General features: G+C 47.4%; 2 protein-coding genes across 2 annotated transcripts in view; both read left to right on the forward strand.

Annotated features, from left to right (window-relative positions):
* HEPHL1 (hephaestin like 1) overlaps nucleotides 1-3,856 on the forward strand; it is an 89,177-nt gene extending 85,321 nt beyond the window's left edge. Inside the window, exons 18-20 of the mRNA XM_021679082.1 lie at nucleotides 2,857-3,019; nucleotides 3,488-3,559; nucleotides 3,654-3,856. Coding sequence (XP_021534757.1) covers nucleotides 2,857-3,019; nucleotides 3,488-3,559; nucleotides 3,654-3,856 — 438 coding nt within the window. The remainder of the gene's footprint in view (nucleotides 1-2,856; nucleotides 3,020-3,487; nucleotides 3,560-3,653) is intronic.
* A 5,531-nt stretch (nucleotides 3,857-9,387) lies between these two features.
* Nucleotides 9,388-60,477, forward strand: PANX1 (pannexin 1). The gene is made up of 5 exons (XM_021679081.1): nucleotides 9,388-9,568; nucleotides 45,534-45,670; nucleotides 57,424-57,650; nucleotides 58,745-59,403; nucleotides 59,934-60,477. Exons 1-5 carry the CDS (start codon nucleotides 9,388-9,390, stop codon nucleotides 60,011-60,013), a joined length of 1,284 nt encoding a protein of 427 aa, XP_021534756.1. The 3' UTR covers nucleotides 60,014-60,477.
* Nucleotides 60,478-67,544: the final 7,067 nt, after the last annotated feature.

Genomic DNA, 67,544 nt, shown 5'->3' on the forward strand with positions numbered 1-67,544 from the left:
TACCCATTTCTTGATTGGATTCTTTGTTTTTTGGGTGTCGAGTTTGAGAAGTTCTTTATAGATCTTGGATACCAGCCCTTTATCTGTTATGTCATTTGCAAATATCTTCTCCCATTCTGTTGGTTGCCTTTTAGTTTTGTTGACTGTTTCCTTTGCTGTGCAGAAGTTTTTATCTTGATGAAGTCCCAGTAGTTCATTTTTGCTTTTGTGTCCCTTGCCTTTAGAGACGTGTCTTGCAAGAAGTTGCTGCAGCTGAGGTCAAAGAGGTTGCTGCCTGTGCTCTCCTCTAGGATTTTGATGGATTCCTGTCTCACATTTAGGTCTTTCATCCATTTTGAGTTTATCTTTGTATATGGTATAAGAGAATGGTCCAGCCTCATTCTTCTGCATGTGGCTGTCCAATTTTCCCAGCACCATTTATTGAAGGGACTGACTGTCTTTTTTCCACTGGATATTCTTTCCTGCTTTGTCGAATATTAGTTGACCATAGAGTTAAGGGTCCATTTCTGGGCTCTCTATTCTGTTCCACTGATCTATCTATGTGTCTATTTTTGTGCCAGCACCATGCTGTCTTGATGATCACAGCTTTGTAATACAGCTTGAAGTCAGGCATTGTGTGGGCCCCCAGCTTTGGTTTTCTTTTTCAATATTCCCCTGGCTATTCAGGGTCTTTTCTGGTTCCATACAAACTTTAAGATTGTTTGTTCCAGCTCCGTGAAAAATGTTGATGGTACTTTGATAGGGGTTGCATTGAATGTGTAGATTGCTCTGGGTAGCATAGATGTTTTAATGATGTTTATTCTTCCAATCCATGGGCATAGAATGTTTTTCCATCTCAGCATACAGATCTTGCATATATTTTGTTGGATTATTACCTAAGTTATATCATAGGTTTTGGTGATAGTGTAAGTTGTATTGTCTTTATTTCAATTTCTAATTGTTCATTGCCAATATATACAAATATAATTGATTTTTGTATAATTGATCTTGTATCCTACAACTATGCTAAATAGTTCTAGTAGCTTTTTTGTAGATTTTGGGGTGATGGTTTCCTACAATGACAGTCTTCTGTGAATTGAGATGGTTTTATTTTTTTTATTCCATCTGTATGCCTATTTCTTTTCTTGCCTTATTGTACTGGCTAGGACCTCTAGTATTCGTTGTATCTGAATGGTGAAAGGGAATATCCTTGCCTTAGTCTTAGGGGGAAGTACTCAGTTATTCATAACTGAATATAAAGTTAGCTGTAGGTTTTTTGTAGTTCCTATTAATAAGTGGAAGAAGTTTCTTTCTATTCTTAGTATGCTGATGGTTTTTATCATGAACAGATGTCAAATTCTATCAAATGCTTTTTCTGAATCTATTGAGATGATCACATTTTTCTTCTTTAGTTTGTCGATGATTTTTTTTTTTAGTGTATTGGTGATTTACATAGATTGATTTTCAGATATTGAACCAATTTTCAGTCTCAGGATAAATCATACTTTGTCACAATGCATTATCCTTTTTATATATTGCGGGATTCAATTTGCTAGTATTTTTTTAAGGATTTTACATTTATGTTCATGAAGAATATTAGTTGTAGCTTTCTCTTCTCATAAAGTATTAGGGTAATGCATAGGTAAATTATTAGGGTATCAGCGTAATGCTGGCCTCATAAAATGAGTTGGAAGTGGTCTGTTCTCTTCTATTTTCTTTTTTTTTTTTTTTTTTTTTTTTAAAGATTTTTTTTTTTTTTTTGAGAGAGAATGAGATAGCGAGAGAGAGAGCATGAGAGGGGGGAGGGTCAGAGGGAGAAGCAGACTCCCTGCTGAGCAAGGAGCCCGATGCGGGACTCGATCCTGGGACTCCAGGATCATGACCTGAGCCGAAGGCAGTCGCTTAACCAACTGAGCCACCCAGGCGCCCTTCTATTTTCTGGTAGGGTTTGTTTAGTATTGGTATTATTTCTTCTTTAAATGTTGGTAGAATTTGCCAATGAAGCCATCTGGACCTGGAGTTTTAATTTATTGGAAAGTCGGAAAGTCTTAATATAATTCCAGTTTCTTTAATAGATAATCTGAATAGTGATCTTAGGAAGTTTTCATCTTAAGGAATTTGTCCATACGATCTAAGTTTTAGAATTCACAGTTATTCATAATATTCCTTTACTATCCTTTTCAATATCTATAAGGTTTCAGTGATGTCCCCTCTTTCATTCCTAATATTTGTAACTTGTGTCTTCCCCCCCCCCACCTTGGTCAGTTTGTCTAAGGGTTTGTATTAGTTATTTATTGTTTTATAACAAATTACTCCAAAACTTAGTGGCCTAAAACAACAAACACTAACTCACGGTTTTTCTGGGTCAGAAATCTGGGAGTAGTTTTGCTAGTTGGTTCTGACTCAGCATTTCTCATGAGGCTATAATTAAGATGTCAGCTGGACCTGCAGTCATTAGGTTTGACTGGGACTGGAGAATCCATATCCAAACTCACTCAAAGGGCTATTAACTGAAAGCTTCAGTTCTTCACCACATGGGTATGGCGTGGGAGCTGACTTCCCCCAGGGTGAGTGATCCAAGAGAAGAGAGCAAGAGAGAATCTAAGTCTTTTGGAAGTAGAATGCCATCACTTCTGCCATATGCTATTGGTCTCATAGACCAACTCTCATACAATGTGGAAAGGGACTACAAAGGTTATGAATAGCAGGAGGCAGGGATTATTGGGGGCCATTGCGGAGGATGGTTACCACAAGGTTTATCAATCTTATTGACCTGTTCAAAGAACCAGCTTCTGTTTTCTTTGATTTATCTCTATTATTTTTCTACTCTCAGTTTTATTGATTTCTGCTCTTATCTTTATTACCTTCTTTCTGCAGATAGATAAGTCTTACCGAGAAGACGTGTATGATCTTTTTCCTGGGACATTCCAAACCATTGAGCTGTTTGCAGATCACCCAGGGACATGGCTGTTACACTGTCATGTGTCTGACCACATCCATGCTGGCATGGAGACAACTTACACAGTCCTTCGGAACATAGGTACTGTTTTCTGTCAGCGATGATGGGTGATAGCACCAGGCTTCCCATAGGCCCTGAAAATAGAGGGCTCAAGAGCCCCCAAGGGCTCAGAGTCAAGTAAGAGAGGCAGACATATAAATAGTAACTATTATAGAATATGATGCATGCCAACATAGAGTGCAGAGTACAGGGCTCAATGGCAGCAGTAGGAGGTAATGGTTAACAGTGTGGGGGTATGAGCAAACATTCTAGAGGCTCTAATGCTTCAGATGGATCTTAATGGGTTAGCAGAAGCTTGAAAGGTAGATGGGGTAAGGATAGCATGTGTATGGGTATGAAGTAGAACAGTGAGAATTTAAGAAAGACCTGCAGATACAAATGGGATAAAGTCCTCATTGGTAAAATGATGTAACCCTTGAAATAACTCATGTCATGAAAAGAATCTACTTCTGTTGTTTATAAAAAAATCAACTTGTCATCTTTGTCCAGACAACAGGATCCCTTACTCCACCAAGTCTCCATCTGGAGGAGCGTCCCGCCCAGCCACAGTGCCCTCCAATGGTAACGATACCCTCCCCAAATCCCGCATGTGAATGGTCAGCGTTCACTCCCTAGGGAAAGGCAGAGGACTGACACCTCACTTTTCTTTTCACAGAAGAACCTGGCAAAGAGCAGCTCTATTTCTTTGGCAAGAATCTGGGTCCTAGGGGAGCCAAAGCAGCCTTGGTCATCCTCTTCATCATTGGACTCCTCCTCCTGATCTCCACAGTGATTCTCTCCATCAGACTGCAGTCTGCAAGGAAGCAGGTTGCATACCGGGAAGTCCAGTCCTGCACACTCCCCACGGATGCTCTGTGAACCAGCTAGTCTTCCTCAGCAAGGAAACTGGACAAGGCATCGTTCATCAAGAAAGGTTTACATTATATCCTGGATCAGGCTCTGATCCTTCAGAACACAACCAAAGCAATTTGCTTTTACTTATTTTTTAATGGGCTGTGAATAATCCTCAGGTATAAAATACAGAAAGAAGAACAGGTGTATCTGAGAAAACACAGTCTGCTCTCTGAATGAATTTGCTGAGGTGGGGAAACCCTCTGAAAGATATCTTTATTTTCCTTTTTTTTTTTTTTTTGTAATTCTTAGATTAGATGGTGCTTCCTCAGCTAACTCTCCAAGTTTCCAGATGGACGACTTTGAGAGTTATACTGCCTCAGACACCTAACTGAAATGGCTCTGATTTTTCAACACTGTTATGTAAGATGTTTCCCTTAGACGTTCCAGGGAAAATAACTTTCTGAGGAGTTCATGGAAATGTCTAAATCAGTATCTGCTGATAGAATTTGACCAAATGAAGTTTTTGGAGCTTTAGCCAGCTCTCCTGGCCTTTTCCACTTTAATATAAATAGCCTGTGTCCTGTTTGCTACAGAAGGCGAAGTTACCAGCATAAAAAAAAAATTCCTGCTGTTTTTATGCAAACCAGTAGAGATACTTTAATGTTTACAACTCACTTCATGTTCTGTGTTTTTACAACGTTTCCATGGCAACGTTGTTTTTTTTTTTCCCCAAAAAAATCATCTAGAGAATTTGTATTTGTATTTTAGAACGTGGAGGGCCAGAAGCTATGAAAGAGCAGGATAGGTTCTCCCATTGTGAGGCAGAGACTCCCTAAAAGTTTAGTGGGAGCTCCTGTGTGAGGGAAGCTTTGAAGAAGGTGAATCTGGACTTGAGCCTTGAGTCTGATTTTTCATTCACCTAGCAGGATCTTTCCAAGTCTGCATCTTCTAGGAAATAAAAACAGTCTCATCATGTGAGCAACACCAGGAAGAATTCATCAGTGCATCTGACTGGTGGGGAGAAGAGATCTCACAAAATTCTTGATTCCATGCCTCTTAAAGACAGCCCTTTGTGGGAGGAAGGGAAAAAAAAAAGAGAGAGAGAGAAAAGGCTAGAAAAGAGAGAGTCCCAGTGACAAGTTTTAAATCATTAAATCGGCTTTGAAAACATGCATTACAGTTTTCAAGGCTCAAATGTAAAAATAAAGGCAATCCATACTCTCTGTATACATGCCTAACCATTAGGTTAAGATTGATAAAAGCAACTTTGCTTATTACTAGACTGAGAAATTGCCCTTAACTCAGGGCAAGATGCCCTGCGATGCCAATGTCAATGCCAGATGAGTGATATCAGTACATCTGCCTTGGCAGATCATTTGGATATCCAGATGAACAAGTAGGACCTAAAAAAATAACTCTGGTGGAGGGATCTTTCATACTTTCTCATCTTCATCTTGGTGAGGGGAAATGGGTAATTTGATAGCAGTTATAGTATTACATAAACCAGGATGCGAATGCTAATAGTTCTGTTCTTAGGTTGCTTGAATGTCATATCAAACAATGTACCCAAAGGATTTTGAATTCCAGCCTGCTAACCACTGATAATGTGATTTTGTAGTATGTGCTCTATGGTTTTCATACATGTGTAGGCTGTATAATTTCATAATAATAATTATGATAAATGCCTTATTTATAACTCACCTAGACAACAAATTAGTTTTTTTCCTTTTCTCTTAGTCTATTTTTTTAATGAAAATGAAACCATAAAGTAGTTTGATTACACCATTTCTCTTTTTAATAAAGTTTCACAGATTATAAGATGGCTATTTGCATTTTTTTCACTATTACCCTATCACTAGACCTAGGGCGGGGGGTTGGTGAAAGGAGAATTGTCTTTTAGATATTTAGCAACTATCCTAGTTATATACCTGCTAAAGGAAATGAAACAAAATAACAATACGTCTCCCAAAGAATAGGACTCTCCTCAAACATTATTTCCTCAAATGTACCATACTTCTTTCTCTGCCTCAGTCCTTTGAGAAAATCAATTACAATTAGATACATCTCCTGTTACAATGGAAGCAGTGTCCCTGCTCCTAGCAGAGCAGTCTCTTACTTGGCTCTGGACTAACCCTTCTTGCTCTCTCAAGGACTTCATTCCCTCAGTGTTCAACTTTGTCTAGTGCATGAAGTCATCAGCAGCACCCACCATTAAAAAACAAACAGAGGGCTGTGGTCCTTAACTTCATAACCCTCTCTAACCCAGTTTCTCTGTTCCCTTCAGAGCAGAACTTTTTGTCTGTACCACCTCACCTCATGAATTCCTCACCCCATTCCAGTGACTTCCAGTCCAGTGTGCCTTGCTCCCACCTCCCAGTCTGCTGTTGTCAAAATCAACAACCATGATGCCATTTCCAGGGGCTTCTTCCCCATCTTGATCTCACTCAACCTATTTACAACAATTGACAGCTCCTTCCTTCAAAACACCTCGCAGTCCCTTAGCTCTTCAGCATGACCCCTTGCCAGCCTTCCTTCTTCGGTTGTTCTTCCTTCTCAGTCTCTTGCTAGTTCCTTCTCTCCCATCTAACTTAAGTGTTGGCATGCCTCAGAGCTTGACACTGGGCCCTCTTCTCTTTTCTGGGCCTCTGGGGTAGGCTGAATAATGTCCCCAAAGATTTTGTGTCCTTATCCCTGAACCTGTGTTACTTCTTTATGTGGCAAAAAGGACTTTGCAAGTATGATTAAGTGAAGGATCCTGAGACGGACTACTCAGGTTGTCCATAAATAAAAGTCACAGTGCCCTTCTAAAAGAGAGGCAGAGGGAGGTCTGACTACAGAAAAAGGCCATGTGACAACTGAAGTAGGACACTATGCCACGGCTTTGGAGATGGAGGAAGGGGCCACAAGCCAGGGAATGCTGCTCTAAAACCTTGAAAAGGCAAGGGAACAGATTTTCCCCCAGCACCTCCAGAGGGAGCTTGACCCTGTGGGCATCCTGTATTCCATTAAACATGATTTTGGATTTAAGAGTTCCAGAACTGTTAGAGAATACACGGGAGCCATCAAGTTTGTGGTCATTTTTTTACAGCCCTCTTCATACCTTATTTCATCTATTTCACTTTTAATTATATCCAAACTCCTTACGTTGGTCTCGGGCCCAGCCTGAGTTGGCCCATGCCCACCTCTCCTCATCTCCAACTCTTCTTTTCTCTAGCTTTGATCAGTTCTTGGGTCCTGCTAGTTCTTTTCTGCCTCGGGACCTTTGCACATGCTGCTTTCTATGCCTGGAGCACTCTTCCTCTCCAGCACTCTCATCCCCCTTCCTACCTTTCCTAGCTCATCTGTGAGCTCACCAGACTGCCCTCTGTTATTTCCTACCTTCACTATTTTCCTTTGTAGCACTTATCACAAGACATGACCATTTTATCCTTCTGTTGGTTTGATTTTCTTCTGCCTCTTTGACTGCAATATAGGCTTCATGGAAGCAAAGACCCCTGACCTTTTTTTGTTCATCGCTGCATCCCCAGCACAGACCACAGTGCAGATATATAATAGTTGCTCAGCAAATATTACTTGAATGAATGTGTAAGCAGAATAGACAGTGTAGTGGGTTGGACTATTCTGACTTCGACTATTTCAGTTGCAAAAAGTCTCATATTCAAATGTCAAATGTCAAGGGTCTGAAACAAACAGATTCTGGGACAGTGGCTGTGAGGTCCACAGCTGCTTTGGCTTCCTTCTAATAAATGACACTGGGCAGGGAGGACATGGGAGGAGCATGTATTATTCAATCCCTAAATGCACTTTACAATTAGGAAAAAAAGGTCATCAAAAGTAAGGAAAGTCTAAGAAACTGTCACAGCTAAGAGGAGCTAAGGAGACATGATAACTAAACACAATGTGGCATCCTAGATGGGATCCTAGAACAGAAAACAAAAAGATACGACGTAAACATTAAGGAGATATGAATAAGCTAGATTTTAATATTAATGAAATTATGTATTAATGTACTGATATTAATGTAATCTGATCAACCATCAGATTCTGTATATTTAGGAGAGAGAAGCAAGTGAATTTGGAAATTGGTTATGGCAGCTGGGAGAAACGGAAGCGTTAAAGATGGTGCTGGAGGCTTCTGGCTTGGCTATATGAGTGGATGGTGGTGCACTCAGCCAGATAGGGAAGACTGGAGTTCAGCTGGAGAGGAAGATGACCGCAGGCCTGGCCATTATGAATCCGAAGTCCTGTGAGCCATCCCAGTGCAGAGCTGTGTAAACTGTCGGATGAGTGTTCAGAGGTCAAGGTCTGAGGGACTCGAGGGCAGACGGAGGGGGCTAGCCTGCGCCCGTCCAGGTACAAAGGGCAGAGAAGGCAGCCCAGCCCAAGGAGCCCTCCTATTTAAAGGTCCTGTCAGCCGCAAACGTGGTCGGCTGGAGCATCTCCTCCTGTTTCTCATGCTCCACTTCCTGTAAGTGGCTTAGAAGCAGCTGTCTGCAGCCCCCAATCCCACCCACCCGCGGACAGCCCGGGGCCGGCTCCCGCACCAAGCCTCGGCGGGCTGGGAAGGCCGGAAGAAAAGCGCGGATCCGGCCAGCGATAACTGAAGTGTGAGACCCTGGCGCACGCAGGGCTCCGCACAGCCCTCGCGCCTCCACTCACGCAAGCTCCTGGAAGGGTCCACAGTCCCCTCTTCTACACCATTCGAATGGCTTTTATGGCAGCCGTTGCCCTTTGAAGCGTTCGCAGCTCCTTTTAAGCCGATTCCGCCCTATAGAACTGTTGGGAGTGGGGCGTAAAGGAGGACCCTTCTGTCTACACGGTGAGAGGTCGCTTTCGGAAATTATTTCAAAAATCCCGGTCGAGGAACGGCGGAGGCTGAGGCCGAGAGGGGGCGCGAGTATTGCCGAGGTATTGCGAGTATTGCCGAGGTATTGCGAGTATTGCGAGTATTGCTCGGTGGGAAGGTCCCCCTGCCGAGATGGATCCCGGGGTCCCTGCACGCTGCCGCGCCCACCCCGCCCGCGTCAGTGCGGTTTCCGGCAACTCCACGCGCCCGGGCTCTCGCGCTCGCCCAGGGTTCCGGAAGAGCGCGGCCGGGCGTGCGGAGCGCGCGGGCGGGCCGGGGGGGGCGGCTTCGGGGCTCGGGGCGGGGCGGAGGGGTCGCGGGAGCGCCTGGTTCTCGCGCCTGCGGACGCGCGCGAGGCGGGGGAGCGCCGGGCGGCGCGCGCAGGCCGGGGACCTGTACGGGGCGAGCGCGCGGGGGCGGGCCTGCGCCCAGCCGGCGGCGGACGAGCGAGCGCGAGAGCTCCTGCGCCCGGGCGCACGGCGGGAGCGCCGGCGGTGCTGTGGCTCGCCGGGAGCCGGGAACCCCGACACACAAAGGCTGGTGGGATGCGTGAGCAACCCGGGAGCCGGGAAAGGGAAAGCGAAAGCCGCGGGCGCGGCAGGTGACGGCGGAGGCGCCGCGCAGTCCTCCCGACGCCGGCGGTACCCGGGCCTGCCCTCCTGGGCCTGCCCTCCTGGGCCTGTCGGGCTGAACCCGGCGCGCCGCAGCCATGGCTATCGCCCACCTGGCCACCGAGTACGTGTTCTCGGACTTCTTGCTGAAGGAGCCCTCGGAGCCCAAGTTCAAGGGGCTGCGGCTGGAGCTGGCCGTGGATAAGATGGTCACGTGCATCGCCGTGGGTCTGCCCCTGCTGCTCATCTCGCTGGCCTTCGCGCAGGAAATCTCGATCGGTAAGGCCCGGGCGGGAGGGGCGGGGTGGGGCCGGCCGGCGTGAGCCGGCGTTATTCGAGGTGCCCGGGTCTGGTGGGAAGTGATTTTACTGCGCGCCCCTGGAAGCCCACTCGGCTGCGATGGGCGTGAACGTTGGGAAGAAAGGGAGCCCCGGTTTTATGGCCTGAAGTATTCTTTGCCCACGTGGTTCATTTTATACCCTGTGGATCCTGCCTGCATCCCTACTGCTCAGTTCTTCTGTCTGCTCCCCACGGATCCTGAGTGTGGCGTGGCGTTTGTGTCCGCCTCTTAGGACCGGCGCCCTTGCCATCAGATTTGTCAAAAACAGTGGTCTCCTATTCCCTTCCCCTCACCCCTACATTTGTGTAATTACCTACAGAGAAGTTCCTGAGTGGCTGAGTGGAGGATTGAAGAAAAGTACTCCCTGAAATGTGTTCTCCCTTCATCACCTTACATTGAGTTGATACTGACTGAGACTGGTTCTGCGGGGTTGTGAATGATGGGAAATGACTGCACTTGGCGGGCATTAGAGGGATACCAGAATCCTCCACCCGGACAGCCTTGTTATGAATGTGGGATGAACAAGTCCCCTTCGTGTGGACTAGTGTTTACTCATAATAACACTTACGATGTGCGATAGTGTTTGGGGCAGGATCACGTGGCTAATAAGACTCCGGGCTTCCTCATCAGCCGTTCTGACTTACAGCACAGGAGAGGATGCTTATGAGTCAAGAGGACAGCTAGAGACTGTTCACTAGGGGAGAAGAGAGGCTGGTGGGGCTGGACCTTGGGGAAAGCGTATATAAGAAACTGTGCTGGCCCTGAGCCCTGGAGCACGGGTGGGATTTGGATAAGCAGAGGTGAGACCTTTGCTAAGATTTTGAGATCGCAGAGAATGTTACATGTTCCTGGAAGGAGAGAGATAGTGACCGTCCCCCGCTGAGGCAGGAGAGTTAGTCACAGTTCTTGGGATATGAGCATGAATATGGGTCCAGTCCGTTAGAACAGAGGAGTACAGACTTGATGGTTTTAAAAGTGCAAAGTTATTGTTTGAGCAGAGGATGGAACATTACTTAATAAACCTGATGGTAGCATGGAGGGTCTAGGGTCAAGGAGGGGAATTGGAGCTAGGGAGGCCAGATGCCAGACGATGGGGCATTAACTGAGGTCTTGTGCATACATGAGGGCCAAGGCTTGAAGGGAAAGGATGGGAGATGATTTCTAAGAGATGAAGGAGCAATAAGGGGCACCTGGGTACCTAGTTCTTAATAGGTCATGAAGGGCAGATATTGACCAGAGTTGTTGTTGGAAAGGCTATAGACCTGAGTGACTGGAAAATGGTGGTGCACTCAGAGGGGAGGAGCAGAGGGAGAAGGAGAGAGAATCTCAAGCAGACTCCCCACTGAGCGCAGAGCCCAGTGTGGGGCTCGATCTCATGACCCTGAGATCACCACTTGAGCTGAAATCAAGAGTCGGAGGCCTGAGCCACCCAAGCGCCCTGAGAATGGTGGTATTCTTGATGGGAATAGTGAAGTTGCAGGAGGAGTTGGTTAGAAAAGGGTTATGGTGAGTTTGATTTTGTGATCTACAGCACTAAGTTGTTCAACTTGTCAGGAAGTTGCCAAGTTCATTGTGGAAAATAAGTGATCAGTTTTTTCGTCTTTGGGCAGGCAGAGCCATGGGGTTTCATTCGGCCTTCCAGATGGCCAGGAGTTGGGACTTCCAGTAGAAAGGAAAACCACCAAGTAGCTTGGGTCCTGGAGAGTCTCCCCCGTCAGCAGATGTTCCTTGAGTACCAGCTGTGGGCTGGAGCCAGTGCTAGGCACCATGGCCCAGGAATAAATGAGGCATGGTCCCCGTCATGGAGAAGCAGCAGTCTTGGGCATCTGATGCCAGGAGGAGGGAGTTGGTTACCCTCCGTGATCAAACTTAATGTCTACCCCGCATAGTAGAGGGATTCTGGAGGCAGAAGCACTCTCGACACATTCAAGTTGATGGGCTGCTGGAGAGGCATTTGGTTGGCATTGGGAATGGGTTTATCCAGCAGGAGTCTGAGCTTATGCTATGCGCAGAGAGCACTGCTGTGCGTTGAGTGGGACATGAAAGGAGTTTGAGGCATGGTCTTCTTCCCACCCTGCGAGAGTTTACCACCCATCTGGGCACTAGGGCAGATGTGCTGACAGGTGACATTCAGCAGCATGTGGTTCAGTGACAGGACAGTGTCAAGCTCTGAGCACCCAGCAGGTAAAAGTTGGCAGGGACTTGGGTGATGCTGTGGAGCAGACTCCCCTTCTTCTCAAGTGCTTCAGACTTCTGAGGGGAGGGCAGGCATGTGGGATGACCCAGCTGCACTGGGGAAGACCTGTCAGGTTGAGTACTCATTAGATAATGCCAGAAAGAAAGATATTAGGGAGGAGAAGAGAGGTACATAAATTAATGCATGGAGTCAGTACAATGGAGTCATGTCAGGGAGCATTAAATTTTGTGCAGTTTCAGCTTTTGTGTGAAAGCAAGAACAAGCCGAGCGATTAAGGAGAATAACAATGGAGAGAGAGAGTGATTTAAATGGAGCGCACCCACCACTTCAATCAGGAGCACTGCCCCTGAAAGAGGGTGAGATGGGCCTGCACACTTAAAACGTGGCTTCATCATCCCTCTGATAAGTACGCCCCACCTTGCTGGTGCCTGGAATATTCTTTCATGGTTGTACTTTGCACATTGCATTATAACTTGTTCATGTGGCCCCCTTACTTACGAGATACTTCTTCTATTGATCACTAGAAGCTGGTGTCTTGTACGGCACGTGGAAGCCCCTCTGTAAGGTTTGCTGAGTGAATGAAAGGTGACAGGTTTTGGCATCATCAGACGTCTGTTGAGCCCAGCGTGCATGATGCTGTTCTTGGCAGTGGGGCAGCGGGACACTTGTAAGACGTAGACCCTGCCCCTTGGAAGGTGGTTGAGCAGAGAAGAGGGTCATAACCTCCTCACACAGGATTCATGGAATCTGGGTGGGGTCAGAGGTGTGCAGCCGGGTGCAATAGAAAGCAGAGGGAGGGGTTGCTTCTGACTCGGGGTAACAGCCCTGGGCTCAGGGCAGGGAAGGGTTGAAACTGAACTCTGAAGAAGGGTTCCAGATGTATGGAGCAGTGCGAGCCCAAGCAGGGAGGCATGGGATGCTGTGTGGCTGTGGGAGCTTTAGGGGCAGACACAGTCAGGAGAAGGGGGAAAGTGGGAGTCAGGTCAGTCCAGAGGGGCTGATAGGGAAAAGAGGGTGCAGTAAATCTCACTGCTTTCCCTTTGGTGTTGGCGGGTGTATATACAGTGTGAAAATCACCTTTAATGGCTACAGATACCAATTTTCCTCTCTTCTTCTTACATTGATAACCTGGTATACATAAAAATTTGTTGATCGTGATATGAAATCCTCTTAAGCCTAAAATACATTTTGTTTTCCAGTTTCTGAAAACTCAGTTTTCCATGAACTAGTATTCTATAAAATAGGGTCCAAGTTGTAACTGGGTGACAATTTTTGCTTTAAGGAAACATTTTCTTTTAAAGAAAATGTTCTCCTAAATCTGAAATTTTGCACAGACTTCTTAGAATTAAAAAAGTATACGTGTACGGAAGCAGAGTGGAAGATTGGAGAATGTCCTCATGATAAAACCTATTGGGCTTTAGAGTAGGAGGCTTCTCCTTAGTCTTTGACCCATTTTCTCACCAGTTCAGCCCACTGGGCTTGTCTTAGAAAAGAGGGACAGACTCTGCCCAGGCCACAGAGACCTGCCAGTGGGGCAGTGAAGGACCGTTATTTAGACCCTCCTGGGTGCTGGCATGGGGGGGTGGGGCTGCAGGCAGAGTCTGTGCACAGAGATTCTCAGCAGATATGGCCTGGCGTGGTGGGCGCTGGTGTGGGGCTCCTGGCACTGGGGGGCATTGCTGCGGGGCTGGGGAGCAAAAAGGGAGCTCTGCCTTGCTGTCTGCCCACAGGTTATGGGTCATTGTAGAAGTGACGAGGTGCAGAAGAACAGAGAAGCGCTGGTGCCCCCGGTCAAGGTCAGGGGAACTCTGGTAGCCTGTGTAGCAGCCTGGGGCAGGGACTGCTTATTGATCCTGACGGCCCTATGATGGGGAGAATTACAAGCAGAAACAGTCTGGAGGGAGTTGCTAGGGGACTTTCTTAACCCCTGAGTTTTTGCTGGGAGCATTTGGAAGGCTTTTGGAAAGTGAGCTAACTGACTTGAACTGATGTAAGAATTAAAATATGCACCTGGCCTGGGGAGGCCTGATACTTCTACTCAGCCTGCCTAGAACACTCCAGGCCCGGCTCCCCAGAGGGCAAGTTAGGTATGGAGAAGAAAACAACAACTCAGTTTTGCATTAACTGGCACACAGCAGAAGTTTCAGTGTCATCATGACTGGGCCAGGAAGACTGGGATGGGGGCCAGAGAAGGGGAACTGATGCTCTGTTTTCCCAGCCCTCCCTTTTTCTCTCCCCTTGCCTCGTCTCATGCCTTGTGCACAACAAGTGCTCAATAAAAATATGGTGAAGGAAATGCTGGAGCACATTAAGGACTCTCTGGAGTCCTCCCTTGGACTGTGGCTGGGGAGCAGGGGCATTGCGGGAATGGGAAGCATGGAATAAGGGAAGCCAGGTCCAGATGCTAAGGTCAGGCCAAAGGTTGCAGTCTCCAGCTCCCACCCAGTGTCTGGAATTCACCAGCTGGAGGCAAGGGGTTCCGGGTACGGAGAGGGAGACTTCCCAGTCGCCGGGCTGCCCGTGTCATTTAAGAACACAAGTCATGTCCAGTCATGGATTCCTTCCTGACGTCTGTCCCCGATAATAGCATTCACGGAGACAGGTCATCATGGGAGGGAGCCAAGTTGCCCCACTTGACTTATAAGGGCAGGCTGTGTTCCAAGTACCTCAGATTCCCTTTTGCAGTGTTTTGTGGCGAGGAGGGAGCTGTGTTTGTAGTGTTGAAGGGCTCTACTATGGAGGGCGGATGAATGTCATTCCCTGTGGCTTGCCAGCATGGGAGCTGCAGGGGGACAAAGTTCTGTGCCACGGAAGGACCCTCATTCGAATACACCTGCCCCCAGAGAGAGATTAGGAACTAGGTGGGTGGCAACTCTGTGTCGAATACAAGCATTAGTAGGGGCGCCTGGGTGGCTGAGTCAGTTAAGCTCAGGGTTGTGAGTTCAAGCCCGACATTGGGCTCCACACGGGGGGTGGAGCCTACTTAAAAAACAAACAAACAAAAAGAATACAAGCGTTAGTAGACTGCCCGGCCTTTAAAATCTGAGATTTTAAGAGGGTTTGTCTAAACTATTGAATAAATAGATGCCCTCAGTGTGCTACCTTTCAACATGAGTGGGATTCATGTTCTTGGAGTCTTCTGACAGGGTCTGCTGTGCCCTTGGCTCAGGGCTGTACAGGGCCTGATGCTGAGGGGATCCTCCTGAGGGACGGCTTTGCTTCTCCCGTGCCCTGACCTGGCATGTCAGGAGGCCCTGGAGAGGAGAGCCCCTGTCTCCTGTCAGGATGCTTCTTGCCCTGAGCCGGGGTGGCTGGACCGGATGAGCAGCAGGGCAGCCGGCGGACCCCTGGGAAAGGGTGTTTCAGCTGCCCTGGGAGCCTTCGCTCCCTGCTGCCTCCCCCCGCCCAGCGAGCACCCACAGTTCTGGGCAGAGGGATTTGGTCCCTCCGGGTTAGCTCCGCTCCACAGCTAGTTTTACAGGGCAGGCGTTAGCCTCTCCCCCCTCCTCCCTGCAGAGCCAAAGGACAGGTGACAACTGCAGCTGCTTCCAATCCTATTAGCATAGAGTCCCCCTTGTGTTTCCTGCACTCGGGAGAGGCTGCTGATGGGTACAGTTTTTCTGGGTTAATTTTTGTGGTTTTTTTTTTCTTTTTTACTCTTGTATTTTTTTTTTAATTCTTTTTTTTTAAGATTTTATTATTTATTTGAGAGAGAGAGGGGTAGAGCACAAGCAGGGGGAGCAGCAGAGAGAGAGGGAGAAGCAGGCTCCCCGCTGAGCAGGGAGCCTGATGCGGGGCTCGATCCCAGGACCCTGGGATCATGACCTGAGCCGAAGGCAGATGCTTAACCGACTTAGCCACCCAGGCGCCCCCTCTTGTATTTTTATTGTACAAATAGTACCTACATACATTCTGATGATAAATGATGCATAAGCCTCCTTCATCACGTGCTAGAGGTAACCACCATGGACGCTTGGTACAGCCTTAAAGTCCTCTTTCTCTCATTAGTACACCATGTGTACACGTTCTTTTAAAAACAAATTGAGTCATACGCAGTGGTTTGCTTTTTCCCACTGAGGATGTTCTGGAGAGTGTTCCATGTTAGTATGTAGGCATTACTTCACTGTTTTTTTAATTGAAGTATAATTAACTTACAGTGTTTATTAGTCTTGGGTGTACACTATAACGTTCAGCACTTCCATACATTACTCACCCCTTCGCCCATCCCCTCACCCACCTCCCCTCTGGCAACCACCAGTTTGTTCCCTGTATTTAAGTGTGTATGTTGTGTGTTTGTCCCTTCTTTTTTTTGTTTCTTAAATTCCACATATGAATGAAATTGTAGGGTATTTGTCTTTCTTTGGCTCCGTCCATGTTCTTGCGGAGCATAGTATGTTTTCACCATAATTCATCTAAGCACTCTCTCAGTGATGCATGTTTAGGTTCTTTCAAACTTTCTACTATTATGCACAAGGCTTGTTTGTACAGAAGTCTTTGTAAATGCTCCCCTCCTCTCAGCATTGAAAGGAAAGAAGAAACCAGTATCAGTTTCCAGGATGAAATCATTTTCCAGGATAGTTTTGCATTCCTGAGTTCTTACTGCAAGTAAGTACAAAAAAAAAAAACAAAAAAAGCCACCTTGTATACCCTCCTCCACTAACTCCGTCTAAATGTTACTCTGTAAGAAGATCGGAAGAGACATTTTGATGTGCTTTCAGTTTTAAGAAAGATTAGCCTCTTCCCAGGAGAAAATTACAAAATTCAAACAATACAAAATTACAACAACTCCTGAAGTATTCTCATAACACACTGTAAGTTTCCTTCCTACTCCCACCATAAGTTGCAGTTAGATAATTATTTCTATAAATATTTGTTGAATACTGTCTCCCTACCACACTGTAAGTTCATTGAGGGCAGGAGCCATCTTTCCTCTATCTGGTTGACTGCTCTATCCATAGTTTCCAACATAAAATTTGATACACAGTAGGCATTCAACAGAGTGTGTGAATGAACAGAATGATCAGCGATGTCAGTAGGATTGGATCTGGAGTGTTATTATATTGTCTGTACGATGGAATTTTATGTATCTTCAAAGAGTTAGTGTTAAAAAAATTGTCAAAAATATTTGGAAACTCTGTATAGTGTCATCGGAACTGATTAGAATAACAATAATAGAGCAATGAATATGAATTGAGAGAAGGTAAGCAAACATTTAATAATGATGAGATCAATTTTTAAAATAACTAGAACTTGGGGCACCTGGGTAACTCAATTGGTTAAGTGTCTGCCTCCGGCTCAGGTCATGATCCCAGGGTCCTGGAATCGAGTCCCGCATCAGGCTCCCTACTCAGTGGGGAGCCTGCTTCTCCCTCTGCCTCTGCCTGCCGCTCCCCCTGCTTGTGCACACACTCGCTCGCTCTCTCTGCCAAATAAATAAATAAAATCTTTAAAAAGATAAATAAAATAACTAGAACTTGCCCAAGCAGCATTTAGTCTGTTTTCTTTTTTTTTTTTTAATTTTTTTATTTGAGTAGAGTTGACATACAACGTTACATTAGTTTCAGGTGTACAACATAGTGATTCACCATCTCTATACGTTACACTTTGCCCACCTCAAGTGTATGTCACCCTTCAATGCAATTACGGTATCATTGACTATATTCTCTGTGCTGTACCTTCTCTTCCCATGACTTACTCATTCCATAAATGGAACCCCTGTCTCCCATTCCCCTTCACCCATTTTACCACTCCCCTCCCAGACCCCTTTCCTCTGGCAATAATCAGTTTGTTTTCTGTATTTATAGATTTGGTTCTGCTTTTTGTTTGTTTATTCATTTGTTTTGTTTTTTGGATTTCACATCTGAATGAAAGCATGTGATATTTGTCTTTTTTGGTCCGACTTATTTCACTTAGCATAATACCCTCCAGGTCCATCTATGTTGTCATAAGTGGCAAGATCGCTTCCTTTTTTATGGCTGCATAATATTCCACTGTGGGTGTGTGTGTGTGTGTGTGTGTGTGTGTGTATGTGTGTGTGTGTACACATACCACATTTTTATCCATTCATCTATTGGTGGACACTTAGGTTGCTTCCATATCTTAGCTATTATAAATAATGCTGCAGTAAACATAGGGGTGCATATATCTTTTCAAATTAGTGTTTTTGTTTTCTTTGGGCAAATACTCAGTAGTGGAATTATTGGATCATGTGGTATTTATATTTCTAGTTTTTGGAGGAACCTCCATACTGTTTCCCATAGTGACTGTATCCGTTTTACAATGGGGAAAAGACAGTGTCTTCAATAAATGGTGCTGGGAAAACTGGACAGCTACATGCAAAAGAGTGAAACTGAACCAATTTCTAACTACACAAAAATAAACTCAAAATGGATTAAAGACCTAAATGTGAGACCTGAAATCATAAAAATCCTTGAACAGAACATAGGCAGTGATTTCTTTGACATCAGCCATAGCAACATTTTTCTAGATCTGTCTCCTGAGGCAAGGGAAATAAAAGCAAAAATAAACTATTGGGATTACATCAAAATAAGAAGCTTTTACACATCCAAGGAAACCATCAACAAAACAAAAAGGCAGCGTGCTGAATGGGAGAAGATATCTGCAAATGATATATCTGATAAGGGGTTAATATCCAAAATATATAAAGAATTTATATAACCCAATACCCCTCAAAAAGAACAGTCTGATTAAAAATGGACAGAAGACATGAACAGACATTTCTTCAAAGAAGACATCCAGGTGGCCAACAGACACATGAAAAGATGCTCAACATCACTCAGCACTGGGGAAGTGCAAATCAAAACCACAAGGTACCTGTCAGAATGGCTAAAATAAAATAAATAAATAAATAAAAATAACAAGTTGGCAAGGATGTGGAGAAAAAGGAACCCTCGTGTGCTGTGGGTGGGAAGCCGTCTTTTCTGTTTTGTTTCAGCCCACGCTGTTCCCTGACTTGAAGAGCCCTAGTAAATTAGAAGACCCGTGTTTATTTACTACCCACTTTCCTGTGTCTCCCCACCCCCGCCCCAAGAAAAAAAAAAGAAAGGAAAATGAAAATAAGGAAGAAAGTCTATTCTTTCATAATAGATGGAATTTCCACTAGCAAAAACTGAAAGTACGTCTTGGAACCTTTGCAGATTCTAAGTTTGGATTAGCAACATCCTTTTAAAAAACCACGTAAGCACCACTTTTCCTCTGCAGATTGTTTCCTTGGATTGCTTTCTGCTCAAACCCCTGAGGCAGTGAGTTTGGTCCAGAGTGGAGAAGGGGAGGGAGTTTGGGAGCATCATGCCCACTGTGCCCTGGCTGAGCAAGGCGGGCAGTGTGGGGACAAAGGTGGCCGGTGGGGGGGGGTTGGTGGGGGGGAGGACCTAGACAGAGCCTGTAGAGTACTGAGGCAAGCCTGGCTCTCTGTGGGATACAGGTGTGTGTTGGAAGGGGGTTTTTCATTCTCACGTATTTATTCATCCTCTCTGAAGCTTGTGCTCCTTTTTGTCTGAATTTGTGTGTTTTTATCTGATGATAAGGTAGGGCTTAGTGTCGCAAACATGGAAAATACGGAAGAGAAAATAGCAGTAATTCCACCACCAGAGATAGACACTCTTATATCTTGGTGTATTTTCCCCCAAGGCTTTTCATATATACATACCTGACAGCTCTACTTCTTACAAAAAAAAATCAAACACGAAATCGGGGCCATCTTACCATATTCTTTAACTTGCTTTTTGTTGGCTACAAAACTGAGTGTTGAATAGGAATATCAAAATTTAACCCTTTCACAATGTTTTTGCTAATATAAATAGCATTGTGGGGGAATACCCCTGAACAGAGCCCTCTTCCCTATGAAGATTTCAGTATTTCAACAAATTGTATAAGTCTAATCATGAGGCCGGGGTGTGCAGACATTTTCAGGACTCTGGTGTGGCAGGCCGCCCTCCAGGACTGTCCCTGCACCGCCACCAGCAGCTAGGAGAGGCCCGCCTCACCCCTGTCAGCAGCACGTCCTGATTGTCCTTGACAGTTCAGTAGATGGATAAAGGTCCACCATCATCCAGGTCACATTTATTCAGGTATGGCGTTGAACGGTTTTCCATATGTACTTTCACCTTCTATATAATTCTGTGAATTGTTCATGTCCTTTGCTTGTCTTTCAGAGGGCATGTTGGGTCCTCAGTGGATTTTATTAACAGCTAACATAGTTTCAGATAGTTGGGGCTGTCCTTTATGGCAGATACCTTCCTTTTCAGTTGTCAGTTACCTTTGAATTGTGACTATGGTTACTTTTGATGAGCAGAAGTTATTTTAAGTTGTCAAAACTGTCTATCTTTTCATTTTTTATTTCTTCAGTTCCATTATGATCAGACCATTGTAGCTCCTCCTTATGACAGTTAAATATCCATCTAGTTTTTTTTTTTTCTAATTACCTTTGATGATTTTATTTAACATTTACCTCTTTAGTCTGCTTTGGTCTTTTGATGGTGTAAGTCAAGACTCTAGCTGGTAATTCCTCCATTGTTCTTTATTGAGGTACCTGTTCCTTACCCATTGGTCTCTGGTGATTTCTTTATTATAAACTTTTTTTTTTAAAGATTTTATTTATTTGACAGAGAGAGAAGGGCAGGGGGAGAGGGAGAAACAGGCTCTCCGCAGAGCATAGAGCCCGATGCGGGACTCGATCCCAGGACCCTGAGATCACGACCTGAGCCAAAGGCAGACACTTAACCGACTGAGCCACCCAGGCGCCCCCTTTATTATAAACTCTTATGTGAGTGAGCCTGTTTTAGGGCTCTCTGTATTGTTACCAGCCCATCCTGTTACTGCTTCATCCTGACTTGTTTCTAGATGCAAGGAGATACCTGGGTATCGGGCAATACTGGCACCATGAACAAGGAAACCAAAGCATAGCTCAGCAGTTGAAGCGTCCCACTTGCCTGGCGCAGGTTGTTGCAGATAAATTCCTCATGGTGTAGTGAATATTTAGAATGCTACTGAATTAGAGGAAGAGGATCATTACCAACAGATCCTTATTGGGAACTTGTCACGTTCTCAACTCTGGACACTTTTCTTTTTGACAGTTACGAGAACCAGTACATGGCTACATCTTGGGGTGTTATTAAGGCTACTTAACCTTCCGTGTTTTGATCACTGCTATGACTACTGTCTTTGTGATTACAGGAAGTTGTAACTGATTATGAATGGGTTCTGAGAGGAATTACAACTTCCAGATTGGTTTGGAAAGTGGTGAATATTCCAGGAGGAAGGATGAATAGGCTATACGTTGCCTCAGTGCCTTGGCTGATAGGACAGGCTGAGGCCAGTGAGACTCCTGAGATGTTTCCCGCACCAACCAGCCCAGGTCTGTCCCACCCCCTGCTGCTAGTGTGGTAGTGGAGGGAGCTTCCTCCATACGAAATTCTAATATGCCACATGTCTCTATATCTGTATTTGTGTGTCTGTGTTTGCATTCAGGCAGTAAGAGAAAATTAAAGCCCTGCCCTTTTTTGGACACACCTACTCTTGGTCTCTTCCCCAGAGGTAACTACCGTTACTGTTAGTGTTTTAGGCTGCTCTGTGTTCCTGTAGAAAAACAGGATTTTATTTGTATTTTATTATTATTAAATTTTTAACAAAATATTATGCCTTGTATTAGTAGCTTATAATTTGCTCATTTATCTGCAGTGTGTCCTGGAGATATTTTTCATGTTGGTGCATGTAGGTCTGCCTCATTGTTTTTAGGTGTGGCATAATTTTCCACAGTACGACTATGCCCCAGTTCATTGAACCATTCTGTTAAGGGTCATGTACATTCATTCTGCCTTTTCCTACTGTACACGGTGATTCAGTCAGCGTCCTTGGACGTGCTTCCTCACGCGAAATGTGTTTCTCTAGATCAGTGGTTCTTAAACTTTTTGGTCTCGTGGCCCCTTTACACTTCACACTCTTAAATTCTGCTGGAGATTTCAAAGAACTTTTGTTTGTGGGTTGTATCTATCAGTATTTATCATATTAAAAATTAAAACTGAGAAAATTTAAAAACAATTTAAAATAATAAGTCAACATATATATATATATATTTAAAAACAACTTCAAAAACAAAAATTTTGTAAGAAGAGTGGTGGTGTTTTCCACTTTTACCAAATCTCCTTAATGTCTGACTTAATAAAAGACCACTGACTCTCACATCTGCTTTTCATTCATCATGTGGCAATATCCCATGTCAGTAGCCTCTCGAAACTCCACTGTATAAACTCATAAGAATGAGAATAAGAAGGCAAACAAAGCCTAGTATTATTGTGAAAACAGGCTTAACATCACGACCTTCCTGAAAGATTCTCAGGTTCCAGACCACACTTGGAGAACTGTTGCTCCGGAGTCAAACTGGAGAGTGGAATTGGAAGTTAGAGGGTCACAAGGTGTGCACATTCCAAATGTAAAAGGTACTTCCAGGTGCTCTCCAGAATATTAGCTCACGCTCTTACCAGTGATAGAGGGGAGTGGGCCCGTCCCCACTGCTTTACTCGTGCTTGATATTTTCAGGGTTTTCTATTTGCTCTTGTCATTGAAACGGTATCTCACTGTTTCCATTTGTAGTTCCCTATTTGCGCTGGGGTTTCACAAGACGTGGTTGTGGGCTCTGGCTGTAACACTTAGCGGTCTTCTAGGAACTGCTCATTCTTTCCAGCCTACCTACTCGTGCTTTTGGCCTGGGGTATTTGATCTTAGGGAGACTGTGAGGTGTCAGCTGGTCATCATTGCCTTAAGAAATCTCCCCCAAGCCCAGTCTATCTTAACTATTTCTTTTTGTTTTAAGCTGAAAGTTAAAAAAAAAAAAAAGTTCCCTCTGTTCCCTGTTTAACCTTGGTCAAGGAGCAAAACTAGCCAAGTTTACAGTTTACAGTTCTTTTGGGAACTGTAAAGATGTCTTTCAGAAAGTCTTTCTTTTAAATGTTAACATCTGCTGCACATTTGATGATCATGTGTAAGGGTTCCTAGAGAGAGAGACATTCTGTTCCCTCATTGGGGAGTCTCACCTTTCCTTAAACCAGGTTTTCTTTGCAAAACAGAAAATGACGCCTGTTAAGTGAGATAATACATGGAAGGAGGCCTGGAAGCTGGTTTGTGTTTAGTACATGCTGGTTGGCACTGAAGCTGGCTTACGTTACACTTCTGCAATCTGGAGGTGTTTGCAAAATTGTGATGAACCATAAACCGGCACAGCCGAGGTGAGAGGCCTCACGCTTCTCCCCAGCTCTCACTCACACTCAGGCGCTACTGAGACGGGTGCGAAAGGCTCAGCCCCAGAGGAGTAACTCACTAGCCTCCTGTCCCTCCCCCAGGGTCCCTTTGAAGAAGGAGAGTCTGATGATCTTGAAATTCTTCTTCTCAATAAGGCATCATTCCTTTTAAGTCTCTCTAAACTCTCTGAGCCTTTATGCTTTTGGTTTTCTTTGTCACACCCAGTGGACTGAATACCCGAATGGGAAAATGGTGCACTGTAAAGAACCACAGGAACACCCTTACGGCTTCACGGCAAGGGGCGGCTGTATCACGCCAAGAGCCAGTATCAGCCCTTGTAACATGAGGACAGTGGACTAAAACTAGTTCTCAGATGCCCTCCAGGCCCCTGCTTATTCGGGCGCTGTGATTCATGCCCCATCTTACAGTCATTACTCTTTTTCACCTCTCATCCCCTTTAATTCCTGTTCTCATCCCTTGGGCATTTCACTGGGCACTGCCCTGTTGTGCACCAGGAGCTCTGGGTGAGCAAGGCTGGCAGCTTGCAGCCTGGCCGGGGACATGGCTTCCCGGGGATTGCCGCCTCATGAGAAGTGTTCTGGAACAAGTTTCCCCAGTGGGGAGCCTCAGCCAGTGGGGGACATTGGGGACGGCTTTATGAGAAGCGGCCCTGGGCTGAGTTATCCCTCAGCCTGGGCGAAGCCTCTTAGGGGATAGCGGACTGGTTTCTTGGGGAAAGAGAACAGGGTCAGCGTTACTGGGGCCTGCGGAACGGGGAGGAGTGAACGGTGTCAATGCAAGAGGAGGCCAGCCCAGTACAGGAGCTCCTGTGGCTTGGATCGTCGCGTTTATCCAGAGTGGCCGGAGGGCTTTTAGCTATACGCGACATAATCCGGTAGGCATTTTAAAACCTCACCCCAGGTACGCCATGAGATGGATTGGAGTTGTGGAGACACCAGTTAGGGGTGACTGCAGTTAACTTCGGCCCGATGGTCTCTGTGCCCTTGGAGGCCGGGGACCGTTGCAGGTGTCCTGGACTCCGCCGTGGTACTTTGTATGGGACAGAGAGCTTACCACAGTTTGGGGGGGGGGCACTGCCGGGCGCTCTGTGAGCACCGGGGGGCTCGCCTGCCTCTCCTGCGATGCTGGAGCCAGTCTGGGAAGGCCCCAAGCTGGTCCTGTGCAGCAGCTCTGCTCTGCGGCTCCATGGTCGCTTGGGAAGCGTAGCCTGGCCTGGCATGGGGCGGTGAGGAAGGAGCGGCCCAGAGCCAGTGTGGAAGCCCGGTCCTGGGTGAGGCCAGCGGTCGGCGCTCATCACCTGGCCGAGCAGGAAGGCCTATGTGCTGTGGGCCCGTGGGAAGCTGCAGCTCTGGGCAGGCCTGGCCCGGGCCCCAAGGGGGCCAGCCGAAGGGAGATGCCGCTTACCTCTGCACTTAATGTCTGCCTTCCTCTGCTGCCTTTAGGACCAGGATTAACAGCTCCTGTGTGTGCATATACACGCGTACGTGTTTACCTTTTGTAATGAAGGCTTTACTGTTTTAGAGCATTTTTAGCTTCACGGCAAAACGGAGGGGCAGTACGGAGATCTGCTAGATACCTCCTGCCCCTGCTCATGCACGGCCTTCCCCATCATCAACATCCCCCGCAAGAGTCGTACATCCTGTGGGCTTGGGAAAAATGTAAATGACATGTGTCCGTCATTATGGTATCGTGCAGAATATTTTCACTGCCCTAAAAATCCTCTGTGCTCTGCTTATTCAAGGCCTCCCCCCATACCCCCAGCAACCACTGATGGTTTTACTGTCTCTGTAGTTTTGCCTTTTCCACCATGTCGTGGAGTTGGAGCCTTTTCCCGTTGGCTTCTTGCACTTAGTCATATACATTTACATTAAGGTTCTTCTATGCCTTTTCATGGCTTGCTGACTCACTGCCTCTTAGTGCTGGGTATCCTGTTGTCTCTGTGTGCCACACTTTATCCATTTCCCTGCTGAAGGACATCTTGGTTGCTTCCAGGTTTTGACGATTATACGTAAAGCTGCTAAATAGCCACGTGCAGTTTTTGTGCAGATGTGAGTTTTCAAGTCCTTTGGGCAAATACTAAGGAGCACAATTGCTGGATCATGCGGTAAAGGTATGTTTAGTTTTGTAAGAAACTGCCTTCCAAGTGTCTGCATGTGTTTGCATTCCCAGTCTCAGTGAAGGAGCGTTCCTGTTGCTCCCCGTCCTTGCCAACATTTGGTATTGTCAGCGCTCCAGATTTTGGCCATTCTAGTAGGCGGGTACTGGTAGCCTGTTTTAATTTGCACGTCTCTGATGACATATGATGTGGAGACCCTTTTCATACACTCATTTTCTATCAGCGTATCTTCTTTAGTGAGGTGCCTGTTAAGGTTTTTGGCCCGTTTTAAATTGAGTTGTTTCCTTACTGTTGGGTTTTAAGGGTTCCTTGTGGATTTTGAATAACAGTCCTATACTGCATGAAGCCACCACAGACCCCACACCGCCTGTGTGCTAGTCCTCTGAGCACAGTGTTTGCTGAGCGGCAATCCTGCCGGACAGTTACATGTTGTTCACTTTTGAAAGACTGTGGGATAGTGGTTAAGATGTGAGTTTTGGGGGCGCCTGGGTGGCTCAGTTGGTTAAGTGTCTGCCTTCGGCTCAGGTCATGGTCCCAGGGTCCTGGGATCGAGCCCCGCGTCAGGCTCCCTGCTCGGTGGGGAGTCTGCTTCTCCCTCTCCCTCTGCCCCTCTCCCCACTCATGCTGTCACTATCGCTCTCTCTCTCAAAGAGATGAAGGAAATCTTAAAAAAGAAAAAAAAAGGATGTGAGTTTTGGAGCCAGACTGCCTGGATTCACCCTGGCGGGTGACACATCCACTGTGAGACCTCAGGCAAGTTACATAATTTCTCTGTCCCACAGTGTCCTCCTCAGTGATGTGGGTAATAATGGAGCCCATCTCACGGGGCATAGAGGATGAAATGGATCAGCACAGTGAGCACCAGACTGATGTCTGGGACAGGGCTGGCGCTCGGGGGAGATTGGCTGCTAACCATATCCCGACACGGATGACCCCGATGGATGAGGCGTTGAGGGCCGCAGAGGTCAGATAACCAGCCTAGGGGCCCGAGGAGCCCGGCTGGAAAGCAGCTCTGGTTCCAAAGCCCGTGTGCTCGGCCCTTCACCCGTCTTGTGAGCGAGAAGCAGCGGACAGGGAGCGGGGCAGGCTCGCACCCCAGCACCGAAGCTGCTCGCTTATGCTGGGGCATGGGCTCTGCTGCTGTGGGGTCGCCTTCCCCACCGCTTGCATTCCTGCTGGGGGTGGGGAGGGAGGCCGTCTGCTCCATTATGGTCATGGCCAGCCCCTCCCAGCCCGGCACTTCGGCCTGTGCAGGTCATCAGGACCACGGCTGTGTGGAGGACAGCCCCAAGGACATTAGAACACAGCTCCCGCACCGCACCCTGCCGAGCCCTCCCTGCCAGCACCACAGAATCAAGTCTGCAAGGATGTCCTTTCCCCGATGTCCAGCTGGGCTCTGTGTTCAGGCACAGTGCTCTGCTCCCCTTCATAACGAGCTGCGAGCTCCAGACTCGAGTGTTTGCTTGTGCTGGTTCTCCAGCCTGGGTCCCCCTCCCTTCACATAGGAACACCCGGCATGGCCTAGCCGTTACCCTTACGTAGTTCTGTCTCTTATCCTTAGCGTTCACGGTCTTGGCCTCCTCCACTGTGCTGTAAGCTCTTCGAGGACGGGGACCGTGTCTGATCTTGGAATCCCCCGTGTCCCCCATGGTACCAGGCACGCAGTAGATGCCCAGTGAATCTGTGCTGGGTTGGGCTCCACACCCGTGAGTTCTGCGTACCTTAGGGCGAGTACTTGTGCTCTGTTGCCCCGTAACAGATACCGGAAGAACGGAGCACTCGGGGAGGGCAGGGGTCCGTGGCTCTCTGATAACGCTGCTGGCACAAAGGCCCCGAGCCTTTAAATGCCCAGCTCGGATGAGCTTGAACATCCCTTTTCTTTTTTAAGGTTTCTTAAGAAAAGAGCGTTTGCCCTGAAACCAGTGTTGGTCTACTTAGAATGTCTTTGTATTTGCAAAGAAGTCTCATGACCAGTTATCTAAATAATGGTAACAGTTGTTGTAAGTTCTTTTCATTTTATTGGAGTCACCAATCTCTGATTCACTCCTGGATTGAGACACTCAAGGCCTTCTCCTACACAATAGGGTTCCTTTGTTGCCAGAACCCCAAAAGCTAGCTTTGAAAAGCCATCACTGAGGGAGAGGAGGATGCAAAAGGACTTAACAAAGTTGGGTCTAGTCTCAGGCTGTGGCCCCATTAAATCTAAGATCCCAGTTATCCATGGCAGACTTGCAGGGTACCAGGTGTTCGAGAGCCGTAGAAGATAAGACCAAGAAGTAAACCAGTCGGTACAGGGGACGTTCAGATCATTCCAAGTGCGCTGAAGAAAGTAACACAGGATGTGACAGAGGAATATGTGTCTCTGTATCTGCAGGGCTTACCGTGGAGCCTGATGCACAGAAATAAAAACAGGAGCTACCGTTGATTGGGTACTGTGTGCTGGCGCTGTGGCAGGCCGTTCCTTTGGTCTTTATAGGAGTTCTCTGAGGTTTTGCAGATGAGAAAAATCAGGTGCACAGAGGTTAAGTGACTTATTAGTAAAGGAGAAAACCCAGTGGCTCTTTGGTATAATGAGATCTTTGTAAAAGCAATATTCAGGAATAAAGAATCTAGAACTCTTTTTATAGATGTGACTTCCCCTATCTAATTGGACCTCCGCATGGTTCCACACAGATCAGGCCTCTGTGTCAGTGAAGACTGGCTAGACGGTAATTTTCTTCCAACGCTTTTATACTTAAAAGTGTCTAGGAAATGGCCCCCCTGGGCTTTCAAGGGTCTGCTTATTTGACATTTTTCTTAAACTGACCTCATGCCCCTGACCTCCTTCTTGGGGCAGCATCCATTTCTCGTGCTCATTTTGAAACGGTGCCTCGTTTCCCCGCCGTGCTCTCACAGTGCAGAAATCAAGACCACATTTCCTCTGGTGGAGGTGGGGCTGGTCTGGCTTTGCCACCAGAACTTGATCCTGGCCCTCACACGTCCGATTCCCGCTGTGGCCTTTGTGATGACACAGTGTCCGTATCTGGCCCTGTCCTTCCATGCATCCAGCCTCCATCCCTGCTGAGCGAATGGCCACAGGCTCCTTTCCTCCACCTCACCAACAGTCTTCCTGCTCTGCACAAAACAGCAGTAAGTTCTCTGGGGTCAGTCTTCACACCCCAGCCATTGGCCACCGGGGGCTGCTCTTGTTGGCCCTGTGGGGGTTTTTTTTTAATTTTTTTATTGTTATGTTAATCACCATAGATTACATCACCAGTTTTAGATGTAGCGTTCCACGATTCATTCTTTGTGCATAACACCCAGTGCTCCATGCAGAACGTGCCCTCCTCAATACCCACCACCAGGCTAACCCATCCTCCCACCCCCCTCCCCTCTAGAACCCTCAGTTTGTTTTTCAGAGTCCATCGTCTCTCATGGTTCGTCTACCCCTCCGATTTCCCCCCTTCATTCTTCCCCTCCTGCTATCTTCTTCTTCTTTTTTTTTTTTCTTAACATATATTGCATTATTTGTTTCAGAGGTACAGATCTGAGATTCAACCGTCTTGCACAATTCACAGCGCTTACCAGAGCACATACCCTCCCCAGTGTCTATCACCCAGTCACCCCATCCCTCCCACCCTACCCCCCACTCCAGCAACCCTCAGTTTGTTTCCTGAGATTAAGAATTCCTCCTATCAGTGAGGTCATATGATACATGTCTTTCTCTGTTTGACTTATTTCGCTCAGCATAATACCCTCCAGTTCTATCCACGTCGTTGCAAGTGCCAAGATCTCATTTCTTTTGATGGCTGCATAATATTCCATTGTATATATATACCACATTTTCTTTATCCATTCATCTGTCAATGGACATCTTGGCTCTTTCCACAGTTTGACTATTGTGGACATTGCTGCTATAAACATTGGGGTGCACGTACCCCTTCGGATCCGTACATTTGTATCTTTGGGGTAAATACCCAGTAGTGCAATTGCTGGATCATATGGTAGCTCTATTTTCAACTTTTTGAGGAACCTCCATACAGTTTTCCAGAGTGGCTGCACCAGCTTGCATTCCCACCAACAGTGTAGGAGGGTTCCCCTTTCTCCACATCCCCGCCAACATGTGTCATTTCCTGACTTGTTAATTTTAGCCATTCTGACTGGTGTGAGGTGGTATCTCATTGAGGTTTTGATTTGGATTTCCCTGATGCCAAGCAATGTTGAACACTTTTTCATGTGTCTGTTGGCCATTTGGATGTCTTCTTTGGAAAAATGTCTGTTCATGTCTTCTGCCCATTTCTTGATTGGATCATTTGTTCTTTGGGTGTTGAGTTTGATGAGTTCTTTATAGATTTTGGATACTAGCCCTTTATCTGATATGTCATTTGCAAATATCTTTTCCCATTCTGTTGGTTGTCTTTTGGTTTTGTTGACTGTTTGCTTTGCAAAAGCTTTTTATCTTGATGAAGTCCCAATACTTCATTTTTGCCCTTGCTTCCGTTGCCTTTGGCAATGTTTCTAGGAAGAAGTTGCTGCGGCTGAGGTCAAAGAGGTTGCTGCCTGTGTTCTCCTTTAGAATTTTGATGGACTCCTGTCTCACATTGAGGTCTTTCAACCATTTGGAGTCTATTTCTGTGTGTGGTGTAAGGAAATGGTCCAGTTTCATTCTTCTGCATGTGGCTGTCCAATTTTCCCAACACCATTTGTTGAAGAGACTGTCTTTTTTCCATTGGACATTCCTTCCTGCTTTGTCAAAGATGAGTTGACCATAGAGTTGAGGGTCCATTTCTGGGCTCTCTATTCTGTTCCAGTGATCTGTGTGTCTGTTTTTGTGCCAGTACCATACTGTCTTGATGACAGCTTTGTAATAGAGCTGGAAGTCCGGAATTGTGATGCCGCCAGCTTTGCTTTTCTTTTTCAACATTCCTCTGGCTATGCAGGGTCTTTTCTGGTTCCATACAAATTTTAGGATTATTTGTTCCATTTCTTTGAAAAAAGTGGATGGTATTTTGATGGGGATTGCATTGAATGTGTAGATTGCTCTAGGTAGCATTGACATCTTCACAATATTTGTTCTTCCAATCCATGAGCATGGAACGTTTTTCCATTTCTTTGTGTCTTCCTCAATTTCTTTCATGAGTATTTTATAGTTTTCTGAGTACAGATCCTTTGCCTCTTTGGTTAGATTTATTCCTAGGTATCTTATGGTTTTGGGTGCAGTTGTAAATGGGATCGACTCCTTAATTTCTCTTTCTTCTGTCTTGTTGTTGGTGTATAGGAATGCCACTGACTTCTGTGCATTGATTTTATATCCTGCCACTTGACTGAATTCCTGTATGAGTTCTAGCAGTTTTGGGGTGGAGTCTTTTGGGTTTTCCACATAAAGTATCATATCATCTGCAAAGAGTGAGAGTTTGACTTCTTCTTTGCCAGTTTGGATGCCTTTAATTTCTTTTTGTTGTCTGATTGCTGTGGTTAGGACTTCTAATACTGTGTTGAATAGCAGTGGTAATAGTGGACATCCCTGCCGCGTTCCTGACCTTAGGGGGAAAGCTCTCAGTTTTTCCCCATTGAGAATGATATTTGCTGTAGGTTTTTCATAGATGGCTTTTATGATATTGAGGTGTGTACCCTCTGTGCCTGTACTCTGAAGAGTTTTGATCAAGAAAGGATGCTGTACTTTGTCAAATGCTTTTTCTGCATCTGTTGAGAGGATCATATGATTCTTGTTCTTTCTTTTGTTAATGTATTATATCATGTTGATTGATTTGTGGATGTTGAACCAACCTTGCAGCCCAGGGATAAATCCCACTTGGTCGTGGTGAATAATCCTTTTGATGTACTGTTGGATCCTATTGGCTAGTATTTTGGTGAGAATTTTTGCATCCATGTTCATCAGGGATATTGGTCTGTAATTCTCCTTTTTGATGGGGTCTTTGTCTGGTTTTGGGATCAAGGTAATGCTGGCCTCATAAAATGAGTTTGCAAGTTTTCCTTCCATTTCTATTTTTTGGAACAGTTTCAGAAGAATAGGTATTAATTCTTCTTTAAATGTTTGGTAGAATTCCCCTGGGAAGCCATCTGGCCCTGGGCTTTTGTTTTTTGGGAGATTTTTGATGACTGCTTCAGTTTCCTTAGTGGTTATAGGTCTGTTCAGGTTTTCTATTTCTTCCTGATTCAGTTTTGGTAGTTGATACATCTCTAGGAATGCATCCGTTTCTTCCAGGTTATCTAATTTGCTGGCATAGAGTTACTCATAATATGTTCTTATAATTGTTTGTATTTCTTTGGTGTTGGTTGTGATCTCTCCTCTTTCATTCATGATTTTGTTGATTTGGGTCATTTCTCTTTTCTTTTTGGTAAGTCTGGCCAAGGGTTTATCAATCTTGTTAATTCTTTCAAAGAACCAGCTCCTTGTTTTGTTGATCTGTTCTACTGTTCTTTTAGTTTCTATTTCATTGATTTCTGCTCTGATCTTTATTATTTCTCTTCTCCTGCTGGGTTTAGGCTTTACTTGCTGTTCTTTCTCCAGCTCCTTTAGGTGTAGGGTTAGGTTGTGTATTTGAGACCTTTCTTGTTTCTTGAGAAAGGCTTGTATTGCTATATACTTTCCTCTTAGGACTGCCTTGGCTGCATCCCAAAGATTTTGAATAGTTGTGTTTTCATTTTCATTGGTTTCCATGAATTTTTTTAATTCTTCTTTAATTTCCTGGTTGACCCATTCATTCTTTAGTAGGATGCTCTTTAGCCTCCTTGTATTTGAGTTCTTTCTGACTTTCCTCTTGTGATTGAGTTCTAGTTTCAAAGCATTGTGGTCTGAAAATAGGCAGGGAAAGATCCCAATCTTTTGGTACCGCTTGAGACCTGATTTATGACCTAGGATGTGATCGATTCTGGAGAATGTTCCATGGGGACTAGAGAAGAATGTGTATTCCGTTGCTATGGGATGGAATGTTCTGAATATGTCTGTGAAGTCCATTTGGTCCAGTGTGTCATTTAAAGTCTTTATTTCCTTGTTGATCTTTTGCTTAGACGATCTGTCCATTTCAGTGAGGGGGGTGTTAAAGTCCCCCACTGTTATTGTATTGTTGTCAATGTGTTTCTTTGCTTTTGTTATTAATTGGCTTATATAATTGGCTGCTCCCATGTTAGGGGCATAGGTATTTACAATTGTTAGATCTTCTTGTTGGATAGACCCTTTAAGTAGGATATCGTGTCCTTCTTCATCTCTTATTACAGTCTTTGGTTTAAAATCTAATTTGTCTGATACAAGGATTGTCACCCCAGCTTTCTTTTGGTATCCATTAGCATGATAAATGGTTTTCCACCCCTTCACTTTCAATCTGGGGGTGTCTTTGGGTCTAAAATGAGTCTCTTGCAGACAGCATATCGATGGGTCTTCTTTTTTTATCCAATCTGATACCCTGTGTCTTTGGATTGGGGCATTTAGCCCATTTACATTCAGGGTAACTATTGAAAGATATGAATTTAGTGCCATTGTATTGCCTGTAAGGTGACTGTTACTGTATATTGTCTGTGTTCCTTTCTGGTCTATGTTACTTTTAGGCTCTCTCTTTGCTTAGAGGACCCCTTTCAATATTTCTTGTAGGGCTGGTTTCGTGTTTGCAAATTCCTTTAGTTTTTGTTTGTCCTGGAAGCTTTTTATCTCTCCTTCTATTTTCAATGACAGCCTAGCTGGATATAGTATTCTTGGCTGCATATTTTTCTCATTTAGTGCTCTGAATATATCCTGCCAGTCCTTTCTGGCCTGCCAGGTCTCTGTGGATAGGTCTGTTGCCAATCTAATGTTTCTGCCATTATAGGTTACTTATCTCTTCTCCTGAGCTGCTTTCAGGATTTTCTCTTTGTCTCTGAGACTCATAAGTTTTACTATTAGATGTCAGGGTGTTGACCTAGTTTTATTGATTTTGAGAGGGGTTCTTTGTGCTTCCTGGGTTTTGATGCCTGTTTCCTTCCCCAATTAGGGAAGTTCTCTGCTATAATTTGCTCCAGTATACCTTCTGCTCCTCTCTCTCTTTCTTCTTCTTCTGGGATCCCAATTATTCTAATGTTGTTTCATCTTATGGTATCGCTTATCTCTCGAATTCTGCCCTCGTGATCCAGTAGTTGTTCATCTCTCTTTTTTTCAGCTTCTTTATTTTCCATCATTTGGTCTGCTATATCACTGATTCTCTCTTCTGCCTCATTTATCCTAGCAGTTAGCGGCCCCATATTTGATTGCACTTCATTAATAGCCTTTTTGATTTCGACTTGGTTAGATTTTAGTTCTTTTACTTCTCCAGAAAGGGATTCTCTAATAACTTCCATGCTTTTTTCAAGCCCAGCTAGTATCTTTAAAGTGATGATTCTGAACTCTAGATCCGACATTGTACTAATGTCTGTATTGAGTACGTCCCTGGCAGTCGGAACTACCTCTTGTTCTTTTTGTTGAGGTGATTTTTTCCGTCTTGTCATTTTGTCCAGAGGAGAATAGATTAATGAGAGAACAAAATGCTAACAGGGTAACAACGTCCCCAGAAAGTATACTCTAAACAAATCAGAAAAGACCTGAAGCAGTGGGAAAAGAAAGGGAAAGAGAGAAAGAAGAAAAAGAAAAAAAAAAAGAAAAAGATAAAGATAAAAACAAACAAAAACAGAACAAAACAAAAAAAACCAGAATATGATCAAATATGATCAGGCTGGTACATAGATCAGTGCCACACACTAGATTTTGGGTGTATTTTGGTCTGTTAGAAGAACGTGCCTCCCAAAATTTTAAAGAGGGAAAAACTTATATATGTACAAAAATAAGGGTTGATATGATGAAGGGATGGAATATGACTGTAAAGGTGGAAATTATAAAAAATTTTATAAAAGGAATTGATAAGTTGAAAAAAGAAAGAAGAGGATTTAAAAAAAAAAAGAAAAAGGGAGAGAATGTGATCAGGCAGGGGAGTAGAAAAAAACCATACACTAGAGATTTAGGGTATATTTTGTCTGTTAGAAGAAGCTATCTCAAAATTTTAAAGAGAGAACAACTTATATATAAATGCCAGAAATACGGGTAACTACTATGAAGGGATAGAATATGACTCTAAAAATGAAAAATAAGAATGTTTTTTAAAAACGGGATTGATAAGATGTTGGTTGAAAAAGGGAAAAAAAAAGTTAAAAAAAAGTTAACTTTGAAAGACTAAAGAATCATGGTAAAAAAGCCATGGATTCTATGTGCAGTATTCCCCTAGCGCTGGGGTCCTGCTGTTCTCATTGATTGGTAAACTTGGTCTTGGCTGGCTGCTCTCGCTGATCTTCTGGGGGAGGGGCCTGTTGCCGTGGTTCCCAAATGTCTTTGCCGGAGGTGGAATTGCCCCACCCTTGCCCGTTCCGGCTAAGTCATCTGCTCGGGTTTGTTCTCCGGAGCTTTTGTTCCCTGCAAGCTTTCCGTACAGCTTTGTAGGACGAGAGTGAAGGTGGCGGCCTCCCAATCTCCGCCCCAGAGGAGCCGAGAACTCAGGGCCCCGCTCCTCAGTGAGCCCCCAGAGAAAAGCCGTCAGTCACTCCCGTCTCCCCGGTCTCCGGCCGCACTCTGTGCTCACCCGTCCTGTGCCCGAGCGTTTCTATCTCTGACACCCAACCCTGTGCAGAGTCTCCAAACCCAGCAGATCCCTGCGGTGCACTCCCGCGCGGCTCCTCCTGGGGAAGGAAGGGGAGTCTCCCCGGATCTGCCGCTTGTTGGGTCCCTGCTGGAGGAGCAGTGGCCTGACTGTGCTGCGGATCACGGTTTATGGCAACCCCGAGCTGGGAGCCCGCGCCTGGGCTCCGTCTCTGCAGCAGGCTTCCCCTCTCCGATACCTGGGAGCTCGGCCGCACTCAGTCACCCCCGGTCTTTCTGTGACCCCGAGGGTCCTGAGACCACACTGTCCTGCGAAGGTTCCACCCCCCACTTAGCCACCAGAGCGACGTCCCTCAGCGGAGCCGACTTCTAAAAGTTCCGATTTTGTGCTCTGCAGCTCTATCACTTGCCAGAAGCGGCCGATGGAGGCCCCTCCCCCGCTATCTATCCTCCCAAATATCGCCTCGGATTCACTTCTCCGCACGTCCTACCTTCCAGAAAGTGGTCGCTTTTCTGTTCAGAGAGTTGTTGCTCTTCTTTTCTTCGACCTCCTGTTGAGTTTGTAGGTGTTCAGAATGGTTTGATCCCTATCCAGCTGAATTTCTGAGACCAGACGAAATCCAGGTCTCCTACTTCTCCGCCATCTTGCTCCGCCCGGCCCTGTGGTTTTTTAATACACTTTCTCATGAACTTGGAGCTCAGGCCCAGGCTGCTGGGGAGATTGAGGCTGGCACTTCCCTGCTTCCCCTTGTGTCGTTGGCTGGCCTGGTATTGCACCTGTCCTCTCCACTCCCCGTGCCTCCACCCTCTCTCCTCCCTGCTCTCTCGTTCGCAGGCTCGCGTCATGCTGGGGAAGGAGTAGGGCCACACACGTGGGCTTGTGTTGCCCCTATACCAAGTATTAGCTGTCTGACTTGGGAAGTTACTCTTAGCCTTATTTCTGCATCGGACAGATGGGACTAAATGATAACTAGCCCATAGGCTCTTTTATTGGATTGAACAAGAGCTTCTAATTCCTATTTGATCACAGTGTTTAATAAATGACTCCTGTTCTCCTTTAGTAGGCAATTCTGTGATGGAAATGAGCTTATATGTGATCAGCACACAGGGGAATACCAGTGTAACAGGGAGTCACATCGGTTCTTAATGCCTTGGCGTGTACATGATGCCCATTCGCCCCAGGCTCTTCCTCCTGGCTCCATTGGCCACGTGCTGTGTTTTCAAAGTGCTGTCAGGCAGTTCTCTCTGGACTTTGTGCATTTTGCTTTTTATTCTTGTGTACATAACTCAGCAGCCTTCCTTATATATCCTGTCATCACACCTAGTGTGTTTTTATCAGGATTGTTGCTGTTTGGTTAGTGCTCTAGGTACAGATTTTGTGTGATTTTGTAGAGCACTAATATTCTTTTTTAACATATCGATAGCATTATAGCAGAGACGTTTGTGTTGATTTCTTTTTCTGCCTTCCATCTAGCCTTTTACATTGCTCTTCATTTCACAGACCCAATGCCTTTGGCCGGGACCAGGCTGGGCCCTGGAGGTAATAGCAGAAGAGACTTGAGGCCGATGTGTGCTGTGACTGTTTCTTCATACTGTCTCCTAGACTCCTGACCAGTGTCTGCTTCTGTTTTTGACCCTGGATGGGCAGTTTTGGACACAGCATCCAGAGTAAACCTCTTAAAAGGAAAATCAGAAGATATGTTTGCTTTAAAAATTCTGCAATTATTCAGTGTGAATTTTAGGATTGAGAAAATGAGTATATTTTGGTATATTTGGAATCTAGGGGGTCTCACTGTAAAAGATAGAAGACACAAATACGGACTGGGGGAAGGCCAGCGGTGTTAAATTGGAATTTGAATGTTCAGTATAAACTCTGTTTCACACACACACACACACACACACACACACACACACACACGTTTCCTCGCCGTGTCTGCTGAAGGCAGCTAGGAGCAGTGAGCCCATCTTGCATCCATATCCTGGGTTTAGGAATCGTATTACCTACTAAAAGGAACCAAGGGCTCCTCCCTGAAGACATGGCCAGTGGCAGGGCTGGGGCAGGGAAAGTACAAGAGGAGCCCAGAACATCCATGCCACGAAGTGCAGAGTGCTCAGAAACCACGGGCATGGCGCGGGTCGGAAACGGTTTGTGCATCAAAATGAGTAAGAGCAACAGATGACAAAATATTGAAAAACATAAGACTGTATGAGCACATCTTAGTACTAAAAAACATAAATTGGGGGAAGGGGAAGTTCCTCTTTCCAGTACAATGCTGACTAACACACGCAGAGGGAAGGATGAAGTTGGAAACCCTTCATTTTGCACCCACCATGGAAGTGTCTGATTCACCACTGGGTAAAAGCTTGCTGGGGAACCGAATACTTCCACAGTCCGAGATCTCCACACAGACAACTTCTGTCTCGGGGAGAAAGAGCCCTGAGAGCAGCTCGAGCAAGTAGCTGTCGTATGTGACATCACTGGCCCTGGAGGAAACCGATGCTAAGTGCCTCCCCGGGTGTCCTGCAGAGGACCCGCGCCCTCCTGGGGGAGTCCTGCCTGTCATGCAGAAGCTGGTCGGAGCACGGACAATCAGATGGACAGAAATCAGGGGAGCCTCACACAGAACCCGTAGGGGCTGCAGATGACAGAGAAAGATTGTGGAACGCTTCCAGATGAGGTGAAAGGTGACTAAAGACACGTGACATCTGAATGCATGGCGTCTGGTGCAGGACTGGAGCCCGATTGGAGGGGGGAGAATTGCTCTAAAGGAGAGTTGGGAAAATCCGAATACCAATAGCAGTATTGCATCTTTAAAGATTTTATTTATTTTTTTGACACACAGAGAGAGTGAGCACACAGGCAGGGGGAGTGGCAGGCAGAGGGAGAGGGAGAAGCAGGCTCCCCGCTGAGCAGGGAGCCCGATGTGGGGCTCGATCCCAGGACCCTGGGATCATGACCTGAGCTGAAGGCAGACGCTTAACCGACTGAGCCACCCAGGGGCCCCAGTATTGCATCTTTAAAAAAAAAAAAATCAATAATTGCGCTGGCTCATATAGGAATGTTTTGTTCTTAAAAGATACACACTTCTGAGAGAAAGGGTCATAACCGCTGCAACTTACTCACAAGCAGTTCAAGAAGAAAAAGAGATGTATGTATTAGGTGTACATGTATAGAGAGAACATGTGGCAGAATGTTGACAGTGGGTGAGTATTTGTGATTTCACTGTAATGTTCTTTTTTTTATGCTGATACTGTATTTTATGGTGTTTACAGATTTTATGTCATTTTTCCAGTTGTACTGAGCTATACCTGACCTGTAACATTGTATAAATTTAAGGTACACCACATAATGATTTCACAGACTTATATATTGTAAAATAATTACCACAGTAAGTTTAGTTAACACCCATCACCCCACATAGTCTTTTTTCTTGTGATGAGAACTTTTAAGATCTGTTTGCAATTAGCAGCTTTTAAGTATATAATACAGTATTGTAGTTTTAACTATAGTCACTGTGCTATATATTACATCCCCAGAACTTATTTATCTTATAGCCAGAAGTTTGTACCCTTTGACGATCTTCACCCATTTCATGTACCCCACCCCCATGTTCTACCTCTGGCAACTACCAAACTGTTCTCTGTTTCTAGTTTACTAGATAAAACATCTGAGTGAGATCATACAGTATTTGTCTTTCTCTGTCCGACTTATGTCACTTACCAGAATGCCCTCAAGTTCCATCCATGTGAAACATGGCAGAAATTCCTTCCTTTTTATGGTTGAACATCATTGTAAAATTCCTGTAATTTCTCTGTAGGTCTGAAAAAAAATAAAATGCTTAATTTAAAAAAGGGGGGGGTGACTGTTATATTATTTTCTATAATTTTCTGTATATTTGAGTTAATCTCAGATGTTAAAATTTTTAAAAATAAAATAACATTTACATATACTAAGTACTATTTTGCCTCTTTCCTAGGACATTGAGTTCTTTTTGTGCCTTTTTTGCCCTGGTACCCAGGTCACAGAAATTTTATTCACTGGATAGTCATCAGGTTTTACGCCAGGTTTATACAAGCTGTTCTTTCCTGTGGTGTAGACTTTCTGGGTTCTCCACCACAGGAAAGAAACTGCTCAGACCACTACTTAGTTCTCCAGTCTTTTCTTCTGGGTGTAATCAGGCCCCATGGTTCCGTGCAGCTGGGGTCTGAGACCAGCTTCCTTTTCTCCTGCTGCTGCTGCACTTAGCAAGCTGGATTCTGTTATGCTGTTTACGCCATCAATGCTGGACTGAATGAAAGCAGCCTTGTAGGTTCCATTCGTCTGAGGCTCACCAGCTAGGTCGTGTGTTCCCTTTGTGCGGTCTAGGGGTCACCCAGCCTGGCCCACAGGTCGGTAGGTACCGGCTATTCTTCCGGTCCATTTAGTGAGGGCGTCGTGCACCAATGGGGCCTTTGTCTAATTGGTTGGGTCCCAAGGGGGAAAACCATTGGCTCTGTACTGCAGGGATGGGTAGTGAAGTACCTTGGGACTCGGAACTCATTTACAAGACGGCACTTGATTATGCCTGTCTTAGCTGATGTTAGCCCTGGTTGGGTTCTCTTTAAAAGCCCGGTTTGGGGCATGCCTGGGTGGCTCAGTTGGTTAAGCGTCCGACTCTTGATTTTGGCTCAGGTCATGGTCTTGGGGTCATGAGCGCGAGCCGCATGTCAGGCTCTTCACTGGGCATGGGGCCTGCTTGGGATTCTCTCTCTCCCTCTCCCTCTGCCTCTTCTGCCCCACCTCCCTCTCTTTAAAAAAAAAAAAAAAAGTCGGTTTGGGGTGTGGAAAACAGAGACCTGGTGAATTAATTTGGTTTAAGGGAAAACTGTTGTTTCAATTCAGTGCCACCCCCCCCTTTTTTTTTGTCAGTGTGGGCTATAGACATTCTTACATTTTCACACTGGTTTGAAATATATATGTGCCTTGGGGTCAGTGCCTGCAAATGAAGGTGCTAGTAGACCATTTGGGACTTCCAGAATGTACGTATTTGCTGTCTGAAGCTAGAGATGGCTTTGGGTTGATGTCTCCTGGAGAGGCAAAAGGGGAGGAATTTGGTTCTTTTTAAGAAAGAGATGCTATTCTAAGATCCTTGCAATCTTACTGAATTTTATCATGCTTGGGAGCTGTGGGTATTTCGCAGGAAATGACCCTCTGGGACAGGTCCTTTGGCTCATCCAAGTCTTATACTGGAGTGAAAGATACTTTAAACAGAGTCAGACCTGATTTCGTTCTTGTGCTTGTTTACTGTTCTGTGTTTATTTTTAAGAGCTGACCACTACCCATCTCTTTCTTTCCACACATTCACGGTCCTCTTTCTGTGATTATTCTCACTGAACTCAAGAGTTTATAATAGTTCTCAGGGTTTTTTGGCAACCTTAAAATCTAGCCAGAACATTCAAATTCAGTGCTTTATAGGTTGTATTATGATCTACCTGGATCCCCATATCTGCATGTGTGTACATGTGAGTTGTGTGTGTGTATAATTTACATTAAAGTGAATTAGAACTCATTTTTCGTTTGCAAAATAGAAATATTTCGCAAATTTTTAAAATGCTATATAGATACTAAGATTATAATTTATTTAATCATTATTACACTCTTTTTTTTTTTTGTGCCTCCCAGGATAAGCACCCCAGGATTTACTGTTTCCCTCACAGAAACTCCTGGCCGCTTCCTTCTCGTTCTGCCATCTCTGACCCACTTTCTTCCATAGCCAGTGCTTTTTGTCTCCTCTTTCTTGTATTTGGAAGGTAAAGATGGAGACTTGGGTAGAGATCCCAGCCCTGCAACCCCCTAGCCACGAGATCCCAGTGCCTCACTTTGCTCCTCTGGAAGAGCGGGGTAGAAGTGCACAGCAAGGGGTCGTTGCCTTTGCCCGCCTTCCGCTGCCCCTTCAGTCACTTCAGTGTGTTGGTTCCTTCAGCTTAGAATCTTCCATTCCAAGGTTCCTCGAAAGTCCTCCTAGCCAGTTAACTAGATCTTTCTGTTTCTGTTTTTATTTTGTTAAACCTGAGGTTTGCATGAGTTTCCTTAACTTGTCAGGAGGCCTGCTTCCGATGCTACCCGACAGTCGCCTGTGGCGTGAAGCCGCGGGGCCGGCGCGGAGAGCTCGCCCTTGGCGTGAAGCTGCAGAGGCGGACGGCTTGGCTTGCTCGCCCGCGGCGTGAAGCCGCGGGGCTGGTGCGGGGCGCTCGCCCGTGGTGCGAAGCCGCAGGGCCGGACAGCTAACCCCACCCCGCGCAGCGCCCAGGGAGGGTGGATGTGTCTGGCCGTCAGAAGTGGGCCTGCGGCTTGCGCAGAACTCAGGCCTCCTAAGCAGCTGGAGGTTAGTAACGCATAAAAATGAACAGAAAGCGGGCGCCTGGGTGGCTCAGTTGGTTAAGCGACTGCCTTCGGCTCAGATCATGATCCTGGACTCCCAGGATCGAGTCCCACATCGGGCTCCCCGCTCAGCGGGGTGTCTGCTTCTCCCTCTGGCCCTCTTCCCTCTCGTGCTCTCTCTCATTTAAAAAAAAAAAAAATGAACAGAAAGCCATGAAAAGAGAGAAAGGCAGTAGGAAAATGAGGCCAGAGCAGGTGCAGCTGGTGTTGGTGCTGGAGAAGGGGCTGGCGGCTGGCCTGCCCTCCCCGCTCCGGTTCCCGCTCAGGCGGCTCTGCTCTCGAGTTCTCCACCAGCTGCTTGTGCCGCGGCCGCGGGCGCAGGGGTAAGCTGGGCCGAGGGCCACCAGGGCTGCCACACCGGGGCCTGTGTGACCTGCCCCTGGGCTCCAGGCTAGGGCCGGAGGGTGAACGGACAGGGAGATGTCGGTGGCGTGGGACCCTCACTTAGCAGGTGTTGTGCACGTTCACGGGGCACGTGAGCACACATTCCCTCCCCGCAGTCTTTCACCGCATCTGGCCGGACGCATAAATGTAAAGCCCACAGCTCCCTCTGCGCTCTCAGCAAGTCCAAAGGTATGCTTCTTTGTTGTTCCCGGTGTAAATCTGAAACTCATTTCTTGCTTTCTGTACAGTGTGAAGGCAGTTCATGTCTCACTAAAGCTACTCCCCAGAAATCAGAGCGCTCATCCGGCCATCACCCGGCACAGCCGAGCGGAGCGGGAGGAGCGTGGGAGGTGCCTGTGGGTCGGCTGCGGGATCGCTGCGGGTCCGCTGTGGGTCGGCTGCGGGATCGCTGCGGGATAGATGCGGGTCGGCTGCGGGCCAGCTGCGGGCTCCATTTGCTCAACTGTCCAGTGGGGCGGTGCTGTCTTACCGGGATGCTTGATTGAGACAGTACTTATGACAGTTGTCCGAACCGTTGAAAGCTACAGACGGGTGTCGCTTGTTTGATACAGGGTGCTGTGTGAGGTTGAGAGAGCCATAAAGACAGTGTGTGTGTGTGTACGTGTGTCCGTCCTGCTGGCCGAGAGTTGAGATACGACTGGAGGGCATAAGACACATGTGCATGTTTATACAGTCTGGTCAGAGGTGATTATCTGCATGTCTCTGATGGCTTTAAAGTGCTTGGGTCGCTCCGTCGGGGGAAGCTTCATGGACAGGGTGACATCTGAGCTGGGCTTTGAAAGATGGCCCATGGCAGTGGACAGTGTGGATGGGGCATTAACTTAACAAACAAGTATGGAACAGAGGGCCCCCCGTGCAGAGGGACTAGTGTGAGGAAAGGCACAGATTTTAGGAACAAATCAGGCCTGTGCAAGCCACAGCAATAATTGGGTTGGATTGGAGCATCAGTTTGGATTTGTACCCTGGGCAGCGGGAACCAGCAAAAAAATGTTGAGCGAAGAGAGTGTGAAGACCAGAACTGGGCTTTTAGGATGAATAATCTGGCAAACAGTTTAAAACAGAGGAAGAGGGAGAACCTGGAAGCTTTCTGTACTGGAGACCGCTAGGAAAATATGCAAAGCACCTTACTTATTTCCCAATATCATTTTGAAGACTAAATGAGATAGAGGTGGTGGAAGTATGTTTGGAGAGGTGAGTCAGGATGGCCCAGGTCTCGAGCGTCCTAGGCTCCGGCAACAGCTGAGCACCTGCCAGGTGTGCCTGGAAGCCAGGCTGGGCTAGTCCCCGCCAGTGGAGGTGCAGGACTGCACAGCCCAGCTCGTGGCGGCCCCCGCACCCTCGTGCTCTGCCCTTCTCCACTCCCACCAGTTTGGCTCCTGCTGCTTCCTGGCTCTGGACTAACTTGGTTTCTCATTTCTGGCCTGGAAGTACCCCTCGGGGCTTGATCTGTTTCCTTTCCTGGATTTGTCCTTGACTCTTCCCAGGAAGCTCTGCCCCTCCTGGTCACTTGGAGGGACCCCTTGCTCAAACCACCTCCTTTCTGATAGACCCTGGCTCCTGGGACCTCCCCAGTGTGCCCTCGCTGCAGCAACTGGCCTAGAGAGGAGTGTTTTAAGAGACTGAGGGATCAAAATTCTGCCGTTACCAGTTACTAGCTTGGGTAGGGGTTACTTTGTGCTTTGGTTTCATCCAGGGTAAAAGGAAGAGAAGATCTCATTTTCTCCCTCTCTCTCTGATTTAGCTGTGAGGTTGAAATGAGGCAATGAGTTAAGGGCTGCTTAGTGTTCCGTGAATATTGGTTGTCTGTTGTCTTTTCTTTTGACCTTCCATTCCAGATGAAGAACATTTACTTTTGAGCTCAGCGCTGCCCCAGTTTCCATCTCTCTAGACTCAATTATATTTTCTTTTTTCCTCTTTTGCAAAAGCTTTGATGTAAAAAGTTTAGTTATTTATGCTCTGGCACTTCCCACCAGTGCCTTGGGGGAGGTTTTGGAGGTCCCAAGACAGGACTTGGCAGCACATTTTCCTATAGAAAGAATGTTATGATGTGTTGGCTATGTGCACAGTGAGGACTATACCTAAAGGATATACAGGCCAGACAGATTTTCATGAAATCCTACTAGCGCTGTCCATTTTCGTGAGAAAGCACTTGGATACTCTTCTCTGGGCCACTCATCCATGTCTAACCCCGGGCCTGTTTCTCCCTCCTGTGTGTCTGTGCTGTGCTCAGTAAGCCTGGGTGGGTGGGACCGCCTGGGCAGCATTTAGCAAAGTCATGCTAACGCAAGAGCTTTGTGAAGTTAGCCTGGTGGCTCGGTGCTGTTCTGACTAGCCTATTTTTATAAAATGCAAGAACTCAAGTTTAATGGGATACGAGAATTGAGAGGTCCTGGAAATCCATGATCTACCCCCAACTCATGTTTAAGCCATTCCTAGATGGCAAGAACTTACCCTATTATTGGACATTTTCGGATGGCATGTGACTTTTCATAGCCATCTCCTCTAAGGGCTCTTGCCGAGAAGTCTTTTCTTGATGTCCGCGGGCATAGAAGTCTCCGATGCAGGGGGGTGCTCTGGGCCCATTGTACCTCCGCCACCACAAGAATCTGCTCCCTGGACAACATCCCCGTTACTGCCCTGTCCTGCCACAAGTATAAATCCCACCTCCTCCCCAGAGGGAGCTGACCCTTTGGGGCTTTTTCTGTCCCAGAGGCTAGGGAAGTCCACCTGAGTGCCTTCCTGCCATCCCTTTCCCCTCTGTCTAGGGTGGGCATGCCCCCACTCTCCCAAGCAATCACAGCACCTGCTAGTTACTTCATACAGAAGAATGTAGTACTTACTGAGCGACTACTGGGAACCAGGCAGTGTACTGAGAAGGCAGACGGGGACGCCAGTGTCCACTTGGAGAGCCTTGGCTTCGGAAGGTGGAGTGACCTGAGGTCACCCAGCTGTGAGTGGCAGGGTTGGGTTTGAATAGAACCAGCACCAGAGCCCAAGCCCTTAGCATCTGTCCGGCCGTGCGGGGTACAGAAGACGGCGTGGCTGCTCTGGGCCTGAGCCGCAGGTCCCCTGCACCTGCCGAGCTCACGCTCCCGCGCGCCTTCCCCCGGCCCACCCCACACCCGTGCCCCTGTCTGCGGGTCTGCACGCTCCCGCTTGGCCTGTGCTTTCGCCCATGCCGCCTTTTTTCTTGGAGGAGACAGAAAACTGCTGATTTGCCATCCGGTGACTTACCACCAGATGTTCCTTTGGCCTTCCCCTCATCAGGCTCGAAGTTCTGACTTCTCTGTTCTTTTTTTTTAAAGATTTTATTTATTTATTTGTCAGAGAGCGAGAGAGGGAACACAAGCAGGGGAAGTGGGAGAGGGAGAAGCAGGCTTTCTGCCGAGCAGGGAACCTGACACGGGGCTCCATCCCAGGACCCTGGGACCACGAACTGAGCCGAAGGCAGACGCTTAACAGACTGAGCCACCCAGGCGCCCCCTGACTTCTCTGTTCTGAAGGACTCCTCCTCTAGTCCAGATTTCTGATCGACCCTCCTTCCCCTGCCCCTGCCCTGTAACCCCTCCCTCCTCTCAGTCCTCACCCACATTCAAGCAGCCCTGTTCATGTCTCCCTGCGACGCTTTGGGCCCTGGTTCTTTTCCTGGCCATTTTTTCTTTTTATGGTGGTTTCACTTCTTTCCAGAGCTTTCCCCAGCTGAGCCCAAGCTGCCAGCGTCGGCCGAAAGTCTCTCCGATAGCCTAAATACGAACCTGGGCGCTGGGTTTTAGCTCTGACCTATGCCTGGTGTGGTGCTCCATGACTTCACTGACACGGGAGGGAGGGCTGGGGGGCGGCGGGGGCGGGTCCGGACCCCGCACTCACATTTATTTGGCACTGTTTTTGCTTCTCAGGTACCCAGATAAGCTGTTTCTCCCCAAGTTCCTTCTCCTGGCGGCAGGCTGCCTTCGTGGATTCGTACTGTTGGGCTGCCGTTCAGCAGGCCTCCTTGCAGGGCGATGCCGGACGCCTTCCGCTGTGTCTGCATAAGGTAACCGGGGTTGCTTGCTTGCGAATCTCACCTGTCCACTCTAGATGTGGGAACGGGGGCCCAGAGACCATGGCCAGCCCGCAGCGTGGGCACGCGGGTCATAAAGAGACCTCAGACATGACTTGGTCCAGCACCTTCACTAGCCGCTGAGGAAGCTGAGGCACTCTTTGGATTTTAGCTCCGTACCAGGGGGCGCCTCTTGTGTCTTAGTCCCCTTCCTACCCGTACTGCTCAGCAGCGTCTGGCGCAGAGTAGGCTCCCGGTGCATTTTGGATGCCCGGGTGGGCAGTGTTAGACGGGGGCAGAGTTAGTACTCAAACCTAGCTTTGGCCGCTGCCTTTTCAGTGCTCACAGGGTACCTTGGGAACAGTAAGGGCCAGCATACACTTCAGTTTCTTCTAGACAGTGTGTTGCTAGAACATCAGGAAGCCTGGTGATGACTCTCTCTGGGGGTGTTGGCTGCAACCCAGCCCGGGACAGATTCCTTTGCTTTCTGCTGGGGCCAGATACTGTGGAGGCACACGACGAGGGCAACGCCTGTGTCCGACAGAGGAGAGGTGCAGACAGTCAGGAGCTCCGTGTCAGGGGAGTGGTGGAGGTGGAGGTGTGGAAAGGATGGGCAGTGGGGAACTTGAGCTGGAGTTGGCCAGTTTTGTGCAGGAGAACGTTCTCTGTGTAATGAAGTGGCTCCAGTAGGTCTTCTCTGTGCACAGAGAAGTAGGACTCTGCATCAGCCTGTTATTATTTTCAATCACTGGTTCTTTTGTCCATCATGAAGACAAATAGAAGATTTGTGTTTCTTCTGCTTTTCTCCTCCATTGAGGAAAGCATGCTATTTTATTTTCTGAAGAGCCAAAGGCTGAAGTTTTCTGAAGAGCCAATGACTTTGCTATGACTCAGGCCTCTTCCCCAGTTTATTTTTTGCATGCCATCAGGCACAGTGATGCCCTACAATGACTTCTTTCTTCTTCGGGGTTGGGCTTTTCTCTTCGACATTTAGCCTTAGCGTCCATTGGGTCCCCGTCAACTCTGCATGTCTCAGTAGCCAGGCCAACCAATAATGCTATGAATGGCCATAGTTCCAGAAGCTGAACAGCCTTGTTTGCGAGTCGAAATCCATGCTGTTACAGCTTACGTGCCTTTGTCACGATGCTCTTAGGAGAAGGGAGGTTGTAACTGGTCGCCGGGCTGGGCATTAACGGAGCCACAGAAGAAGAATGTATAATCTGGCTCACCCAGTATAAGAGCTGGCAGGGACGGTAGAGATTGTGAAACTTTTAGAGAAGGAAGAAACTCAAGGATTTTGCTGTAGTGTAAGGTGAAGGGCACCTAGAGAGAGCAAGCTGGGGAGCAGGACTAGTTGCTGTCTGTAAGACTAGAGTCAGGTCCCTGGCTGTCCAGTCCCCCTGCACTAGAGAAGGAGAGACCATGTGGAGCAGTGGGGGCAGCCAAGCCTTCAGTCTCCAGTGTCAGTGAGAGACTGGGGAGCTCTCTTTCTGGTGGTGGCAGTCCAGCTTATTTGGATGGAAGTTTGGCTGAGAGATCTTTCCAGATTCATAGGGCTGGGGACAGAAATTAGAGTTGGGACCAGCTAAGTTGGAAGGACCCTGGTCAACACCCGTGGCTTGAAAGTCTGTTCCTGGGGAGTAAGGGATGATCCTAAATGAGACCAGCCCTTATGGGGACTAGAGTCCTGGTTTGAATCATTTCAGTACTGATGGAATGAGGAGATAGGAGGATGGTCAGCATCTCTAGTCTGCCGCCAGCCAGCAGCAGGAATAAATCTTCTCCAGAGGCAGGTAACTTCATCCAGAGCCTCAAATTCTTGTCCGGTTTTTCATGTGTAACTTCAGCAGTCGATAAAAAAATAACCAATGTACAAGAAAACCGAGTCTTCCTTTGGGTGGTGTTGTATGTTGAATTGTATCCCTTAAAAGACGTATTGATGTCCTAACACCTGTACCCTCGAATGGGACCTTTTGTGGAAATAGGGTTTTTGCAGGTGGAATTAGTTAAGGTGAGGTCCTACCAGAGTAGGGGGGGGGCCCCTAATCCACTGTGACTGGTGTCTTCATAACAGAGGCGTTGTTGGCCCGGCCAGACTCTGTGATTGTAGCTGCTTTGTTTCCACACCGATTTCTTCTTCTGGTGTTTTGCTTAATTGTGATAAAATACACACCACCTAAAACTTACCTTCCTAGCCGTTCTCAGGTGTGCAGTTGACCGGCGTTACGTTATGTGCGACCATTGCCAAGATCCATCTGACCTTTCTCGCCTTCCCAAACTGAAACTCTGTACCCGTCAAACACTGACTCCCTGTGTTTCCCGGCCCCCACTGTCCTGTTGTCTTCTGTCCACCCTCCCAGGGCCCTCCTGTAGCTGCATTCCTATGGGATGTGTCCTTTTACATCTGGCTTATTTCACTCTGCATAATGTTTTCAGGTTTTGCTCACGTCATCGCATGATCAGAATTTCCTCCCTTTTTAAAGCTGAGTCATACTCTGTCTCATGTGTTGACTGTGTCTTGTGTGTCCACGCATCTCTCCATGGGCCCCTGGGCAGCTTCTGCCTCACGGCTCTCGCAGTGAATGCTGCCGCGAACACGGGAGGACGGGGATCTGTGCAAGGCCCTGCCTGCAGGTCTTGTGGGCCTATACCTGGCGTGGGGCTGCCGGATTCCTTCTCAACAGAGTTCTTCCTGATGGTTTTCTTCTGGCCTCTCCACATTCCATGGACTCACGATTGCCGAGCTGGTATGGGCCCTCGGTCTGCTCTCCGAGGACTTTGCCCCCCTCTCCGTGTGTCCTCCACTCCCGTGGCCGCCGCGCTCTGAGTTCGTCATTACCTGGAACTACAGTAGGGCACCCCACTCCCCACCACCACCTCCTGCCCTCTGAGGCCCTCCCCGCCACTTTCAGAGAAAATGGAAGCTCTGACGTGAGAACAGCCCCAGCTTCCTGCCAGACATCGCCAGGGCAGCCCCAGCAGTTTCCTTCCCTTCCGAGAAATGGAAGAGGCCCCCACCCCTCCTGACCGATGGCTGGACCCCTGTGTTCTGGACCCCCCATCCCCCTGGTTGCAGACACACCGCATCCCCGTCTTTGTCCTCTGCATCCTCAGCCTTCCCTTCCCACGGGCTCTCTCCTCATGCACGTTTTGGCACATCTGTCCACCCGAGCGCTCTCCCCACATCCCTGGCAACTCCTATGCTGCTGCGTAAATGCTTGCCTCTCCCCTGGGGCGGGGGGGGGGCTTATCCCACTTGACTTCTCTCAGCCGTGCAGTCCTGTGGGCCATGCCCTCATTCTGCAGAAGCGCTCTGGACTCCTGGGGCAGGTTCTCCTTGGTGAACTCCTCCTTTGCCCATCACTGAGAAGTTGTGGTTCCTCCGGGGCTCTGTCCTAGGCCCCTCCCTTTCTCACGCCACCCCTCTCCCTGGATCACCTCACCCGGTATCTGTCTTGGCTTCCTCCTCTCTGCCATTAGCACCTGGGTCTTCGTCTGCAAACCCCGCCCCTCCTGAGCTCCAGATCCGACCCCCAGCTGCGCCCTGAGCTCGTGCACCCAAAGACCTAGCACGTGCCTCCAGCACATGTTCCCTGCCCGGCCCCACTGTGCCCACCACTGTCTGCCCTATTCCCTCAGCCAGAAATCTGAGGGCCGCTTTGCTGTTGTCTCCCTGCTCCATTGTGTCAGCCACCCAGCCCAGCGGTCGTGCTTTCCCACGGGCTCTTGTGTCGCGGGGTCCCCGGCCCCGCCCGTGCCGTTTCTCTCCTGGACTCCTGCCGTGCGCTCTCCTGCTGCCCTCGCTCGTACTCCCCCTTTGCCCCTTCCCACTAACTGTACCCGCTCTTTTTCTTGCCTGACTGTCCTTTCCCTAAACAGAACCCTCCAATGTCCCTACACAATGTCTAGATTTCTTTTAGAAATCAAGCTATTTTGGCTACCACGGTTCTCCCTCCCACTGGCCCCTGCGAACCCCCCCACCCCAGCCTCACCGCCAGGCCATCCCCACTACCCCTGGGCCTCGGGGACCCTGACTTCCTGTAGTTCTCACGTGTCTTGGCTGTCTCACACACACCTGCCTTTGAAAAACCTTCCCTCTAATCCGCCGACCTCCTAATGTGCTGTTCTGGTCTCAGCTTAAATGTCCAGTCCACCTGGAAGCTTCCTCTGAACCTCTAGACTGTGGGTTGTTGCCAAGTCTAATCGCTTTCGGGGCCGGGCGGGGTCAACACGAAGTAAGACCCTGAGGCCGCTGTGTGGACAGTAGACCGCACAACCTGCGTCCAGGCAGTCAGATCCCCAAAATGGGGTGCTGGCCGAGCAAAACATTAGCTGCACCGCACTCTGGTCTCTCTTGTCTGTTCCCAGAGCAGCCTGTGCTGTTCCTGGAGCAACCATGGGACGTGGCAGATACTCGCCTTAATTCTGTTGAAGTGATTCTTTATTTCTAAGCCTGCAGGTTCCCTGCAGGAAGAGCCCACGCCCGTGTCTCATGCAGTAGCGTGCCCCTGGGGCAGTGGAAGTGGGGGGAATGAAGCAATTCGTATGTCCTGCTCAGATCCAGGGTGAGGGCGTTAGGGGCACAGAGTTTATGGGAATGCTTCTCAACTCAGTTCTGACGCCAGACTTAAACCCAGGAGGCCCAAACTCCCCCCAAAGAAATTACTCACTGGAATATTCAAGTGTATGTCAGTGTGAAGTTTGTGGGCCTGGCATAATCAATGCTGTGATTTCTTCCCCGCTACTTTTTCACGTCTCCCTCCCTCTTCCTCCTCCACTTACTTCTGGTGGCCTCCAGTAGCGCCAAGGAACGGTTTTTGTGGAAATGTGTGTGCACTCAGGGGGACCGGCAGGTGGTGCTCTAGGACTCTTTGATAACGGGCCTTTTTTTTTTTTTTTTTTTTTTGAGTGTTCTGTTATTAGTTCAAGTTCATAATGTAGGCAGCTGCTAGGCATGATTTTTATTTGAAAGCAAGATTTTGACTGAAAAGAAAAAAAGCCACAGAACAAGAAAATAAAATTAACAGAATGGACAAATCTTTAAGTGGATTCACTGAAACTTAGTTTGGAGGGATCCTCTGAGACTCCCAGACCAGAGGTTTCCAAACCTTAGCATTACCCTGGGTGGGAGGTGGAGGGGGCAGTTTGTGAAAATTCAGGATCCTGAGGGCCAGGAGTCTGGTTTTCTTCAGCTCTCCAGGAGATGCTGATACTGCTGGCTTGCCTTGGGCTCCCCTGTGGGCACCACTCATCTAGACCAGTGTTTCGCCAACTCTTTGTGCCCCTAAGTCATCTGGGACCCTGTGGAGACGTAGACTAGGTTCAGTGGTCTGATGGGGCCTGCATTCTTCCCAGCAGTTGCCCAGGTGATCCTGAAGTTGCTGCTCTGTGGACCACTCTCTGGGAAACAAGGATCCAGACCAAGGGACTGACAAACTCTAACGTCCGTGCTCCAGCCAAATCCAGCCCCTCCATCACCTATTTCTGTGAAGAGTTTTAGTGGCACATGGCCATGCCCATTCCTTTACACATTCCCTGCGTCTGCTCTCACGTATGCACCAGAGGTCCTCTGGCTCACAGACATTTACTGTCTGGCCCTTGGCAGGAAAAAGTTTGCCTGCCCCTCATGGAGAATTCTAAAGGCCTCCCAGATGATTCATTGAAAGGGAACTCCCTGCCTCCCAGAACAGTTCGTTCCATTTTCATACAGATCTTTAGGAGCATTTGTCCTTGCTTCCTCATGACTTGGTTCTGATTCTGCTGTCAGGAGTCTCTTTCTGCTTCCACACACAAATGCTCTGCTTACCATCCTCTCTTCCCTAGGTGTCTCCTCGTGCCAGGACCCTCCCCGAATGTCATGAGTCATGAAGCCTGGAGATAGGTATCGGGTGTCTTCCTTGAGTGCAGAGTAGAATGGAGTACGTACCTTTCTTCTCTGTCCTCTGTAAGCTGCTCCTGGATGCACTAGCCTTTCTGCGTAGCCCTACACTCGAGACTTCTTAAATTTGGGATTATCTTCAAAGTGATTACTGTCTGAACAAGACGCGGCCAAGAGCAGACATCATCCATGTGTCTTTTTATACCACTTCCTCGATGCAGTTTGTTCTTGGTTTACCTGCTTCCTGCGTTCAGACCATTACTTCCCATCTCTTCCAGCATTCTCTTTTTGCCCGACCCTCAGGTCAGGATCCCGTGTCCCTCCCTGCCCCTCCTGGCCCCTCCTACACATTCTTCTTGGATGAGCCCAGCCATTCTTGGCTTCGACCATCTCTGTGTGCTACAAAATCCTGAATTGTAAGGTCAGCCAGATTTTTCCCCTTTATTTTCAGCTGCCTACTGCACATCTCCACTAGGATTTGAGTTCTTGAGTATGGGTATCTTACATTCACAAGCTCTCATCTCCTCGGGTCCACCTCCACCTCACTCCCCTCTGCTTGGAATCCGTTCCTTCTTGTTTCTTTAGCTCAACTAATGATACTACCACCCACACCCTTGCATAAGCTAGAAACCTAGAATTAGCCTGTTCTTCCCTTTTCCATCCGTCAGTTCCAAGTGGGCAGTGTCTGCTCCTCGCGCTCTGTGGCTCTTACATCCGTCTCCTCCCCACCCCACCCCACCCCCGCCCCGCCTGCTGCTGCCTCAGCCCAGCGCATAGTGTCCTAACCTCCTGCCTTGTCTCTCTCCTTTCCACTGGGTTCCCTTCTCCACGGCTGCAGTAATCTCTCTCAAATTAATTGTCATCATGCCCTGCACCGGGGGCTTCCCATCGCCTATAACGTGGGAAGCCGAGGACGTCATAAATTAGTTCCTGCTCACACTTCGCAGGGGTTCCTAGGGCTCCTGTAGGAAATTACCACCCGCTCCGTGGTTTGGCATAACAGAAATTTATTCGCTCATATTTCTGGAGGCCAGGATTTGGAAATGAAGGTGTGAGCACGGTGGGTTCCTTCCTGGGGGCTCAGAGGGAGAACTCTGTGCCTCTCTTCTCGTTTCTGGTGGTGGCTGGCAGGCTGTGGTGTATTTCCAAACGAGGTAACGTTCTAAGGTTCTGGGCGTGAGTTTTGGCGGGGAGACACCATTCAACCTAATACATCCTTCCAACCTCAGCTCTTACTACGTCCTCACCGTGGGCTCGCTCGTTTGCTTTGGTGCCCTGGATGTGTAGGAATTCACTGGGCAGAAAAAGAGAGGGAATTCCATGCAGAGGAAAGTGTGCATCCGAAGGGCCACAGAAAAGGTGAAATTTGAGTGGAGTCTTAATGTACGGATAGCATTCTTGTATGTTCTTGTTGCCTCACTGTACTTGAAGACCTAGTTCAGATGTCACCTCTGTTGTAAAGCCTTCCCTGACCTTCTGAAGGACATTTCTCATTGCTCAGGACTTAAGTACCTACGTATTTAGTGGCCATCACTTTAATGTTTTGATTATTTAATTATTAGCTGGTATTCCCACCTGGCCCTGCTCCCAGGCCTGATGGGTTGTTTGTTTTTAAGATTTTATTTTTTTAAGTAATCTCCATTCCCCATGTGGGGCTCAAACTCATAACCCTGAGATCAAGCGTGGCACACTCCACTGTCTGAGCCAGCCAGGTGCCCCCAGCCCAGATGTTTTTAAATGGATTTACCCATCTGCATTTAATGCCATAGGCCGTGACCACATACATTTCAGGGAAGGAGCTGTTCAGTCCTAAATTGAACCCATCTTCACCTTCCACGAGGTAGAGGGGATTTGAATGCGGAGGGAGGTTATACCAGAGCCCCTCCAGGCTTCCTTCCTTCTGGAAGTTCTATTGTTCTACAACCCCTTCCAGAAACAACACAAACTTTTAAGGCAAACAGACTGGAAATTGTGCTGCCTTTGGTTCTACTTTGCTTTGAGGAGCTTCGCTGTCACGGGAAGAACTCAGTGCTGACATGAACTGCATAACAGGATTGTGCGGCCGTGGCTTTGAGAGATGTCGTTTGGAGCAGACAGAGCTCATGAACAAAGCCATTCCCATCCAGCCATTCCCATCCCTAAAGCTCGGCAATTTCCCCATGCTCCTTATGCAGACAAAAGGATTTTAAAGACTATAATGCTTTTTTGGATTCCTATTTCAATTGAATTGATTTTTTTTTAACTTTTTTTTTTATTCTTATGTTAATCCCCATACATTACATCATTAGTTTTAGATGTAGTGTTCCATGATTCATTGTGCATAACACCCAGTGCTCCATGCAGAATGTGCCCTCCTCAATACCCACCACCAGGCTAACCCATCCTCCCACCCCCCTCCCCTCTAGAACCCTGTTTGTTTTTCAGAGTCCATCGTCTCTCATGGTTCGTCTACCCCTCCGATTTCCCCTTCATTCTTCCCCTCCTGCTAGCTTTTTTTTTTTTTTTCTTAACATATATTGCATTATTTGTTTCAGAGGTACAGATCTGAGATTCAACAGTCTTGCACAATTCACAGCGCTTACCAGAGCACATACCCTCCCCAGTGTCTATCACCCAGTCACCCCATCCCTCCCACCCCACCCCCCACTCCAGCAACCCTCAGTTTGTTTCCTGCGATTAAGAATTCCTCATATCAGGGACGCCTGGGTGGCTTAGTCGGTTAAGCGTCTGCCTTCGGCTCAGGTCATGATCCCAGGGTCCTGGGATCGAGTCCCGCATCGGGCTCTCTACTCTGCGGGGAGCCTGCTTCTCCCTCTGCCTCTGTCTCTCATGAATAAATAAATAAAATCTTTAAAAAAAAAAAAAAGAATTCCTCATATCAGTGAGATCATATGATACATGTCTTTCTCTGTTTGATTTATTTTGCTCAGTTGAATTGATTTTAATACCACCTTGTTACAGAGTCACTGAAAGTCACATTTTCATTTTTGATGAAAAAGAAACAAAAGGCTTAACTGTGGAGAAAACCGAGAAATGGGGCATTATTCAACTGCATTCCTTACAGAGGTGATCGAGGTATGAGGATATCTGAGGAGAAAGCAAACACCCAATGTGTAATAGCTTTAAACACTCATTTTTCCAATTACAGTGAGCTGTAGCTGATCTATTCATTGGGACTAATTATTGCACCACATAGGCCTGTTGGAAAAAGTGCCACAGACTGTAAACAGTCACTTTTTAATCCAGAAGAACAGTTTGAGGTAAAATTCTATTAATTCAAATAGCTTTGAAACAAAAGTGACTTGTAAAGGTATCCCACAGCCCCAGATTAGAAATAGCGTTCTCCCTGTAGTTCCCCAAGAAAATGCCTGGCTCTCTTAGAGGGTTCTGGAAGGAGCACAGACTCTGTCTCACACGGTTACATTTTTGTGCTAACAGGCACAAAAAACAGGTGCTTCTCGCTGTAGCCAACTATGAACGGCATAGCCAGAATTCATCAGATCACAGCCTGTTGTGCGTGTCATGGTGCAGCAGGCCTCTGCAAATCGGGTTAATGGTTTTGAGAAAGCCCATCCCGGGCCAGAACCCCAGATGGAGGAGGCATCTCTAACTAAAATTTAACATTGAAAAATACATATCATGCCGGCAACTATCCCTAATGATGTCAGTGGCATCTGTGATCTTGCCACAGAGACCTTCACCACTTCAAAGTTGGTGTTAGACCATGTGTCAGATCCTAATAAATGTGTTAATAAGCACATATAAATTTGTTTTGTAATGTGATAACTCTCAATTATCATCCACTTCTTTTGTGAACTTTTAGGTATTATTTTACACATTTAAAGATACTATTCTTGGGGCACCTGGCTGGCTCGGTCAGTGGAGCGTGCGACTCTTGATCTCGGGGTTGTGAGTTCATACCCCACGTTGGCTATAGAGATTACTTAAAATCTTTAGGAAAAATATTATTCTTCATGAAAAACAAGGAAAGACCTGAGAAACTATCACAGAACCAAGGAGACGAGGGAGACATGACAACTCAATTGACAGACCCTGAATTGGATCTTTGAGCAGAAAGAAGACAACACTGGGACCACTGGAGAAACCCAAGTGCAAGTCTGAAATGGAGTTAATGATGGCTTCTTGGTCTTGACAAGTGGACCATGGAAATGTAAAGTGTTAACAGTGGGAACACCAGATGTGTGTCATTCGAGAACACTCTGTATGGTCTTTGCAACTTTTCTGTACATCTGACTGGACGGCGAGAAGCCCAGTGTTGGGTCTGCTGCCCACTCCCAGAGATGTGTGGGGTGGGAGTTCTGTGTCCTCTCGAGACCCTCACTGCTACAACTGTGAGGAAATGGGAGAGACCAATCCAAAGACGGGGAGAAGTTTTCCAGAGAAGTAAAAATAATTTATGGGTTATTGTGGTGGAAAAGGCATGGCTCTGGGTTCAGAGAGGGCAGGCTTCATATTGTCCCCCACTCCAGCTTTGTGCTCTGTGGCCAGAGGACGCTCTGGGCATCCTCTTCCCCTTTGTGAAGGGAAGCCATCAATAAAGGCCTTAGCAGGGTCACTGTGAGGACTAGAGGTAGGATGTATCCATGAGGCAGCCCTTCCGTTGGTTGTAGCCTGGTGCTGTAGTGCCTTTTACACGCCAGGCCCCACACTAAAGAGTTTGCACACATTATCCCACTTAATCTGCATGATAGCTCTATTACACGACCATTTCGTAGATCGGGAACCTGAGAGTCAGAGGCTCAGTGACGTCGGCACCCAAGGACACGAAGCCGAACTTAAATTCAGATCCATGCTAACTGTAGCTCATGGTCTTCCTCTGCCTTTTTTTTTTTAAAGATTTTATTTATTTATTTGAGAGAGAGAGACTGAGAGAGAGAGCACATGAGAGGGGGGAGGGTTGGGAGGGTCAGAGGGAGAAGCAGACTCCCTGACGAGCAGGGAGCCCGATGCGGGACTCGATCCAGGGACTCCAGGATCATGACCTGAGCCAAAGGCAGTCGCTTAACCAACTGAGCCACCCAGGCGCCCTCCTCTGCCTTCTCTTAAGGTTTAGCCTTTCCCGATGGCCCGGTGGCCCTGGTTACTGGGCGCTCTTTGCTTTCCCTGACTCTGGAATCCCCTCGGGTTTGTTTTGCACGTACATCCACATCCAGATGCTCTCCGCGGGGCTGTGGCCCATGGCAGTTGGCTTGTCTGGGCCTGAGGTCGCTCAGCTGTACGGTGAGGGTGTCGGGCAGTCCTCCGGTCTGTCCCGGTGTGGATGGTCCATTCTGCATTCTGTGAAGTTTAACTGCTTAGGCCAGCTGTTTGATAGTGTGATTACTGGATCACTGAAGCCACAATTTTTCTCATTTGTTTTGGGCGAGGTTGGCATTTCTGTGTCATTTTCCCCAGATTGTAGCGAGAAGGGTAAGAAAAGAGCTCTAACATTAGTGACCTCCTAAAACCACAGCAGTGAAAACTAACCCCCAAACCAGAGAGACCACTGTGACATTTACCTGTTCCTTAATTGGGATTTTATTAAGGGATTACACTAAAGGACATGGAAGTCATTTTATTTTTTTTGTTTCCTTCTGTGATTAGGGAGGAGATGCCGTGTGTCAGTCACCACGTAGTTGCCAGCTATTTCAAATTAAGGAGGATTAACAAAAAAAAAGATAGTGATGGTTACGTACCTGGGCAAGTGAGTTTAGCCTTAAGTAGTTATGAGGTAATGAGCCCGATTTCCGTCCTTGACGTGGGCATGCACATTGGTCTCAAAACGAGAAAACGGAGAGCAGCATTTGGACCCTTAGGGTCCTGAGGTGAGGGGTCTGTGGATCCCCTGATTGGCTGTCTTGTTTTTCAGTTTTTCCCCTACATCCTGCTGCTGGTGGCCATCCTCCTGTACCTGCCGTCCCTGTTCTGGCGTTTTGCAGCTACTCCTCATCTTTGCTCAGATTTGAAGTTTATCATGGAAGAACTTGACAAGGTTTACAACCGCTCAATTCAAGCTGCAAAGAGCATGTATGATGATCAGGACATGAGAGATGGTGCCGGCCCCGTTTCGGGGCTTCCTGAGAACATGGGGCAAAGGTAACTCAGCCCCCGGCAGGTATCTTGGCAGGCTTTGGGGTATGAGGTCTCAGCCCTCCTCCTGCCTGCCCATCTGGGCCTGGGTTCCCACTATAGTAGGTGGTGGGGGGCGCTGTCATGCACCTGCAGACATGTGTGGGAGCCAGGAAGGCCTGCTGTCCCCCAGTCTCATCCCACCTGCCTGCCCCAGCACCTGTCCTCACATCCAGACGCTTTGCCTTGTTGAGGGGAGTGCCACTGTCTCGTGTTCTGAAGGGCAGGTAGGTGTAGCTGGGGTGACAGGTGACAGCACCAGCTACTCGCTGGCTGGGACCTACTGCGTAACAGAGAAGCGCAGAGGGTTATGGGGCTGCTGAGCTTGGAGAACTGGCGAGAGAGAAGTGGGGAATAAGTAGGCAGCACCTTGTCTTTTTCACATTCTTCCTCTGGTTCCTGTTCTCAACAAGGGTAATCCTATTACTAGCTCTCATTTTTAAAATAACCTATCCCAGAGACTGTGTTTTCTCTGGGTACCTTATCTCAGCCCTCACCACGTCATTACAACTAACTGCCTTGATTTCCTGCTTCCCTCTTCCCCCCATAAAAACACTGTCCTCCAGCTTTCAGAGGGAGGGCTGGGACCCCAGCCAGGCCCATGTGCCCTAAGTCTGAGCCCCGAACCCACGGAGCCGTCTACCTCCCGCACCTCGCCTGGAGGAGGCACATGCGTTCAAGTTGGGCCAGAAAGTCTTCTTTATTCTGCATACCTGAGAAAACTGCAGATTTAAAAACAGTAGAATAAGAACAGTCCACGTGTAGCATTTACTAGGTGCCAGGCATTCTAAGAACTTACAAATACAACTCATTTAACCAACCAGACCTTCTTTAAAATACTAAGAGGGTGAGTGTTCTGTTGTAGTTTTTCTTCTTCTTTTTTTAAACCCGATTTTATTCCCTGATACGCCAGTGAAGTTAGAGGTAAAGTAGGGAGGGAGGAAGGGTGTTTGAGATTTTTAGCGTGATACTATTCTGTGCGTTTACGTCTTTGATATTTGATCTTCGTAAGGGTTTAAATTTTTTTTTTATTCCCTTGTTGTTGTTGTTGTTGTTTGTAGTTTGTGGGAGATCTCTGAAAGCCACTTCAAGTACCCGATTGTGGAGCAGTACTTGAAGACGAAGAAGAACTGTAAGAACTTAATCATCAAGTACATCAGCTGCCGGTTGCTGACGCTCAGCATCATACTGTCCGCGTGCGCCTACCTGGGCTATTACTTCAGCCTCTCGTCGCTGTCTGACGAGTTTGTCTGCAACATCAAGTCCGGGATCCTGAGAAATGACAGCAGCATCCCCGATCGCTTTCAGTGCAAGCTCATCGCTGTCGGCATCTTCCAGTTGCTCAGCCTCATCAATCTCGTGGTTTATGTGCTGCTGGCCCCCGTGGTCATCTACACGCTCTTCGTTCCCCACCGACAGAAGACAGACGTTCTCAGGGTGTATGAGATCCTGCCCACTTTCGATGTCCTGCATTTCAAGTCGGAGGGGTACAACGACCTGAGTCTTTACAACCTCTTCTTGGAGGAGAATGTAAGTGAGCTCAAGTCTTACAGGTGTCTGAAGGTACTGGAGAATATTAAAAGCAGCGGCCAGGGCATCAACCCAATGCTCCTCCTGACTCACCTTGGCACGATCAAGATGGATGTCATGGATGGCAAGAGACCGGAGCCTGTGGAAATGACGACAGAGGAGCCGGGGGACCCGATGACGGAGCTCAAAGGTAGGGTGAACTCTCGGGGCAGAGGCTGAGGAGGCCCACGGAGCGCCTTTGTGGCCGTCCTTCACCAGTGAGCGACAGTCTTGCCCCCACCCCTCATCAGGAAACCATTTTCCTGTGCAGTCTTAGGTGAAACCCCTCAGTACTGGGAGACCGAGGGGAAGAATGGGTGCTGCCCCTGATCTCCAGAGGAAAGTGTGCTTTCTCCCGACTCTCTTCTCTTCCTGGTCATTCTCTCGAGGTCTCTGCCCCAAGCATCCCTCCTTGCTGTCATTCTCGCGTATGCTTGTCCATTCTGCGGGCTTTGTCCCCATACCTCTGGGCCTCTTGCCCGTTGTTCTCCATCTCTTTCAAAAGACAAATTCGTTGATTTAACCGTAGCCCTGACCTAACTTCACTGTGCCCTGAAATGTGGCTAAGAAGCAAACCCTGGTAAGGCAAAGAACACAAGATTGATAGAAGAGTAGGTAGTTCATGCTGTCGGTTCCTGCTCTGTGACTTTTGTCATAAATACTTGTTTTCTGTTTTGACAGATTCAAATGAACCCAGTGAAATTAAAGTAAATAACGGAGAGACGAATGCTCGACAGAGACTTCTGGATTCTTCCTGCTGATGACTTTTTTTCCCCTTGAACATGAGATCCGTGACTTCTGTGACATGGGATTGGTATTGGCTGTCAGGTTCCCAGCCGGTCCGCAGCAGACGGTTCTCAGTAGAGCTACTGAGCATGCCTTATTGAGTCCCCAGTGGAAATGATGGTCCACAGAATGTTCTAGGAGAATGGTTCATGAACTCCTGATGAGCAGCACCATGGAGATGAGTCAACCCCAGCAACTGTACATGTGTGAGTCCTCATCACATGGAGATGGGAAGGCTCATCAAAGCAAGAGTCTTAGCCCTGTTTGCCTCAGAGAAGCACCTTCCTGGAGAGATGCTGCAGTGAGACTCGGAGCTACCAGCAAGGACTTTGGTAGGCTTTTTGTATTTGTTGTGTGAAATAATAATAAACCTGTCAGGATACAATTGTAACATGAATCTCCTATGTGCCCTTAATGACTGTTGCATGAGAAAACCATTCACTGACCAGCGGGGTACCTGCTATTTGCCGTGTCCTCCACTGGGGACAGTGAGGCTCCTGTCCCCGCAGGCTCTGCACACCCTGCTGCTCGTCACCGAAATTGCGGCGCCGGCTCTGCTCTGGAGGGCTGCGGGCCCCCGCACCGCTCCGCCTGGAATCGTGGTGAGCAAGGCAGGGTCCCGGGGACATTTACTTGCGACTTCTGTACAGGAAACAGTGCTTCTCACAGAGCCCAGTGGGGAAATGTGGACATACAGAACAGGCTATTTCAGTCCGTTTTCCAAGGGGTTCTCTGCAGGTCCTTCCTCTGTGATCAAAAGACTCGAAACAGGATGTTAAACAAATGAACAGAACACAGAATGCTTTAAAAAAAAAAAAGGGGGGGGGGACATTTTGCTTCTTATGATCAGAACGTATAAATGACATCTGCCATATGGTGTGCTTGGAACCAGACCAGCTTAGCGGTTTATTTAATTTATATTTAAGCACATCTTTTAAAAATTCATTTTAATTTAGAATCCTGTGATGTCAGAACTGAGGCCATTTGGGAAGGATGGTCTAGCGTTGACGGAGAATTATAGGATAAATGTTACAGATGGATATATAACACTCAAGCATTTAAGGCCAGTTCAGAGTATATAAAAACCTTTCCCAGTTCTAACCATGGAAATAGGTCCAAACTATGTTTACATTTTATACAAAACCCTTTAAAATTCTGTCCGTGGATCTCCCTGTTTTTATTCTTAGGAAGTTAACACATTACTAAAGTGAGTAATCCTCAGGAACCTCGAAATTTACATTTGGCTCCTAGGGAGAGTTGTTCACCTAACCTAATTACTGTTTGAAAAACAAAATTTATATAAGCTGCTCAGAATATTCTGAGAATATTCTACTCTCTTTTCAGAATATTCACAGAAGCAGATTTTAGTTGCGCTTCTGTGATGGTGTCTGAGATGGAAAGCTAATGATAAGTCTTAAGAATGCAATCAGTGTTTTAAATTATTCTTATTACATGATATTTATTACCGTTGAATTAGTGTGACTTAGAAATGGTAGGAACCTAAATACTTCATTTTTATATCGCCATATCCAAGGGTTCCACACTGGTTTCTTTTTATAATTTGAAAAGATTTCTGAGAGCTTTTTCTATGATACACTTTTTTTCCCCAAAGAGCTTCATCTTCTTTATAGGCGGCCCCTAATTTGTACTTTGAAGTGGTAAAATAGATCCATTACTTTAGGAAACCAGCAACTCCCTCAGCCCTGTTACATGTAATCCTTTTATCAGAGTTGGTATAGTTGGAGTCCTTGACCCTTCTTCTTCCCTGTTGCCACACACTGAGCTCCAGTAGGTTCTGGGATGTCCCGGGCCCATCATGCTCATCATGCTCGTCACTGACTGTTGGATATGACGAATAAGGCCAGTCCCCAACTTTGAGGAGTTTAGAACCTAGTCACAGGCAGCAAAGGCAGAGGCAGGTACAAAGAAGAGTAGCCACAATAAAGACCCTTCCAGAAACTCCCAGCAGCTGCTCTGTGTTCTTGGGAGACACCATATTGTTTTCCTCTCTCCAGAGCTTCTGTAGCTGGTGGTCTTGAGAGTCTAGTTGTAGTTTTTCCCAGAGGCTCTTTAGCCACCAGTCCTCCAGTGTGAAGCTGGGACAAAACAATAGCAGAGTGGTTTTGCCCAGGAAGGGCTCCGCTGGCCTTCTGCACCTTCCCTGGCAGGCAGCGGGGGGGCAAGCCTGCGGCGGACGTGGAGCTGCCCGTGGGGTTGGCTGTGAATGACCATCATGGAGCTAAGAGGCTGAGGCGGATGCCCAGCCCTACATTCCGGCGTGGGGAAAAAGTGTTACCAGGAAAGTGCACTCCTCCATCCCCTGGGAGTTGCTGGCTTGCAGGACAACTTTCAAGGCTTCCATTTCCTGAGGGTAAAGAGTCATCCAGTGCTTTCTACAAAGGGACAGACAAATCCTGACTGAGGACCCCAGGGCTACTGACTTTGTTTCCAGCTCGAGTCTTCCTAGAAAACCACCGGCTGGGACTGGACCCGATCATCCTGAAAGCAGCGTCCGGCCACCTGTTTGCTTTTACCACAGGACAGGCAGAGACGTCCAGTGTGGACCTTCTTCAGACTTCTGGGAAGTTACAAACCCTTGCGATGCACATACAGCATGAAATGCACCATCAGGGCCCGTCCTGGTGCGCGCTCCCAGGGCCGGAGACCAGGCCACCCGGTCCACAGCGGAGGCCCCTCGGCCCTTGCAGGGAGCGGCCGCTTCCGGCAATGTCTCTGCGCTGTGTTCACGTAGTGAGATTGTGTTTGCACGCTTTCTAATGTGCTGTACCTTCTGAGGAGTGGAGCTCGTTGTCCAGAGTCGGGCTGAACAAGCCAGTTACGAGAGTGGGTAGGTGGCAGCATCCTGGAGCGACCCTGCCGCCGCCACTGACCCCGTTCAGCCTCTCCGAACACCTGCGCAATGCTTTGTCCTACTTGGTGGTTGTGCTGTGAAAACGCTAGCAGCTTCCGGCTGTGTGGCAGGTCTTGTTGCATGTTCATGTTCCGTCTGTGGAAGCTGAGCATCTGTCCTATCCGAGAATGGGCCAAGGTGGGGCGGCAGGGCAGACGCTTTTTCAGATGTGTTCGTGTTGGTGCCTTGTGCTTATTGTCCGTCCCGGGTCAATAGACTGTGTACGAGGACGGGAGTTTTTAACCTGCTGTACTGTAAGCTAGCCCAGCGGCTGGCGGGTAGTAGGCATTCTGTAAATACTTGCTGAGCACACGAACACGCTGTTAGGAGAAGTCTAGTTTGTTGGCAACTGTGATCGGATTTGAAAAGGCACACGGTCCTGTGCAGGAAAGGAGAGGGCAGACTCCCTCGGCCCCCTGGTGGAGAGAGGAAGATTTGTGTCAATGACGAGGTCTCTGCGGAAAAGTAGTGGCAGTTCTTAGCTCCTGCTTGTGGCCCCTCTCCAAGTTCAGTACAAGTTCGGTGTTGCCCTGCAGTGATTAGCGAAATTGAAGTTTTGAAGCTCCTGATCTCAGTCACTTCCCAGAACAACCTCTTGAAAAGGAACATTGATTGAAATGTGCAATTAGCGCTAATTGGGGTTTCATATGAGGGCATGGACATGAAATGGCCCTTCTGGGCAGTTGTTGGCCGGGGCCCTGTTTTTCACAAGTACTGTGAAACCTTGAAAAAGGGCTGGCGAAAATGATAGTGTGTCACTGTGGAACGTAGTAGATGTTAATTCACCGTTGGTTTGTTCGGCCTGCTTGAAATGTATTGTTTTGGGGGGGTTTTCTTCTTAGCTGTAAAAATACTCTGTCACTTAAAGCATGCAGTTTGATCAGTGATTGTTCTTCGAGTTCTTGAAAGTTGTTAGAGTTTCTCATGCCGTGTGTGCTTTCCCCTGCCCCCAGAGGAGGAAAATCCTTGTAGAATTCGACAATGTCACAAATGTTCCCTACAAAAGCAGACGCCATCCGTTCCTCTCTAACAAGTTGGCTTTTTAAAAGCACTGTAATTACAATCTCACGGAGTTCTGTAGAGTGGTGCTCTAGGCGTACTTTAAGTTCTTTTTAATGACTAAACATCTTAAAAACTTTTAAAAATACATGTACTCTTTTCTGCTGTGTCATTCGCTAAGAATGATCGATTTCTGTTCCACACAGATCAAAGGATGACAGTGTATCAGTGTTAGAAAATGATCCTTAAAAAAAGCACAAGAATCTTGAAAGCTCTGCGGTTTGGTGGTCCTCGCTAGGACATTTTAGATTCCCATGTAAGTCACTTGTCCAAGTTCTGCATTCTGATCAAGCTGCCTTCCCCTTAAGGAGGGATCCAAGGCTGCCCGTGTCTGTAGCAAAGGCGGAAACGATGTTTTCGTTCTGCAGTGTTGCACCCACCTCAATAAAACTTCTCTCAGTAACGAAAAATGTGTCTTGTGATATTTCTTGCCTTCTCTTCAGGGAGGGTGTCACGGGAGATGAGTCCTGAAATGTCATGAGACTCAGGGCTCCTTCCTCTCTGCTGGATACATCAAATTCAGTAGGCGTCATGGTACTTAACATCCACTTGGCAGGAACCAAAGGAAGAAAGTCCTTGATGAAGGGCCCACAGCTTCTGTAATTTTCAAAGCCAAGATCGCATGCTTTCTGATTGGGGATTTAACACAATTTGCTGCTGTAGGGATAAATCCGGGCCCTCCAGAGCGGTAGTACCATGCCTGGCTTAAAGTGAGCTGTCAGCGCTGGTGGCAGCCCTCCTCACCTCCTCGTGCTCCGCAGCCACCCCCCAGGGTGGCACCGCAGGGAACCTTGGAAGTTGCACCTGGTTCCCATGGTTCCAGAACAAGTCTCCACAACCTTAACACCTTAAAGCAACACACCTTTATCATCTCACGGTTTTCGGGGTCAGGGGTCTGCACGCGGCTGAGCTGGGTCTGACAAGGCTGCAGCCAAGGTGTGGACAGGCTGCATCCTCCTCCGGAGGCTCAGCTGGGGAAGGAGCCGCTTTCGAGCCCGCTCGGGTTGCCGGCAGGACTTACTTCCTTCTGTTCTGACTGCCTGACTGCTTCTCACCGACTGTTGCCTGGAGGCCGCCCATCCCTGCCATGTGGGTTCCTCCAGTGTGACTGCTCTTGTCACCAAGCCCATAAGGGTTGTCTCTCACCTCGGGGAGGGCCCAGCCCTTCTTGGAAGAGTTTATACCTGCTTACGTCATGCCACTCAGGATACTCCCCCTTCGGATAGACTCAAAATCAGCTGCTTTGGGAGCTTAATTACATCTGTGGAGTGGCTTCAGCTTCTCCATATTCTGTCACCCAGAGGCAAGTCACAGGTCCCACCCACACTCAGGGGGAGATGCTGCAGGGCATGAACATCAGGGGAATCGTGGGGCCACCTAAGGAAGTTACCCTAAATCCCAGCCTCTCTTCTGAGCTCATAGTATAACCTCCTCAATGTCCTTCTGAGGCTTCGTTCCACTCCTAATCCTATCTTACAGGCTCTGGTCACTTTTTTCCTGAATTCCTCTTACAGTCGTACTGTATCTTACCATCTTCTACATTTCTGTCAGGACTTTTGAGAATACAGATGTGATCCTGCCAACCCTCCCTACCTCACCCCCACCATTTTAAAGCCCTCGGGACTCTTCATGGATTTGGGCCTAAAGAACAGACTTGTGGTTTCTGCTACAAAAGGGCCCACCTCCTGCCCACTTCTGCAGGCTCGTCCTGTACCCCTGTGCCGCCCGTTTCAGATGCAGCCCCATGCACTGCTCCTTAACCGCCCCTCTCCTCTCTCAGGCTCTCTTCCCTTCTATTCAAAAGTCAACTCTGTGTTGGTGAGAATGTAAAATCGTGCAGCCACTGTGGAAAACAGTATGTCAAGGCCTCAAAAAGTTAAGCATAGGATTACCACCTGACCAGCAATTCCACTCCGGGGTACATATTTGTCAACTCAGGCTGCCATAATGAAATACCAGAGGCTGGTGGCTTACACAACAGAATTGTTTTCTTACAAGAAGGGAGACTTTCTAGAGGCTAGAAGTCCAAGGTAGAGGTTCCAGCCAATTCAGTGTCTAGTGAGAACTCTCCTCCTGGCTTGCAGACAGCTGCCTTCTTATTCTGTCCACACATGCCTTTCCTTGGTGCATGTGGTGGTTGGGGGTAAGGGTGGGGGTTTCTCGCTTCCTTTTTTTTTTAAGATTTTGTTTATTTTAGAGAGAGAGAGAAAGAGTAGGGGGAGAAGCAGAGGGAAAGAGATCCTAAACAGATTCCATGCTGAGCACAGAGCCTGATGTGGGGCTCGATCCCAGGACCCTGAGATCATGACCTGAGCCAAAATCAAGAGCTGGACACTCAACTGACTGCGCCACGCAGGCGCCCTCACTTCCTCTCCTTATAAAGCTTCTGGTCCTATGCTGATAGGACCCCACCCTTATGACCTCATTTAATTATCTCCTCAAGACCTCATCTCCAAATACCATCACCTTGGGGGTTAGGGCTTCAACCTATGAATGGGGGGGGGGGGGGGGGGGCAGGCAGAGGAGAACTATTCAGTCCGTGCATTAAAAGCGCAGCACATTAAGATAGACAACTGATGGCAGCCTTCTCTGACCATCTCAAGGGACCTCAAGGAGAAACCCAAAACAAGAAGAACCAGAAAACCAGTTAAGCAGAGGCAGGTAGGCAAATTTCTGAAAACTCAGATATGATAGAAACAATGTTTTAAAGGGTCTCTCACATGTCTATGTAGAAATCAGTAAACCTTAATTTTTATAACCAAATTGTACCTTGTGACGTGCAATCATACCTTGAGAGAACTGTTTACAAGTACGTGTATCCCTTCCCTCTTTGCATATGATCCCCCGTTTGCTAACAAGCTTCAGAGCAGTCCTTCAGAACAGTCTGGAGTACTGTCTCTCGGGCTATTATCCTTAGAAGACAAGTTGACTTTTTTTTTTTTTCCAGTCAACAAGTCCAAAACAGGGCATGTACCTCAGAGAACTGAAAGTAGGGTCTTCAAGAGGTATTTGTACATCCATGTTTATAGCATCATTATTCACAATAGCCAAAAGGTGGAAGCAACCAAAATGTCCGTCAGCGGATGAACAGAGAGAGGAAATGTACATACACCCTCCTGACAAAAGGAAGAAAGTTCTGACACAAGCTGCAACATGGATGAACCTTGAGGATGTCACGCTCAGTGAGATAAGTCAATCACAAAAACTACTTATGATTCCATTTATGTGAGGTCCCTGGAGCAGGGCCATTCACAGGAATAAAGTAGAATGGGGCTTGCCAGGGGCTGGAGAGAGGGGAGAATAGAGTGTTGTTGAAAGGGTACAGAGTTCAGTTTTGCAAAATGAAAAGAGTTCTGGAGATTGGTCACCCAGCAGCGTGAATGTCCTTATCACTACGGAACTGTACACTTAAGCCTGGTTAAGGTGGTGAGTGTTAGGTTACATGCACTTTACCACAATAAGGAAATGCTCGAGATCGGCTGCAGGCAGCTCTCCGCAACCTCCCCTCCCCTTCCCCGGGCTCAGATGACCACCCC

Source organism: Neomonachus schauinslandi, chromosome 11 (assembly GCF_002201575.2).
Source record: "Neomonachus schauinslandi chromosome 11, ASM220157v2, whole genome shotgun sequence".
In the NCBI taxonomy this organism is placed as follows: domain Eukaryota; kingdom Metazoa; phylum Chordata; class Mammalia; order Carnivora; family Phocidae; genus Neomonachus; species Neomonachus schauinslandi.

What these genes read in the sequence shown, in the direction of transcription:
- PANX1 (XM_021679081.1), top strand. Translation starts at nt 9,388, where the DNA reads ATGGCTATCGCCCACCTGGCCACCGAGTACGTGTTCTCGGACTTCTTG. An exon ending in TTCCGCTGTGTCTGCATAAG is followed by an intron (nt 45,671 to 57,423) that starts GTAACCGGGGTT and finishes CTTGTTTTTCAG; the next exon opens with TTTTTCCCCTACATCCTGCT. An exon ending in CCCGATGACGGAGCTCAAAG is followed by an intron (nt 59,404 to 59,933) that starts GTAGGGTGAACT and finishes CTGTTTTGACAG; the next exon opens with ATTCAAATGAACCCAGTGAA.